The sequence below is a fragment of the Harpia harpyja genome, chromosome W (assembly GCF_026419915.1).
Source record: "Harpia harpyja isolate bHarHar1 chromosome W, bHarHar1 primary haplotype, whole genome shotgun sequence".
NCBI classification, from domain to species: Eukaryota; Metazoa; Chordata; class Aves; order Accipitriformes; family Accipitridae; genus Harpia; species Harpia harpyja.
The window spans coordinates 21,804,010-21,876,098 of record NC_068968.1 but is presented as its reverse complement, the minus strand read 5'-3'; the positions used below and the strand labels follow the sequence as shown (position 1 = coordinate 21,876,098).

At 43.1% G+C, this 72,089-nt stretch overlaps 1 protein-coding gene across 1 annotated transcript; it reads left to right on the top strand.

Annotated features, from left to right (window-relative positions):
- Window positions 1-27,536: 27,536 nt before the first annotated feature.
- LOC128136184 (neuronal regeneration-related protein-like) lies at window positions 27,537-59,067 on the top strand. Its single transcript, XM_052775368.1, has 4 exons — window positions 27,537-27,796; window positions 29,258-29,320; window positions 54,029-54,106; window positions 57,431-59,067. The coding sequence occupies exons 2-4, from the start codon at window positions 29,318-29,320 to the stop codon at window positions 57,560-57,562; spliced, it is 213 nt and encodes a 70-aa protein (XP_052631328.1). The 5' UTR covers window positions 27,537-27,796; window positions 29,258-29,317; the 3' UTR covers window positions 57,563-59,067.
- The last annotated feature ends 13,022 nt before the right edge of the window (window positions 59,068-72,089 follow it).

The window sequence follows — 72,089 nt, the reverse complement described above, 5'->3', positions numbered from 1 at the left end:
CCGAGGCCTGGGCCATGATGGCTGCACTGGGGGCATGCTCGAACAATTCCTTGGGCCTCCGCATGTGTAAGTCTAAATTGTTTTCGCAACGCACGGGCATTCTGATGAAAGTTTGCATGACTATTCCGTGCCTGTTTAAACTGATTCAAGGGAGGCACGTGTGTGATCCAACTGACTGCAGCATCTGCTCTGGCGTTTCCTTCCCCTAGGCCAACGTCCCACATATGACTTCTAATGTGGATGACACAATACTGATGTTGCCTTGTGTTAATGGCGCGCAGCAATTCTTGAAACAAACTTCCTAGCCGAGGGTTGGCAGTACGCTTCAGTAGGGCGTCCTCTATGCGGCGCACTACTCCGATGACATACAGCGAATCAGACACCACATTCAAAGGTTCATCAATCCATTTTAAGAAGGTCCAACAGACCGCCTGAGCTCTAAAGTCTGCAGGCTATCTTGCCCGTCTCCTTGCAGCATGTGCATCTGCCATTTCCCATCCTCCTGCCACACACAAGCTGCTTTCCGTGATTTTTTCCCTGCATTCAATATATCATTCATATAGTGATAGATCAGAAATTGAGCAAATCTTTCTCTGATTGGTTTCAAAGCCCAAGCAACAAAATGTTGACACATGGTAGAGAGTTTTTCATTCCCTGTGGTAAAACTGCCCATTGATACCGTCGTGCAGGCTCTGCCTTATTTATTAATGGTACTGTAAAAGCAAACTTCTCTTGATCTTCAGGATGTAACGGTATAGTAAAAAAAACCAATCTTTCAGATCAATAATCAAAATGTTCCAATGTACTGGAATCATTACTGGGGAGGGCAATCCAGGTTGTAAGGCTCCCATATCATGCACTACTGCATTGATCGCATGCAGATCGTGCAACAAACGCCATTAGCTGTCGGTCCCTGTTCGGGCGCCACTTGTAGCAGGGAACCATCTGGAGACGTGAGCCGAGTAACAACCGGACACCGATACGGTTAAAGTTGTTCTCCTTTTATGGCCCAAATAGCGTGCTTATATACCCTGTCAAGCTAAACATCAGCTGTCCACGCGCCAAAAGCTAAAATATAATTGGTTATACTATCTCTGTCCACGCGCATAAACATAGGACACAATTGGTTATACTAACTAAAACATGCGAAACTTGTCTCAGCCTAATTGTTTAAGATAAACTGCCGAATTGAGGTTCTTCGTGCCAAGTTCCCTTTATCTTGGAATGTGTACCTGTGTTCTTCTAATTGGCATCTTTCTTTTTTTTTTTTTCTTCTTGTTTATTCTGTTCAAGGCCTTCTAAAGGCGTCTGGAATACTTTTGCGACTGTTAGCTAAATATGTGTCCACAACAGGAGTCAAACCCACTTGGGCCCAGAATACCTAGAATTTAGTAGCAGAATTTTAACACTCACCAGTCGGTTCCTCCCATCCCTAAAGTTCCCAGGTGAACTCACCCGATGCTGGCAGTTGGACATTTGGAGACAAGAGGGCCCAATGGTGGTTGCCTAGAGTCCCACCTGGGGTGCCAAACTGTTATGGAAATTACACATGCCAGCCACCATAACAGGGTTCAACTCTAGGTTTCCGCTGAACTGATAAGCTGAAAAAAGATTCTTCTATGAAGTCCTTTTTATTAATAGTGCTACAGGTCGAGCTGGGTGCCCCTAAGAGGGACCCCGAACAAAGAAATCCCTGGGCAATTATACCCTTACAATCTAAGTTCCCCACCCCTCACACGACAATTCAGGCCAAGAGTAATATTAAGGTCTGGGGTCTTCCCGTTCTTCATTGGGTCCCTTCATTGTCTCTAGGTGGGCCATTTCTTCTCTTATCTCTAAGGTTGCTGTGTCAGCTGACGATTGTAGCTTCCTTGTCTTCCAGCTTGAACCAGCTCTGGGGCCGCCTTTTAATTTACTTAACTAGGTGAAAATTCAACATATCTAGGTGTAAGTTCACAGCTTGCAGCCTTAAAGCTTCAGCAAATTTAGCTACTGATGCTAAGCAAGTTATGCTAAGCAAGTTCTTGCTGTGGTTTAACCCCAGCCAGCAACCAAGCACTCACTCACCTCCCTCACAGTGGGATGGGGGAGAGAATCAGAAGGGTAAAAGTGAGAAAACTCGTGGGTTGAAATAAAGACAGATTAATAGGTAAAGCAAAAGCCATGCATGCAAGCAAAGCAAAGCAAGGAATTCATTCACTACTTCCCATCGGCAGGCAGGTGTTCAGACATCTCCAGGAAAGCAGGGCTCCATCACGTGTAATGGTTACATGGGAAGACAAATGCCATCACTCCGAACGTCCCCCCTTCCTTCTTCTTCCCCCAGCATTTATATGCTGAGCATGATATCATATGGTCTGGAATATCCCGTTGGTCAGCTGTCCCAGCTGTGTCCCCTCCCAACTTCTTGTGCACCCCCAGCCTCCTCGCTGGTGGGGTGGTGTGAGAAGCAGAAAAGGCCTTGACTCTGTGTAAGCACTGTTCAACAGTAACAAAAACATCCCTGTATTAACACTGTTTTCAGCACAAATCCAAAACACAGCCCCATACCAGCTACTGTGAAGAAAATTAACTCTATCCCAGCCAAAACCAGCACAGTTCTATATAAGTAGTATACCAAATCGCATAACACAAGGTCACAAGAAGAAGATGTGTGTGGAATGGCTGCCCTATTTCCATTTCCAGCCTGTGCTTTCTGCTTCTTGGCATGTAGTGAAAATATTTGCATATGCCCTGTGTAAAGTGTTTTTGCATTCTTCTGGATGAAAGGCATTATCTAAATGCTAGATATTCTTTATAAAACTTTGTCACAGCTGAATTGAAATAGAGATATTTTCTGTTGGGGAAAGATAAAGGAAGACCCCTGTGAAATCAAGCATTTCAACTCGTTAGTAAGCAACATAAGTGTGCAAATGTGACAACTGCATGGCTACTTTATAAACTGACAGTCTTCTGCCCAACAGCTGGAAGCTGCTAATGAGGTGGGAAAAAAATCATAAAATACATGGTATAAATATAATAGGCTTTCTTGTGTTCTAACAGAGGAGGAAAAGGAGTTGGGAGTCCTAGCTGAACTCAGCATGCCAATGTGATACAGCCATGAAAAAGACAAATGTGCTCAAGGACATGTCAGGAGAAGCATTTGCAGCAGAGATGGTGAAATACTGCTGCCATTATAGAAGACACTGGTGAGACCTCGTTTGGAATAGCAAGTACAAATCTGGTCACTCGTGTTCATGAAAACTTAATTGAAAATGGGACTGGTGGGGAGAAGGGCCTACCAGACAGCCTGGAAAATCAAGGGGATGGAAAGCATGTCATCTAAGAAGAGCTTACTTTCTTTTAATCTAGCAAAGTGAAGACTGAGAGCAGATATGAATGTTGTATTAAAATGCTTCAAATGTCTAATCAGCAAGGGTAAAAAGGTATTTAAACTGAAAGATAATCCTGGCACAAAAAACAAGTGAGGAAAAAAGTATAGCCTGGAATTAGAAGAGGTTCCTGTTAGAGCAGGGAGGTTTTAGAGCAGCTTTCCAATACAAATATAGGGGAGAAAAAAGCAAACAGCTTTTAAGGTGGAGCATGATACATTTATAAAGGGGTGTTATATGATAGTAGGGCACTGGAGTCCACAGCCTCAGAGGTCTCTTTCAGTCCTTCCTATGTGTTTGATCTGCATAATTAAAGTGTGTGTAATGGAACAAAGTAACGTTTATTTTGAAAAAAAGTTTGGTGTGAGGGAAGGAGAGGGTAAGTGAAGAGGATGGTAGAAAAGGGCTGTCAAACAAAAAATAGTCATTTGGAGAGTTCCTCTGCAGTTGAAAAATGAGTGCTTTTCCCTAGGTCTATTTATTATAATACTACTTATCTAAAAACAATAATTAAGAAGAAAACTACATTATTCAAGCTCTAATGTAATTTGTTCCAACCTACTTAAACTCACTGGGTTTGAACTCCATCAGCCCTAACAGGTGATCTGGTTTCTTTTATGAGCCAAAGTCCTTGGATTTTTTGTGCTCAGAGATATAACTGATGCTTCTCTTCCATGTCTGTCACTGGTTGTGTCCGTAAGCACTTAGGTTCAGTGGAGTATCCCAGACTGCAGCTATGCAGAATGATAGCTGTAGGCTGCTCAGAATAACCTTTTTGCTGCACAAAAGAGAGGTAAGATGATTACAGCACCTGGTAGTGAGTTGTACTGGCTGCTAATGTGCACTGCTGTGAGAGATGTGGCTTGAGGACAGAGATTGCTGAGGATCCCTTAACTTACCATATCAGGAAGAGTAGGGTAGAATGGTATTAGCAGCCAAATCATTCTATGTGAAACAGACGGCCTTCCCACACCAGGTGTACTGGTTTTGGCTGGGATAGAGTTAAATTTCTTCATAGTAGTTTGTATGGGGCTATGTTTTGGATATGTGCTGAAAATAGTGTTAATACACTGCTGCTTTAGTTACTGCTGAGCAGTGCTTACACAGCATCATAGAATCATAGAATCATTTAGGTTGGAAAAGACCCTTAAGATCAATCAGTTGGCAGCGAGACCAGCAGCGGCAATGGTAAGTCGGTGGCTAAGTACTAAATTGAGACGGACAGGGAGGTTCCCGAGGCCCAGGAGCCCCGAGGAAGAGCAGAGAGACTTGTCCAGAGCTGGCAGCTCTCGCGAGAGAGGCTGACGCAGCGTGGGCATTATCAGGGGCAACCGCAGGAGATTTAAACGGCCCTGAGGAGAGCCGGCGACCAGGAGCGCCGGCGACCAGGGCATGGCGTGGCAGTTGGCGCGGCAGTTCGTGCAGGTAGGGCGCAGCCCCCCCTCTTTCCAGCTCGAGAAGGCTACTCAAGCAGAAGGCATCGGCCTCAGAAGGAGACCCAGCTATGGTTGCCACTTGGGTGAAAGCCATTGCTAGGAAAAATGTGGTGATGCAGACAGAGGTCCCAAGAAAACATGCAGCTGTCCAGGTCTCTGGCTGCAGGGAATGCCTGAGTCTATCACTGATGACGGAGGGCAGCAGGGACATCTCCTGTGTGAGGTGTGACCAGGTGGAGGATCTGCTCAGCCTGGTGGTAGAGCTGAAGGAGGAAGTGGAAAGGTTGAGGAGTATCAGGGAGTGTGAGAGGGAGATAGATTGGTGGGCCCACACCCTACCATCCCTGAGGCAGAGGCAGCAGATGGAGGCTCCACAAGAAGCAGAGGATCCCCTGCCCTCTTGCCACCAGGCAGAAGGGGACCTAAGAGATGGAGGTGAATGGATACAGGTCCCTGCTCGGGGAGGCAGGAGAATCCCCTCCCAGTCTCCCTCACCTTCCCAGTTGCCCCTACACAACAGGTATGGGGCTCTGGAACTTGAGGACCAGGCAAATGAAGATCAGAATGTAGATGAAGGCCTATCTAGGGAGGTGCCTAGGCTCAGTCAGTCAGCCCCATGCATTCTGACAGCCTCTGTTAAGAGAAAAAGGAGGGCAATTGTCGTAGGTGATTCCCTTCTGACGGGGACAGAGGGCCCAATATGCAGACCTGACCCATCCCACAGGGAAGTCTGCTGCCTCCCTGGGGCCCGGGTAGAAGACATTACTAGGAAACTCCCTGGTCTGGTTCAGCCTTCTGATTATTACCTGCTATTGGTTGTGCAGGTTGGCAGTGATGATATTGCAGGGAGAAATCCAAAGGCAATCAAGAGGGACTTCAGGGCACTGGGGCAATTAGTGGAAGGATCGGGAGCACAGGTAGTGTTTTCCTCAATCCCTTCAGTGGCAGGGAAATATACTGAAAGGAACAGGAAAATACACCTGGTTAACACGTGGCTCAGAGGCTGGTGCCATTGGTGAAATTTTGGGTTTTTTGATCATGGGGAGGTTTATAAGGCACCGGGCCTGCTGGCGACAGATGGAGTCCAGCTATCTCAAAGGGGGAAAAGGATTCTCACTCATGAGTTGGCGGGGCTCATAAAGAGGGCTTTAAACTGGGTTTGAAGGGGGAAGGGGATAAAACTAGGCTCACCAGAGATGAGCCTGGGGGCTGCATGCCAATGTTGGGGGTGGAATTGATAGCCCAGCTGAAGTGCATCTATGCCAATGCACGCAGCATGGGCAACAAACAGGAGGAGCTGGAAGCCATTGTGCAGCAGGATAGATATGACGTAGTCGCCATCACAGAAACATGGTGGGACGACTCCCATGACTGGAGTGCTGCAATGGATGGCTATAAGCTCTTCAGAAGGGATAGGCAAGGAAGGAGAGGTGGTGGGGTGGCTCTCTATGTTAGGGAGTGTTTTGATTGTACAGAGCTACACGATTGTGAAGATAAGGTCAAATGCTTATGAGTAAGGATGAGAGGGAAGGCCAACAAGGCAGATATTGTGCTGGGAGTCTGTTATAGACCATCCAACCAGGTTGAAGAGACAGATGAATCATTCTACAAGTGGCTGGTAGTAGTCACACAATCGAGTGCCCTTGTTCTTGTGGTGGGACTTCAACTTTCCAGACATTTGCTGGAAATACAACATGGCAGAGAGTAAGCAGTCTAGGAGGTTCCTGGAGTGTGTGGAAGATAACTTCCTGACACAGCTGGTAGGTGAGCCTACCAGGGGAGGAGCCTTGCTAGACCTACTGTTTACAAACAGAGAAGGACTGGTGGGAGATGTGGTGGTCGGAGGCCGTCTTGGGCTTAGCGACCATGAAATGATAGAATTCTCGATTCTTGGTGAGGTGAGGAAGGGGGTCAGCAAAACCACTACTATGGACTTCTGGAGGGCAAACTTTGGCCTTTTAAGGACACTGGTTGAGAGAGAGTCCTTTGGGAGACGGTCCTGAAGGGCAAAGGGGTCCAGGAAGGCTGGACATTCTTCAAGAAGGAAATCTTAAAGGCTCAGGACCAGTCTATTCCCATGCACTGCAAGACGAATCGCCGAGGAAGACAACTGGCCTGGCTGAACAGGGATCTTTTGCTGGGACTCAAGAGAAAAAGAAGAGTTTACCATCTCTCGAAGAAAGGGCAGGCAACTCAGGAAGAGTGCAGGGATCTTGTTAGGTCATGCAGAGAGGAAATTAGAAAGGCAAAAGCTCAGCTAGAACTCAATCTGGCCACTATTGTAAGGGACAACAAAAAATGTCTTTACAAATATGTTAACAATAAAAAGAGCCAGGGAGAATATCTATCCTTTTTTGGATGCAGAGGGGAACATTGCCACCAGAGATGAGGAAAAGGCTGAGGTACTTAATGCCTTCTTTGCCTCAGCATTTAATAGGGAGACCAGTTATCCTCAGGGTACTCTGCCTCCTGAGCTGGAAGGCAAGGATGAAGAGCAGAATATACACCCCTTAATACAGGAGGAAATAGTTAATGACCTACTACGCCGTCTGGACACTCACAAATCTATGGGACCACATGGGACTATCCAAGAGTACTGAGGGAGCTGGCGGGGGAGCTTGCCAAGCCACTCTCCATCATTTATCAGCAATCCTGGTCAACAGGAGAGGTCCCAGAGGACTGGAGGCTTGCCAATGTGATGCCCATTTACAAGAAGGGTCCAAGGGAGGATCTGGGGAACTACAGGCCTGTCAGCTTGACCTCAGTACCAGGGAAGATTATGGAACAGTTCATCTTGAGTGCGCTCACATGGCATGTGCAGGACAACCAGGGGATCAGGCCCAGTCAGCATGGGTTCATGAAAGGCAGGTCCTGCTTGACCAACCTGATCTCCTTCTATGACCAGGTGACCTGCCTAGTGGATGAGGGAAAGGCTGTGGATGTTGTCTACGTCGACTTCAGCAAGGCCTTTGACACTGTCTCTCACGGCATACTCCTTGAGAAGCTGGCGGCTCATGGCTTAGACAAGTGTACTCTTTGCTGGGTGAAAAACTGGCTGGATGGACGAGCCCAGAGGGTTGTGGTGAATGGGGTTAAATCCAGTTGGTGGCGGGTCATGAGTGGTGTTCCCCAGGGCTCAGTATTGGGGCCAGTTCTCTTTAATATCTTTATCAATGATCTGGACAAGGGGATCGAGTGCACCCTCAGTAAGTTTGTAGATGACACCAAGTTGGGAGGGAGTGTTGATCTGCTTGAGGGTAGGAAGACTCTACAGAGGGATCTGGACAGCCTGGATCGATGGGCTGAGGCTAATCGCATGACGTTCAACAAGGCCAAGTGCCGGGTCCTGCATTTCGGTCACAACAACCCCATGCAGCGCTACAGGCTTGGGGAAGAGTGGCTGGAAAGCTGCCCGGCAGAGAAAGACCTGGGGGTGCTGATTGACAGCCGGCTGAATATGAGCCAGCAGTGTGCCCAGGTGGCCAAGAAGGCCAATGGCATCCTGGCCTGCATCAGAAATAGTGTGGCCAGCAGGAGCAGGGAAGTGATTGTTCCCCTGTACTCGGCACTGGTGAGGCCGCACCTTGAGTACTGTGTTCAGTTTTGGGCCCCTCACTACAGGAAAGACATTGAGGTGCTGGAGCATGTCCAGAGAAGGGCAACAAAGTTGGTGAGGGGCCTGGAGCATAAGTCTTACAAGGAGCGGCTGAGGGAACTGGGGTTGTTTAGTCTGGAGAAGAGGAGGCTGAGGGGAGACCTTCTTGCTCTCTACAACTACCTGAAAGGGGGTTGTAGTGAGGTGGGTGCTGGTCTCTTCTGTCAGGTGGCTGGAGATAGGACGAGAGGAAATGGCCTCAAGTTGTGCCAGGGGAGGTTTAGATAGGATATTAGAAAAAATTTCTTTACTGAAAGGTTTGTCAGGCATTGGAACAGGCTGCCCAGGGAAGTGGTTGATTCACCATCCCTGGAGGTATTCAAAAAGCTCGTAGACAAGGCACTTCAGGACATGGTTTAGTGGGCATGGTTGATGGTTGGACTCGATGATCTTGAAGGTCTTTTCCAACCTAAATGATTCTACAATTCTATGATCATCGAGTCCAACCATTAACCTAACACTGCCAAGTCCACCACTAAACCACGTTCCTAAGTGCCATGGCTATACGACTTTTAAATACCTCCAGGGATGATGACTCAACCACTTCCCTGGGCAGCCTGTTCCAATGCTTGATAACCCTTTTGGTGAAAAATTTTTCCTAATATTCAATCTAAACCACCCCTGGCACAATTTGAGGCCATTTCCTCTCATCTGTTGTAGTTTAACCAAGCAGGCAGCTAAACACCACACAGCCATTCGCTCTCTGTCCCCCAGTGGGATGGGGGAAAGAATCGGAAATAAGGTAAAACTCATGGGCTGGGATAAAGACAGTTTAATAGGACAGAAAAAGAAGGGAAAATAATAATAATGATAAGAGAATATACAAAACAAGTGATGCAAAATGCAATTATTCACCACCCACTGACCGATGCCCAGCCAGTCCCTGAGCCACCGCCCCCCAGCCGATTTCCCCCAGTTTCATTGTTCAGCATGACGACATATGATATAGAATATCCCTTTGGCCAGTTTGGATCAGCTGTCGTGGCTGTGTTCTTGTGCACCCCCAGCCTCCTTGCTGGAAGGGCAGTATGAGAAGCTGAAAAGTCCTTGACTTAGTCTAAACACTGCTTAGCAACAACTAAAACATCAATGTGTTATCAACATTATTTTCATCCTAAGTCCAAAACATGGCACTATACCAGCTAGTAGGAAGAAAATTAACTCTATCCCAGGCAAAACCAGACAATATCCTATACCATCTACATCATGCCCAGGCCTCACACTTTCCAATACATCCCAATTAATCAGCACCACCTTTCCTCTCTTTTGATATATACACACAGATATCATTCCCTTAGTGTATGAGCCATGCCTCTAGAATGTCTGTTGAGTTCATTTAGTCCATGACTTTGGGCTCCATCTGTCATACCAGTCTTTCAGGGCAATAGAGATGGTGTGTGGTGTTGGATTGTTGCATGCTGAAGGCAGTTCTGGTTCCATCACTGCTATGCTTGTCCGGTTCTATCATCGCTGCACTTTGCTCAGTTTCATCACAATTCATTCTTCATTAATCTGGGTAATTCTTACTGTAATACTGTTGATATGGCATATAGCAACTGTAGTAGTGATGAAATATGGTATTGTATAGAAATTAACATCATACAATTCAAAGCATTGGCTATTCTCACCCAGAATCAAATCCCCTTGAGGTACACATTGGACTTCCTCATCCTTCTGCATTACCCACCAAGTGCACCCAGGTCCTTGAGCAAAAACAGTCCCATGGATGGGTTTACCTTTGCCTGAGGCAGGACTAACCCAGACTGTCTTCCCTAGCATATTCTTCATGTGCATGACAGGGACTTTATCCCCCTCTACAGTATGTAAAAGTTCTGATTGGGCAGGGCCAGCTCGATTAGTAGATCCTCTAATATTGAGTAACCAGGTGGCTTTTGCTAAATGTGTATCTCAGTGTTTGAAGATTCCACCCCCCATTGCTCTCAATGTAGTCTTTAACAGTCCATTATATTGCTCAATTTTCCCAGAAGCTGGTGCATGATAGGGGATGAGATATACCCACTCAATGCCATGATCTTTGGCCCAGGTGTCTATGAGGTTGTTTCGGAAATGAGTCCTGTTGTCTGACTCAATTCTTTCTGGGGTGCTGTGTTGCCATACGACTTGCTTTTCAAGGCCCAGGATAGTGTTCTGGGCAGTGGCATGGGGCACGGGATATGTTTCCAGCCATCTGGTGGTTGCTTCCACCATTGTATGCACATGGCACTTGCCTTGGCGAGTTTGTGGGAGTGTGATAATAGTCAATCTGCCAGGCTTCCCCATATTTATATTTCAGCCATAGTCCTCCATACCACAGGGGCTTTCACCACTTGGCTTGCTTAATTGCAGCATGTGTTTCACATTCATGGATAACATGTGCAATAGTATCCATGGTCAGGTCTACCCCTCGGTCACGAGCCCATCTATATGTTGCATCTCTTCCCTGATGGCCTGAGGTGTCATGGGCCCACAGAGCCATAAATAATTCACCCTTACATTGCCAGACCTGATTCACCTGAGCCACTTCAATCTTGGAGCCTGAACCACCTGCTGTTTGTTTTGATGTTCTTCAGTGGCCTGACTCTTGGGTAAGTGGGCATCGATGTGACATAGTTTTACAACCAGATTCTCTAGCCAGGACGCATTATCTTGCCACAGTGTGACAGCCCAAATGGGTTTCCCTCTGCGCTGCCAGTTGCTCTGCTTCCACTGCTGTAACCACCCCCACAGGGCATTTGCCACCATCCATGAACCAGTATAGAGATAGAGCACTGGCCACTTTTCTCATTCAGCAATCTTTAGGGCCAGCTGGATGGCTTTTACTTCTGCAAACTGACTCGATTCATCTTCTCCTTCAGCGGTTTCTGTGAATTGTCGTGTAGGACTCCACACAGAAGCTGTCCACCTTCAATGTTTTCCCACAATATCACAGGATCCATCTGTAAAAAGGGCATATTGCTTTTCATTTTCTGGTAATTTATTATACAGTGGGGCCTCTTCAGCATGAGTCACCTCCTCTGACGATACTCCAAAATTTCAGCCCTCTGGCTAGTCCTCTGGCTAGAATGAGTGGCATAAACACCCTGTTGTGACTGGCCCAGAGGCCGTGTGCATCCTTGGCATAGACTACCTCAGGAGAGGGTACTTCAAGGACCCAAAAGGGTACCGGCGGGCTTTTGGTATAGCTGCCTTGAGTACGGAGAAGATTAAATAGCTGTCTAGCGTGCCTGGTCTCTCAGAGGATCCTTCTGTTGTGGGTTGCTGCGGGTTAAAGAACAGCAGCTGCCAGTTGCTACCACGACAGTGCACTGGTGACAATATTGCACCAATTGAGATGCCCTGGTTCCCATCAATGAGATGATCTGGCAGACTGGAGAGCCAAGGAGTGATTAGCAAGACTCGCTCACACTTTAACAGTCCCATATGGCCAGTGTTAAAACAGAGAATGGAGACTAACAGTAGACTATCATGGGCTGAATGAAGTCACATTGCTGTTGAGTGCTGCTGTGCCGGATATGCTAGAACTTCAGTATGAACTGGAGTCAAAGGCAGCCAAGTGGTATGCCACAATTGACATCCCTTTGGCAGCAGAGTGCAGGCCACAGTTTGCTTTCACTTGGAGAGGCGTCCAGTACGCCTGGAATTGACTGCCCCAGGGGCGGAAACACAGCCCCACCATTTGCCATGGATTGATCCAGACTGCACTGGAACAGGGTGAAACTCCTGAACACCTGCAATACATTGATGACATCATTGTGTGGGACAACACAGCAGAGGAAGAGTTTGAGAAGGGGAGAAGAATAAACCAGATTCTTTTGAAAGCTGATTTTGCTATAAAACAATGTAAGGTCAAAGGACCTGCACAGGAGATCCAGTTTTTAGGAATAAAATGGCAAGATGGGCATCGTCATATCCCAATGGTTGTGATCAATAAAATTACAGCTATGTCTCCATCAACCAACAAAAAAGAAACACAAGCTTTCTTAGGTGTCGTGGGGTTTTGGAGAATGCATATTCCATGTTACAGTCTGATTGTAAGCCCTCTCTATCAAGTGACCCCGAAGAAGAACAATTTTGAATGGGATCCTGAGCAGCAGCAAGCCTTTGAAAAAATTAAACAGGAGATAGTTCATGTAGTAGCCCTTGGGCCAGTCCGGGCAGGACAAAATGTGAAAAATGTGCTTTACACCTCAGCCAGGGACCATGGCCCCAGCTGGAGCCTCAGGCAGAAAGCACCTGAGGAGACTTATTGTCGACCTCTAAGGTTTTGTAGTCGGGGATACTGAGGATCTGAGGCTCGCTATACTCCAACTGAAAAAGAAATATTAGCACCATATGAAGTGTGGGAGAATTTGTGGGAGAACTTGTGGGAGAACGAGGGAAACTGCATAAGGCAGAACTGTTATTCTCTGTTTGCTAGAACAAGACACTACTGTTCTTTGTTATAAGTTTGTTGAAATAAGCACAAAAGTAGAACAAGGTCGGGCCTACGTGACTGATAACAGGAGGGCAACGTGACCGAAGACAGGGTGCAAGACAGCATGCAGGTGGAGGAACTATTCGCGTGATCAGAAGACTTTATCCAATTAGACTATTGTTTAAGCGCGTGAACGGCACATGTTAACCAATCAACAAATGGCTTATGTGTGAGTAGATATTAGAAACATATATAACCGAGTGTTGCGCAGTTAATAAAGGGAGAAACCGTTTGATCCACAGTATCTGTGTTGGTCCATTTTCTCCCCAGGGCGAGTCCCTGGCGATGCGTCGTTTTCCCTAGATTGTCGCAGCAGAGAAAGTGCGGCATGAAGGAGTTCAAGCCACTTCAGAAGTAGTTGGTACTGAAGCACAGCTCCTTTTGGCACCTTGATTGACTGGGCTGGATGTTCAAAGGCAGATTCCCCTCTACACATCATGCAATTGATGCCACGTGGAGTAAGTGGGTTTCACTGATAATGCAACAGGCTTGAATGGGAAATCCCGACCACCCAGGAATCTTGGAAGTGATCATGGACTAGCCAGAGGGCTGAAATTTTGGAGTATCGTCAGAGGAGGTGACTCATGCTGAAGAGGCCCCACTGTATAATAAATTACCAGAAAATGAAAAGCAATATGCCCTTTTTACAGATGGATCCTGTGATATTGTGGGAAAACATTGAAGGTGGACAGCTTCTGTGTGGAGTCCTACACGACAATTCACAGAAACCGCTGAAGGAGAAGATGAATCGAGTCAGTTTGCAGAAGTAAAAGCCATCCAGCTGGCCCTAAAGATTGCTGAATGAGAAAAGTGGCCAGTGCTCTATCTCTATACTGACTCATGGATGGTGGCAAATGCCCTGTGGGGGTGGTTACAGCAGTGGAAGCAGAGCAACTGGCAGCGCAGAGGGAAACCCATTTGGGCTGTCACACTGTGGCAAGATAATGCGTCCTGGCTAGAGAATCTGGTTGTAAAACTATGTCACGTCGATGCCCACTTACCCAAGAGTCAGGCCACTGAAGAACATCGAAACAACCAGCAGGTGGACCGGGCTGCTAGAATTTAACTGGCTCAGGTGGATCAGAGAATCGTAGAATCATAGATTGGTTTGGGTTGGAAGGGACCTTGAAAGGTCATCTAGTCCAACTCCCCTGCAATGAGCAGGGACATCTTCAGCTAGATCAGCTTGCTCAAATCTCTGTCCATCCTGACCTTGAATGTTTCCAGGGATGGGGTATCTACAACCTCTCTGGGCAACCTGTTCCAGTGTTTCACCACCCTCATCATAAAAAATTTCTTCCTTGTATCTAGTCTGAATCTACCCTCTTTTAGTTCAAAACCATTACCCCTTGTCCTATTGCTACAGGCCCTGCTAAAAAGTCTCTCTCCAGCTTTCTTATAAGCCCCCTTTAAGTATTGAAAGGCCACAATAAGGTCTCCCTGGAGCCTTCTCTTCTCCAGGCTGAACGACCCCAAGTCTCTCAGCCTTTCCTCATAGGTGAGGTGTTCCATCCCTCTGATCATTTTTGTGGCCCTCCTCTGGACCCACTCCAACAGGTCCATGTCTTTCTTGTCCTGGGGACCCCAGAACTGGATACAGTACTCCAGGTGGGGTCTCACCAGAGCGGAGTAGAGGGGAACAATCATGTCCCTCAACCTGCTGGCCACGCTTCTTTTTATGCAGCCAGGATCTGAACTGGGAACATAAGGGTGAGCTATTTATAGCTCAATGGGCCCATGACACATCAGGACATTTAGGAAGGGGTGCAACATGCAAATGGGCTCGTGATTGAGAAGTGGACCTGACCATTGATGCCATTGCACAGGTTATCCATGAATGTAAAGCGTGCGCCATAATCAAAAAAGCCAAGCGGCTAAAGCCTTTTTGGTATAGGATGATGGCTGAAATATCAATATGGGGAAGCATGGCAGATTGATTATATCACACTACTACGAACCCACCATGGCAAGCACCATGTGCTTACAATGGTGGAAGCAACTACTGGATGCTTGGAAACATACTCTGCCACTGCCTGGAATACTATCTTGGGCCTTGAAAAGCAAGTTTTCTGGCGACATGGCACCCCTGAAAGAATTGAATCAGACAATGGGGCTCATTTCTGAAACTACCTCATAAACACCAGGGCCAAGGAGCATGGCATTGACTGGATGTATCACATCCCCTATCATGCACCAGCCTCTGGGAAAACTGAACGATACAATGGTCTGTTAAAAACTACACTGAGAGCAATGGGTGATGGGACATTCAAGCATTGGGATACACATTTAGTAAAAGCCACCTGGCTAGTTAACACTAGAGGATCTGCCAGTCGTCTTGGCCCTCCCCAATCAAAACCCCTGCACACTGGAAGGAGATAAGGTCCCCGTAGTACATATAAGGAACTTGTTGGGAAAAACAGTCTGGGTTATTGCTTCATCAGGAAAGGGCAAACCTATTTGTGGATTACTTTTGCTCAGGGACCTGGGTGCACTTGATGGGTAATGCAGAAGGATGGGGGAGTCCAATGTGTACCTCAAGGTGATTTAATCCTGGGCGAAAATAATCCGTGATTTGAGTTGTATGATGCTGTATCTCACCACTGCTGTGGCCGCCATATGTCAAAGGTATTATAGCAGGAATCTCTTGCTGCTAGCCAGGCTAGAGGCAAGAGGAGGAATTTATTGCAATGTTAAACCTTATAGCCTAGTGCAAAGGGACCAGGGGTGGAGACTGTAATGGATATACCTTTAAATCGTTGTAACTCATGATTTGAGTTGCATGTTATAGGAAGTACTACAGCAGAAACCACCTGAACCAGTGAAGGATGAACCTCACAAGAAGCAGTGCAAGTGCAGGAGTGACCCGACTTGAGCTGGTTTTGGTGCCCAAAAACTCCTGCAACACACCACCTCTTGTGTCCTGAATGAACACCATAACAGATGAAGCCCAAAGTCATAGACCAAATGAACATTTTAAGGAAATTTATGGACATTTTACAAATATTTTAAGGGGAAAGGGGTGGTTAATGAGGATGCATTGGATAGCGTGGGACCTGAACATGATGTAAATGGTATGGAATAAGGGGTGGAGAATGTACTGTTTTTGGCTGGGGTAGAGTTTATTTTCTTCACAGTAGTTTGTATGGGGCTATGTTTTGGATTTGTGATGAAAACAGTGTGATAACATACTGATGTTTTAGTTACTGCTGAGCAGTGCTTACACAGCATCAAGGCCTTTTCTGCTCCTCACACCGCCCCACCAGTGAGTAGGCTGGGGGTGCACAAGAAGTTAGGAGGGGACACAGTTGGGACAGCTGACCCCAACTAGCCAAAGGGATATTCCATACCACATGACATCATGCTCAGCAATAAAACTGGGGGGGGGGAAAGTTGGCGGGGGATCCGCTGCTTGGGGACTAGCTGGGCATCGGTCGGTTGGTGGTGAGCAATTGTTTTCATTTGCATCACTTGTCTTTCTTGGGTTTTATTTTCCTCTCTCTTTGTTATTTTTTTTCTCTTTTCCTTACAATTTCTTTATTATTATCTCATTTTAATTATTGAACTGTTTTTATCTCAACCCACGAGTTTCTTTCTTACTTTTACCCTTCCAATTCTCCCCAAATCCCACCACGGGGAGGGGAGTGAGTGAATGGTTGTGTGGTGCTTACTTGCTGGCCAGGGTTAAACCACAACACTAGGCTAAATCTTAGGAGCCTTGTCTTCTAGATTAGGCGTTTTCTTAATGCTTAGCAAAAGGAAAATTTCTGTTTGTGGTGGGTTGACCCTGGCCAGCAGCCAAACACCTACCCTGCCTCTTGCTTGCTCACCTCTCCCATGAGACAGGGAGAAAACAGAAGGAAGGTAAGAAGATTCATGGATCGAGATAATGACAATTTAATAGGAAAAGCAAAAGCCACACATGCAAGCAAAGCAAAAGGGGGAATTAATTCACTACAATATATAGACAGCAAAGCACTATGAGAAGAAGTCTTGTCTGCATTCAGATTTGTCTCTAATAAATAACTTCGTACATTGTAGCCTTCTTGTCCCCAGAGCCAGTGACAATGCATTTGTCATCCACAGAGATATCTCAGCTAAGCACAGATGGGGATTTTTTTGACTACTACTACAAAAAAAATCTTTTCAATCCATAAAAAGACTTGAAGATTAGCCAGAAAAGTTTAGAGGGAAGGCTCATTTAAATATCTGCATTGTAGATTCAGAGTGGAAGTGAAAGGGTGACAGCTTTTGTTACAAGACTATTTCTACAAATTTGTCTCACCCCAAAATGCAGTTTGCCCTCCTGGCTGCCAGGGCACACTGCTGACTCCTGTTGAGCTTACTGTCAAGCAGCACCCCAGATCACTTTCTGCAGGGCTGCTCTCCAGCCACACCTCTCCCAATCTATACTTGTGCCCGGCATTACTCTATCCCAGGTGCAGAATCTGGCATTTGTTCTTGTTAAATTTCATGCCATTGATGATTTCCCAATGCTCCAATCTATCCAGATCCCTCTGTGAGGCCTCTTGTGCCTCAAGAGAGTCAACAGCACCTCCCAGTTTAGTGTCATCAGCAAACTTGCTAATGGTGCATTCAACTCCTGCATCCAGATCATTGATAAAAATATTGAGCAGAACTGGCCCTAGAATTGAGCCCTGAGGAACACCGCTGGTGACCGGCCGCCAGCCAGATGTAGCCCCATTCACTACAACCCTTTGAGCTCTGCCCTTCAGCCAGTTCTTTACCCAGTGCACTGTGTACCTACTCATCTCACAGTTGGACAACTTGTCCAGAAGGATACTGTGAGGGAGAGTATCAAAAGCCTTACTAAAATGACTGATGTCTAGGAAGTTGAAATCTCCCATAAGGGCAAGGGCTACCAATCTAGAGACTTTTCTCCAAATTGCCTATAGGCTAACTCATCAGTGCTATCATCCTGGCTTGGCGATTGATAGTAGACACCCACTACGACATCTCCTTTGTTTTCCATCCCCCTAATCCTCACCCAGAGGCTCTCAACCACATCATCCCTAACTGTAAGGGCTTGTCTTGGTTTAACCCCAGCCAGCAACTAAGCACCATGCAGCCGCTCACTCACTCCCCCCCACCCAGTGGGATGGGGGAGAAAATTGGGAAAAGAAGTAAAACTCGTGGGTTGAGATAAGAACGGTTTAATAGAACAGAAAAGAAGAAACTAATAATGATAATGATAACACTAATAAAGTGACAACAGTAATAATAAAAGGATTGGAATGTACAAATGACGCACAATGCAATTGCTCACCATCCACCGATCGATGCCCTGTTAGTCCCCGAGCGGCAATCCCCCCCACCCTCATTCCCCCCAGTTCCTATACTAGATGGGACGTCACATGGTATGGAATACCCCGTTGGCCACTTTGGGTCAGCTGCCCTGGCTGTGTCCTGTGCCAACTTCTTGTGCCCCTCCAGCTTTCTCACTGGCTGGGCATCAGAAGCTGAAAAATCCTTGACTTTAGACTAAACATTACTTCACAACAACTGAAAACATCAGTGTTATCAACATTCTTCTCATACTGAACTCAAAACATAGCATCATACCAGCTACTAGGAAGACAATTAATTCTATCCCAGCTGAAACCAGGACAGGGCTGTACGGTCTAACCTCCCTCTTACATATAGTTGTCGTGAAATGGAGTGGTTTGGACCACTTAAAGAATCACTTCCAATGGCATTAGCAAAATAAAAATGATTTAATAGGAATTTATATAAAAACGAGACTTCACAGAATTTGATGGCAAGGTTCACTCTATTACTTAGTACGTGGATGAAATGCACAAAGGAAAATTAAGTTAGAATCAGACTAAAATTAAGTATACAGAGACTGAAAATGCAATAAGTTAAAAAAGAGAAATATACAAAGAAAAATTGAGTTAGAATTGATTTCTCATAATTTGTACAGAGATTGGGAATGTAAAAAGGGTAAGGGAGATGTGATAAATGATTTAGTCCCAAACAGGATTTTAATTAAAGTTTACAATTTATTAAATGAATAAAGGCATGTTTTTATTAGAACTTTATCTCCTGGTTCTAACTGATGAATTGCAAATCCTAAAGGTGGTGTTTGGGCCATCACCCCTATTTCTCTTAACTCTTTTAGTCTTTTTCCAATAGTAATTATATATTTTTGGATATTATGATCCTCAACCACATTATTCTCCAGAGGCATTCCTTGAAAATAAGGCATGCCATATAACATTTCATATGGCGATAATCCAGTCTCACTGTGTGGTTTAGTTCTTATGTTTAAAAGTGCCAATGGTAAGCACTTCATCCAGGGCATCTGTGTCTCAATCATCAATTTTGCCAATTGCTGTTTGATCGTTTGATTCATTCTTTCTACTTTCCCCGAGCTTTGTGGATGCCATGGGGTGTGATACTCCCACTGAATGCCTAATGATTGACATAATAATTTTATTATTTTAGATGTAAAGTATGTATGTGCCCTGATCAGAGTCAATGTACTGGATTATCCCATATCTGGGTATCAAGTGTTCTAATAAAATTTTTACCACCACCTGTGCAGTAGCTCGTGCTACAGGGTAAGCTTCTACCCATTGTGTTAAATGATCTACTATTACCAATAAATATTTTATCTTACCTACCTTGGGCAATTCGGTGAAATCGACTTGTATTTTCTCAAAAGGCCTGTAAGCTGTTTTTCTCCCTCCTGTGGCTGCTTGTCGAAACACTTTCTTATTTATCCTTTGACAAATTAAGCAGCCTTGTGTAATTTGCTTTGCCATTTCAAAAATCCCAATACAGCCAAATTGTTTAAGGAAGTGATCACTTAATGCCTTTGTACCCCAATGTGTTTGTACATGTAAACGTTCTAATATTTGTCTGGCATATGCTTTTGGTAACATTTCTCGCCCGTCAGGCAATATCCATTTTCCTTGTTCTAACTTAGCCCCTATTTTTTCCAATTTTGTTCGTTCCTCAGGGGTAAACTTCTCTCTTTCCTCTCGTCTTTCTTCACTGACATCCCCCGTTGTTTGTACTACGTTAATTTTAGTGATCCGAGTCCTCATGGCTGCTTCCCGGGCCTCTCTATCTGCCAAATTATTCCCTCTGATTCGGTAATCTAATCCCCTTTGATGTCCTCTCATATGTACTACTGCTATCTCCTTTGGTTCTCTTAATGCCCTTAAAATTTTTACTATTAATTCTTGATGTATAAGATTTCTCCCTGGAGTATTAATTAAACCTCTTTCTTCCCAGATTTTCCCAAAAGTGTGGACTACCCCATATGCATATTTAGAATCTGTAAATATAGTCCCGCTTTTTCCTTTCAGTAACTCCAGGGCCCTGCATAGGGCATACAGTTCACAAGCCTGAGCTGACCATGATGAACTCAAAGGTCCTGATTCCACAAGTTTTAAGTCCTTATTAATTATTGCATATCCTGCTTTTCTCTTCTCTTCCACCACTCGGGAGGAGCCATCTATAAACAATACTTCTCCTTCTTCCAATTCAATATCCCTTAAATCTGGTCTCACTTTCGTCTGGGTCTCTATTACTTCTAAACAGTTATGTTGTAATTTTTCAGATGGTTCCCCAAACAAAAACTGTGCTGGGCTCTGAGCAGAGGTCACTCTCAGTTCTAAAGCAGGGGAGTCAATTAGTATTGCTTCATATTTTAGGATCTGGCTATCCGTTAACCATTTTTCCGCTTTCTGTTGTAAAACACTTCTAACATTGTGTGGGGTGTACACCTTTAAAGGAGCACTAAAGGTAATCTTCCTAACTTCCTCTATTAATAATGCTGTAGCAACCAAAGCTTGGAGACAAGCAGGCCATCCTCTACTTACTGGGTCAAGTAACTTAGAACAATACCCCACGGGTTTTTTTGATTCCTGCCCAGTCTTGAGTAAGGACTCCATATGCTGTTTGGTTTGACGTATTCACAAAAAGATAAAAAGGTTTTTCTAGATCTGGGAGGCTCAATACAGGTGCTTGTATTAATGTCCTTTTTATTTCCTCAAATTTTTGATCATCTTCTGTAAACCACTTAAGTTGGTTATTAGTTAATTTCTCATATAAGAATTTTACCTTCTCACTGTAGCTTTCAATCCACGGTCTACAATATCCTAATAATCCCAATATTTGCCGAATTTCCTTTTTAGTTTGTGGGGGTCTCAAGGATAAAATTCCAGATATCCTGTCAGGATCTAGTTTTTTTCTTCCTTTACTCAACCAATGTCCTATTTCACTTCCTGTTCTGCAAACTGTAATTTTGATCGGGACACCTTTAATCCCTTTTCTCCCAAGAAGTTTAACAATTTAATGGTGGCTTCTCGGGTCCCCTCCTCAGTTTCTCCTGCTATTAATAAATCATCCACATATTGCAATAACATTACCCCCTTGGGTAATGTGAAATCTTGTAAAATTTTCTCTAAGGATTGTCCAAAGAGATTGGGTGACTCTGTAAACCCTTGTGGTAACACAGTCCATCTTAATTGTTGTTTTCGTCCCGTTTCGGGGTCCTCCCACTCAAAAGTGAAATAATCTCTAGATCCCTCATCCAGAGGACAGGCCCAAAAAGCATCCTTCAAATCTATTACACTATACCAAATATATTTAGGGGATATATGACTTAGTAAAGTATAAGGATTTGCCACCACAGGGAATTTAGTGATTGTTCGCTGATTTACAGCTCTCAGGTCTTGTACCATTCTATATGACCCATCCGGTTTTTTTACGGGGAGGATGGGTGTATTATGAGGTGACATACATGGTTCTAAAGTTCCTTTTTCTAAAAGTCTTTCAACTACCGGTTTTAATCCTTTTCGACCCTCCATGGGTATAGGGTATTGCTTGATTCTAATCGGGCGATGCGGATCTACTATTTGAACGCTTATGGGGTCCATTTCTATCTTTCCAGTTTCCCCTTCTTTATACCATACCGAAGGGTTAATGGCTTCTTCATCCTCCTGTGTTAAAGTATATAATTTAATCTGCAATTTGTCTCCTTGACTCTGAATGTTTAGGTTTAATTTCAAAATCAAGTCCCTTCCTAATAAATTATATTCCGCTTCAGGGAGCAAAAGCAAATCATTAAGACAAATTTTCTTTTCTGTTTCTACTTCTACATCTTTCAAGATAGGTACTTTAAAAGGTTCTCCTTTTGCTCCCACTACTGACATATAACTCTTCCCTTTCTCTATTCCTTTTGGAAGTTTTTAAATGGTTGATTTTTCGGCCCCTGTATCCACTAAAAATAAAACTTCCTCTTTATGGGGACCTATTAATAATTTTATCAAGGGCTCTGTTGATGTTGAAGTCCCCAAAAGATAGAGCCCCTGACACCCCTATTCTTCTTTAAATATTTTCTCATCTTGTTCCCGCTTACGGCAGTTCTTCTGAACATGTCCCCTCTTATTACAGTAGTAACACACAGGAATTGTGAACCTTTCTCGAGGAGACTGTCCCCGGGGTGTCTGCTCTATTCTTCTTCCCCTTTTTTCCCCAGATGGAGTCTTATTTTTCTGACTTTCTCGTACTGCTGCTACAAAGATTTTTGCTTTCGTTTTCTGCTTTTCTTCATCTCTTCTAACATAAACTCTCTGGGCTTCTCTAAGTAACTCCTCTAATCCTCTTTCCTGCCAGTCTTCTAGCTTTTCTAATTTCCTTCTTATATCCCCCCAGGATTTAGCTACGAATTGTGTTCTAAGGAGTGCGGTCCCAGCCACTGTATTCGGATCAATTCCAGAATACATTTGTAGGCTTTTTCTTAACCTCTCCAACCATTCGGTTGGAGATTCATCTTTCCCTTGTTGTTCGTTAAATGCTTTATTAATGTTTTGTCCTCGGGGAGCCGCTTCCCTTATTCCCTGTATGATTAGCGTTCTCAAATCCCTCATATTCTGTCTTCCTTGGGGTTGTTGATGATCCCAGTGGGGATCCACATTTGGCCATTTCTGATCTCCCGGGGGTCCTGCCTGATTTTGTCTTTCCCAAATTCTCATTCTAGCTTGTCTAATCATCCCTTTTTCCTCAGCAGTAAATAAGATCCCTAAAATAGACTGTATTTCTTCCCAGGTGTAAGTATTGGGACCTAAGAATTGATCTAGTTTTTCAGCTACTCCGAGGGGATCATCTAATAGGGTCCCCATTTCTTTCTTAAAATTTCTTACATCTGTGGTATTTAACGGGACTGCCACAAACCCGATGCCTCCCTGATTACCTCCGAGGGGTACCTCTCGTAAGGGATATAAAAAGACTCCCTCAGATGCGGCAGTCCTACTTCTTGCACATGCAGCTGGGGGTTTTTCTAATTCCGGTGTTGCTGGTGGTGGAGGCAGGGACAACGGTGGCACTGGTGGAGGTACTACGGCCACCGGAGGGGGAGCCACCGTAGGAGGTGGATTATTAAGATATGGAGGCGGTAAGTTATCTAATGGCTCCCATTTATCCTCTTTTTCTTTCCCCTTTTTGTTTTTATCTTCTTCCTCCTCACACTTCTCATCTGTTTTCAAAGTAAATATTGAGGCTGGAAAAGGACGTGAAGTCCTGATCCATAATCCTGCATAATCGCTTTCTTCCTGACTAAAAGGTTCCTTTGAGTTAACATATATATTTAAGGCCTGGCAAACCCAGTCTTCAAAAGATCCAAAACCAGGCCAAAAGACATGTGGTCTTAAAGGCTCCTTTGGCCATTCAACCATGCAATATTGAACTAATTTTAATTTACTTTTTCCTTTTCTGGGGCCCCTTTCATTCCAATTTTTAATCATTATTCCTAATGGACTTTCTGGTGGTATGTCTGGTAATTTGCTCCCTTTCTTCTGGTCCTGGGTCTTCGACTTTTTTTGACCCATCTAGGAATTTTACTGTGGCAATTCCTACAGCCCTTGGTCACCGGTAAGAGTGTCTTGCAGGGGGTTTAGGACCTATCACCCACCCACGAATCCTATAGGAATCGCTTCGGTCCTTCACCGGCCAAGTCCCTCGTGGGAGATTGGAACCGCGGTTAGAAGACCTCCACAATCGCTTCGGAACTAAGTTCCATCTCAGTCACACTCTTACACACACAGGCAACCGAATCCCACCCAACCGAACGGTATACTCCTTTAAATACTTACGACTCCATCGTCTTCGTTCGGATCTTCACGCGCAGAATTACAGGCAAAATAAACTGCTGCGGCTGGCAAGGGAGCTCAAAAAAATCAAATTCTTTGCTTGCCTTTATTCAGGTTCAGGATGGCGTTAGTCCCGACCTGACTGGATCAGGAGCCACCAAATAATGGTGGGGTGCCCCTCCTTGATCAAGTCAGAATGCAGGAACCAAGACCATCCCGGACGAGCCCCCAATTGTGATAAATGATTTAGTCCCAAACAGGATTTTAATTAAAGTTTACAATTTATTAAATGAATAAAGGCAAGCAAACAGCACTGGGCACGCCGGGAGCCTCTGCTCTACCAAGACGTGCACTGTGAAAAACAACACAGCTTCTTTTATAGTCTAGCATTAGTTACATATAATAGGCGTGTTCTCCCTAAAAAACTTTCCACCTCCTGGCTGCGCAGGTGCAGTAGTTCTTTTTGTATCTTTTCGAACTCTCCCCAGCAACCGAGGGGCCCTCCAGGCTATGCATCTCCGACTAAGCTCCCCACTGCCCAGACACAACAGCAGACATCTTGTGTAACAGCCAACACCCTGCACAATACCAGCTGTGGCTACCAAAACCCAAACAAGTTCAACAGCAAGACATAACAGACACTTCTCTTTTAACAAATGCATATAACAAATTGCTTATACACAGTTATCTCAATACACCCCATGCTCACACATACCAAGGATCACCCCATTCACAACATTGTTCAACACCATGACAAGTGCCTCAGTTCTCCCTTAAGATCTCTTGCTTAACACTGTGTAGTTAATCAGCTCAAAACCAGTTTTGAGCTAGCAGAAAAAGAACTATATACATGCTATCTGTTTCCCCTTGGTCTGCGGTTATACAAAGACCAACAAAGTGGTTAAAGATTATAAATTCAGCGAGGGTCACATTTTACTATGCGACTCTAGCATTGTTTTATATTAACACGAATCAGGTGAACACATTTCACAGGAGACCCTCCTGTTGAGTCACAAGGTTCAGAGAAGACCCCCTTGCTTTCTAAACTCCTGTCAGTCTAGGTGCAGCTGGATCGACTCCTAGTCCCAGACTTGGTCAATGGTTTATATCTAAAGGGATTATGAGTATAATAACAGCCTGAGATTCATTCACAGTTGAATAAAGTTCATGACAGTAATTTAAGTATAGATTTGAAAAGCAATAACTTGTAATATACTTGCTATAAAATATTCAGGTTAGTATACACACACATGCATAAAGGCACTAAGAGATATACATAAGCAATTAAAGAGGTATACCTGTTAAAAATTCCCCTTGAGTTCAGTGAAAATATTCACGTCGAATGCTTCAGCATGTTTCTCAATGGGCAAAGGGTCAAGTCTCAAGGAGCGGAGAGTATCAGCCCAAGTCTTGTTGGCTTTCAGTGACAGACCTCCGATGTTCGCAAACAGAAAAGTTTGTGAGCTCTGAGAGGCATCCCACTCAGAGGGAGATGCTGGCCTCAGCCTGCTGCGGTCAAGGAGAACTCAAAGGGTCTCACTTAGTACCGCTGCTTATAGGTTTGGGAGATGATTGGCTTTAGTCATTAGCAAATTACTGGGATTCCAGCTGCGCTGGTACCATTTCACATGAGTTACAATTCAGAGAAGGAAGACTCCAGGGCTGTTGGAGAATGACTTAAGATTCAGATACAGGATGCTCCAAGGTTGTCAGGGGAGGACTGGGATATGTCTCAAGGTTGTCAGGAGAGAACAAATTATCTCTACTTTCGTTTTGGTTTTGTTTTCACCGGGCAACAGGAGTCCTTGAGACAGTCTGCATGACTCCCTGTCTTAGCCATGTAAGAGTCCCTGGTACCGTCAAGGGACGCTTAACTGCCTGACTCATTACACTTATGCTAAGGCCTAGCGAGACTTCCCGAGTTCGAGTTTGTAAATCAGTCTAGAGAGGGAGAAAGAAATGCACCACCACAATAGTGCAAATTCTCCACCTTGCCTGCCCTACCTATCCCTCCTGAACAGCCTATAGCCCTCCATCCCAGCACTCCAGTCATGGGACATTCTACCAAGTCTCACTAATACCAAAGACATCATAGCTCTGGGAACTGACCAACGCTTCCAGTTCATCCTGTTTGTTTCTCATACTGCATGCGTTAGTGTACAAGCATTTCTGATGTACTCCTAAACCTTCTGTGCTCCCTGGAGTAGCGTAAATGCTTTGCCACCCTCAGGCGGTGCCATGCCAACCCTTGGCTTACCTTCAGCTCTTCTGATGGTATCCCCTCCCCCCATCAATCCTAGTTTAAAGCCCTCTCAATCAGTCCTGCCAGTTTACGAGCAAAGAAGTATTTCCCCCATTGGGACAGGTGGATCTCATCAGGCCCCCAGCTGTCTCTCCCAGTCCCCAGCTTTTAGGCCATTTTGCCCGGGACTCAGTGTACCTGTGTGATTGTGCTGTGCATCCCTCTGAGCTCTTTGGGTCTGCAGGCACTGCTGCATGGGCACTTTCTGCTCACCTCTGTGTGCACTGCACCTGCACTTTTGGGTGGCCACAGGCCTCTCTGGTCTCTCTCCCTGGTTTTGTTGAACTTCTCTGCACCTGGATGTGTGCCTTTCCCTAGCTGGTATCACAACCAGGCTTTTTCCCTCGGTGCGCACCTTCCCTTCCAGGCTGACTGTGCCCAGTGGTCTCAGGTCCCCTGTGGCACCCACCTCCCCAGGGAGCAGCTTGCCAGGGGACCCAGCACCCTGCCCACCCCTCTACTCCAATTCCCTGGGCAGCCTCCTCAGCATCTGCCCATGCTGCTGAGGGTCTAGGAGGCTGGTCCCCACTGCACCTCCCACATGTCTGTGCCATGGTGTGGCATCCTGTCTTTTCCACCCACCATTTTCTCTCCTCTCAGGTGAGATGAGGCTAAGAGCCGTGAGGCAAAGCAGCAGGCAGCTGCCTCTATCTCCCTCCCTTTCTCCTCAGACACCCTTTGCTCCCGCTGCTGCAGGGTTGTTATTATAGTATATGGTTGCTACCTCCCCCTCGCGCCGCTCGCTGCTCCGCAGCTGTGCAGCGTCTTGGCCCCGTTCCGCGCCTGGCCACCGCCCAAGTCCCTGCTGTGAGGGGAGCACCAGGCCCCACCCGCGTGGGGGGACACTAACGGCCGGTACACTAACAGACGGGCGCGCCAATGACTTCCCGTCCGCTCCTCAGCGCCTAACGCCGCCTGGCCCCGGCCCTGCCCTGCCCGCAGCTGCGGCGGCTGGTGGAGCACGGCCCACGGCGGGGCGGGCGCTGCCCTGGCTCCCAGACAGCTGGGGAACGTGGCGCTGCGGATTATTGCAGACTAAGCAGTCTGGCTCAGTAGTAGCGGGCGGGGGGAAGCAGGCGGGCGGGTAAGTAGGGGGAGCATGTATGTGTAAGGAGGGGATGGGAGGAGAGGGGGGTGAGCTGACAGCCAGCTACCATCAGAATTAGCTCATTGTTCAATATAACCAGCACTGACAGCCAAAACCCATCCTGAGAGAGAGGGATAGAGACTTTCCCCCAATCATCCCCACCCCTTTCTTTTTTTCTTGAAGGCTGCACTTTGGAAGAGGTGCAGTCATTCTTCCCACACCCCCTACCCTCTCTCCACTCCTCCAACTATAAATTCCATTCTGCAGCATGCTGCCCTTTTTTAATCCACATTTGTGTTTCAGATTATGTAGAAAAAACAGAAAGTGAGCAGGGAGCTGGGGCTTTTGTCTGTAAGTATACGCAATTCCAATCCACAGTTGTGTTTGGAGGTTTTTTTGTTTGTGTTTGGGGTTTTTTTTGTTTTGTTTTGAATTCTCTCTTTGTTTCTTTTTCCTTCCTTTTGCCCTTAGCTGGACTTTGCTGCAGCTTGACTCCCCCCCCCCCCTTCAGTGCACGTTTTCAAATAGGCTTTCTTAAAGAAGATGAGAAACGTGCAGTATATATATTTAACTGTTTGTCTTTATCCTTTAAGGCTGGATTTCTAGGCTGGGGATTTTTCTGCACGCATTCAAGGGAAGATGTGAAGTGGTTTTCTAAATCTGTTGGGATTTTTTTTGTCTGCTCCTGCACTTCAAAAACACCAAAATGCATTTTTGAACATAATGCACTTTGCTTTTTTAGCATGCATGAAAGGCTCTCAGTTTGGTTTTCTGTCTCTCTCCTTCTCCCTTGTAAAATGAATCTCTCTCTTCTCTGCCCTGTCACTGGATTCTTCTCAGGCTGCTGGGGCTTATTTTTAGAAAGCAGTCATTCTTGCAACAGCCTTCTGCATTTTTGTATATGCAGCAGTTAAATTTTGGGTGGTTCTTTTGGAAAAAAATAAACCCCACCACAACAAACCAACAAAACAAATGCATTTTGGTGTACATTTAGTGATGTACTTTCTTCCAAATGTTTCTGTGTACACCTATAGATATGTTTGCAATTTTATATCCAATCTGTATGTATGTGTTTGTACGTAAATATATGACTCATACCTAATTACATTTCATACATACACACTATAGGTAAGAAATATATAATCAATAGAAGAGAACTTAAATTTTTGTCACTATATGAAAACTGATACAGGAGTTATGCTACAAATACAGTCAATTAAGAGTAGTAATTTAAAAGGTGTCATTTAAATGAGATAGCACCTACTCTTCCCCCCCCCCCCCCCGCCCCCCCATTTAAAGTAGGAGTGTGTATGTGTGGAGTAAAGGGAGAGAAAACTGTAGGTTATGTAATGTAGTGTCATTTCCAAAAATGCATACTCTGGGCCATTGCATTGTGAAAGCCTGACACTATTATACTCGTTTCTTAATTGCAAAACCCCCAACACTTTGTAGTATGCCTGGGCACAATGGACCACCTTTACAGTAAGCATAGGATGATGGATTTTTGTCCACTTGGGTGATTTTTAAGTGTGTTAACCATCAGGTATAGTGCTCTTTAGAGAGGTATGAACTGCTAAGAATAGCATAGGGGTTTGCAAATCCAGGTATCAGGGATTCCTTTGTCCTATATTTAAGCCTACAGACCACTGAAATGCAGAGAAGCTTAATAGAAGATCTAGTTAGCATAAATGACTTTAATCTTAATCACTGAAGCTTATACTTGGTTCATTCACTGTTATACTGGCAAAAAGCCTTTAAAATGTTGTGACACTCAGAGTAACATTTTTTCTTTTTTTTTTTAATTATTTTCAGATTGTTCTCCTTGTGCTACTTGAGAGAAACTGCAATCCAAAGACTTAACAGAATCTAAAAATGGTAAGAGTTAGTTGCTTTAGCAAAGAATCAGTAATTTTTTTATATAAATACAAACCTTCTTTCCCCATTCCCAACACCCATTTATAAATATGACCCACATAAGACTTACTTTTTGAGATTACCGGGATTTGCCATACAATGATTGATGTACTCTGGAAACCTCCGTATGTTGGAGATTCATGAGTTTTTTGAATAAAAAACTGAAATCCTTCTTTGTGCAGTAAGGCTTATTTAATTAGCTTATTTAAAAAGTGAAAAGTGTTTAGCAGAGTATGAAAAATACACATAACATATGTAGGAATACATATAGACAAAGCAATATCCAATAATTTCACCACCACTTCCCCCCCCCAAAAAGAAGAAATAAGTCATTACATTTAGTAAATGAAACATTTAATGTTATTCTGTCAGGGAATTAAATAAGATGCCAACTAATTTTTCTTATTATTTAATAAATTTTCCAGAAGGATAGCCTTTCTTTGTGGTAGGAATCTGTTCCAGAAAAAAAGGATAGGCCTCAGCCTAACTTAACTTATAAACACTTAGTTGGAATGTATTTATTGAACAGAATTGCAGCAGTTATTCATTTCCTTCACTGCTAATTATGTTTATATTTTTACTGGTTTGCTGGCCCATTTTTTATACTGTGAGCTACTACTGCTGCTGAATACCTAATTTTAACGATGAAACACATTATACATCTAAACATTCTCTATATATGGTATTCTCCAAGAATGGTTATATGTCTCAGTCAGCAGAACAAAGAAAATAATTTTTTACGAAAAGGGTATGTAAGGTAAGCAGAACTAGGTAGATTAGATGCTCTGTAGTCATATAACGTTCTTGATTGAAGATGCAACTATTACTGAAGTATGTCTGAATACATATATTGACATAAATGTGATATATTTTGGGTGCTACATCATACTACTTTCATAGTCAAAAATCTGCTAATTTCTACAGGGGCAATAGTTTGTCTGAAGTAGCATTGCATAGGGTGTGCATTAGCACAAAATATTTTCCAAAGTGTGAGGCTCTCAAGGACATAATCTTATAAAGGTAGGGTTAAATTAATTGCATAAATTATTATAATTGTCTCAGTCTTTGGAGTTGTTTTGACTTGGGGGAGGGGGATGAAGCAAAGAATGTTTAAAATAAAAAATATGTAATCTATTATATAGCTTTTTTCTGTTTGGCTCCTTGTTTTATAGCATTCCTATCTGCAAAAATAAACTTGCAAATTCTGGAGTTTTAGTCTATTTTGGAATCTACTTTTACCAAAATGCTTTGCTCATTCATATATAAATGAATAGTTGAGGGTAGGGAATTAAAAAGGAAAAGATTCCCTTAAATTTTCTGTTCCAATTTTCTGATTCTGATTTTCTATTCACTGTGAATAGAAATCATGTTAAAATATATTCTCTTCACACAACTGTGGAATATTGGATAAGGAAACTTTTCCTACCAACACCAAAGTGACAATGAGCCCACATTTTGAGATGGTATGCAGGCTGCTATGTGCAATATATGACAATCTATGGAATTAAATATTATTTCAGGTTTTGTTAGGCATAAAATAGACATTGATTTTTACCAGCAGATGGTTCTTAGATTGAAAATCTGATCAACAATCAAAAAAAAAAAAGTGGAATCGGGGATTTTCACAACAAATAGAAAACTTTTCAAAAACAGCCAAATGAAATTTTAATTTATGTTACACTGCAGAACTTACAATAGGAAAACTAAATAAATGGGTAATTACATTTGATTTTCTGCATTTGGATAGTTTTAAGTTGTATTATATATTCTGGCCTGGAGGCTGGCTTTACAAAACTGATTTCACTGACTGCTACAGGAACCTTGCTTTTGTAAAGCCAGCCTCCAAGCCAGAACATAAAATACAACTTAAAACTATCCAAATGTGATTGTTGATCAGAATTTCAATCTAAGACTAGATTTTGCCCCAGTTTACAAGGTTGCTTAAAATATGAGACTTGGCAGACTCTCTTCCCCTACCACCATTTTTGGGCGCAATAATACGAAATATAATGAAGTCAGACCACTGACATACTTTCTTTGCAGTAGTGGACGCACTTGTCTTTGGCATAGTTCTTGTATTTATTCCAAGTGTCTCCTTAGCCATTCTAATTTGCAGGAAAAATTCTTGTTTGCATATTTAAGTAATCAACACTTTCTACACTGAAATATGTAATTGTCAAAGTTTTTACTTTTTTAAAATATAACAACATATGCAAAGGCTGTATTCTGCTTTCACTGGTCATTGAGAATTTAGCTGTTATGTTTCACCAGGCTGAACTAAACTTTATAAAGGGAAAAAATCAAACTAATCAAACTATTTCCTTTGCTAAACTGAAGGTACATTAATTATTTAGTTACAGTAAAATTAAAAGTGGCTAGAATAAGCTTGTTGAGTGAGAACAAATTAATACTTGGATTAACTTCACTGTTTTAACTTCTCAGTTTCTTAATGTTTTTATTCCATAAAGTATTTCTTAAACTCCTTACAAGTAAAAACGAGCACTGTAGAAGGTTAGTTTTTAATGCTGCTTCTCTTTTTCCTAGACTTAGAATTATGATTTGCTCATACCTGGTTAATAAATCTTTCTTGGAGCTGTATAATATTAACATACTCAATAATTTAAAGACAAATAAAAAGGCAAAAGAGTGTACTTTGTATTGTTCTGACAATTTTAACTCATGGATGTTTTGAGCCATCTTACATAAGAAGATCTGACATTTAAGGATCTGTCCTTAATTGTGTAAAATTTATTTGCTTACAAAGTGACCCCTGAAGAAAGAAGGAACCTTTTATATTTCTTTGCAATCTATAAAGTCCTGAGATGGTTTTTTTTAAAACTTTTTTTTTTTTTTAAATTTAAAATGCTAGAATTTCAGTATACCACCTTCCTGGAAATTGCTCTATGTCATAATGTACAAAGTTTTTTGTGATCTCCAGTCAGTTTTCTGTCCAGTTTTCTGTGACCTCCAAGAAGACTTTTAGCAAAACCAGGAAAGATGTTTTTTAAGGTAAACACTTTGTGAACTGTATAAAAGGCCTGTTTGATTTCTTTCTTTAAAAACAAAGTGATCTGGTTGTTTTCTTTTAAAGCACTCCAGCGTGCCCTTTCCCCCCATTCCTGTTGCAGTTCATTTCTGGGCTTCAAGTTTAACACTGAGAGTTTGCAGTGCAGGTGCTAAGGAATTTAAATGGCAGGTTGTCGTGGTTTAACCCCAGCCAGCAACTAAACACCACACAGCCGCTCACTCACTCCCCCCCCACCCAGTGGGATGGGGGAGAAAATCGGGAAAAGAAGCAAAACCCGTGGGTTGAGATAAGAACAGTTTAATAGAACAGAAAAGAAGAAACTAATAATGATAATGATAACACTAATAAAATGACAACAGTAATAATGAAAGGATTGGAATGTACAAATGATGCGCAGTGCAATTGCTCACCACCCGCCGACCGACACCCAGCCAGTCCCCAAGCGGCGATTCCCCGCCCCCACTTCCCCGTTCCTATACTAGATGGGACGTCACATGGTATGGAATACCCCGTTGGCCAGTTTGGGTCAGGTGCCCTGGCTGTGTCCTGTGCCAACTTCTGGTGTCCCTCCAGCTTTCTTGCTGGCTGGGCATGAGAAGCTGAAAAATCCTTGACTTTAGACTAAACACTACTTAGCAACAACTGAAAACATCAGTGTTATCAACATTCTTTGCATACTGAACTCAAAACATAGCACTGTACCAGCTACTAGGAAGACAGTTAACTCTATCCCAGCTGAAACTAGGACACAGGTTTATCACTAACTAATAAAAGCATGTATCAGTAAACAGATACATCCCTTATAATTTAATTTTGACCTACCTGAAAATAAAGAAAAAAATATTCCAGAGCAGCTCATTATTTTACTTCTGACTTACCATGATTAGATGGCTTTCTTCTAAAGCACTAGCACTGTGGAATCTCAGAGGCTAGGTATTGTACAGTATAGCTACATCATCCCAAAGCGAAAGACCCTAAAGGAAGGTCATTTGGGTTGAACATTTCCTGTAGTGTATCCTTGTCTGAACTGGATCACTTATGAGGTTATTTTATCATTTGCATTCTCTGCATTTTATAATCTTACTTGGAAAAAAAGAGAAAAATGGGATGGTGGCCTCTTGGAGAGAAAGACAATTGGGGGAAAGCTTTTTTTTTTTTCATTAAGTCGGAGAAAGAAATGACAACCTGCATTTGGATAAAGGTAAAAAATCATCATCTTTTTTTTTTTTTTTTTTTCCAGTTCATAAGGAAATGTATAACATCATTTAAGTTAATTGAAGATATATATATGAGAAAGCTTATATTTAAGATTTCATCCCAACTTACCTATTTAAGAACCCTTTTCCACTGGGTTATCTGCAGATACTTTTACACATTCTGTAATTTTCTGTGTCTATAATATGATTTCATTTTAGTTGGAACAACTGTTCATAGCTTTAGGATAATCTATGGAAACTGGAGCCTGGGATTAGTCTGACAGAGGCAAACATTGTTATGTAACTTTTATATGCTCTGAGGAATAAGAAGAATGTGATACTAGGATGAGGTGTTAAGTTCAACCTGATACTAGATAAACACTGGACAAATGTAACTCCTGGTTCTGGCATGAGAAAACTTATACTACTTTGTTGATTATTACTGAGTCTGGAACTGGAATTGAATTCTCCTTTATGGTAGTTCAGAACTGCATAGGAACTTTAGGAATATATCAGATCCTTTTCTCTTTATATGTAGCCATGGGCAGAATTTGGTCAAGAAAAGTGTTTTGGGTTTGTGTGGTGGGGTTTGGGTAGTGGGGGAGGGGGCCGTAGGGGTGGCTCCTGTGAGAAGCTGCTAGAAGCTTCCCCGGCTCCAAGTCGGACCCACCTCTGGCCAAGGCTGACCCAATCAGCGACGGCAGTAGCACCTCTGCAATAACATATTTAAGAAGGGGAACCTACAGTGGGGGAGGAGATTGGAATGTGAGAGGAACACCTATGCAGATACCAAGGTCAGGGAAGAAGGAGGGGGAGGAGGTGCGCCAGAGGAGGTGATGCCCCTGCAGCCCATGGTGAGATGGCAGGCTGTCCCCCTGCAGCCCGTGGAGAGGACCTCACGCTGGAGCAGTCAGATGTCCCTGAAGATGGGAAAGTCCATGCTGGAGCAGCCTGTGCCTGAAGATCTGTGGCCCGTGGAAAGGACCCATGCCAGAGAAGTTCGTGGAGAAGTGTCTCCCATGGGAGGGACCCCATGCTAGAGCAGGGGACGAGTGAGGAGTCCTCCCCATGAGGTGGAAGGAGCGGCAGAGACAAGGTGTGATGAACTGACCACAACCCCCATTCCCTGTCCTCGTGCCGCTGGGGGGAGGAGGTAGAGAAAACCGTGAGTGGAGTTGAGCCTGGGAAGGAGGGAGGGGTGGGGGGAAGGTGTTTTAAGATTTGGTTTTACTTCCTAATATCCTTGTTTTGATTTGATTTGTAGTAAATTAAATTGATTTTGTTTCTTCCCCAAGTTGAGCCTGTCTTTTGCCCGTGACCATAAGTGGGGAGTGATTCCTCCCTGTCCTTGTCTTGACCCATGAGTGTTTCTTTATATTTTATCATCATCATCCCACTAGGGCCGGGGGGGAGGAGTGAGCGAGCGAGCAGCTTTGTGGTGCTTTGTTGCCGGCTGGGCTTAAACCATGACAAGAAGTTACTGAGAGGTATGATAGTTAAGCAGTTTTGGTCATCTGAATGTGTATATTGTGCTTTTTTAGTGTGCTTATGTATTGTACATGAAGAATACATTTGATGCAATTTGTCCTACAATACTTGATTGCTGAAATCTTACTGAGAATTAAGGCCTTCCCAACTTACAAAATAAATAAGCAGAAATAAAAGCTCACTTTTTTCAATACTTCTGCTGATTTAGCTGTTCAATTGTGTAGAAAAAGCACCTTTACTTGATTATGGTTAGAACAATTTGAAGTAGAGTTTAAAACAATGTCATTGTCCAAAGCAGATACTGTGGGTATTTCTGTGGTAGAATTCATATGCACATTTAAAAGCAAAGTAGCTATATATATGGGAGTCTACACAGTCACAAACATGCACACTCCAGATGCTAACATTTTATAATTGTGCACCAGCATAGTGTATCTGAACAGGACAATGTTGACACATGGAATTGGAGGTTTAAATAATACTTTGTTTTTTTCCAGGACAAATCTTTATTGAACTTTTTTCACAAAGGCTGAAATCTTGAAAAATCAGAAATAAGAATTCATGTACAACTTGTAATAGTATGCAGTCATGACACTGCTTTTCAAGTGTTGGGAGCAAAAGCTTTCACCAATAAACAATTTTTTTTCATCATAATACTGCTGCCCCACACCTGAGCTCTGAGCATTGTGTGTATGCCTAAAGAGAGAGAGACTACACCTAACAGTCCTAGAACAACTTCATAAAAATAATTCAGTTAGCATCATTGACTGAGACAGGATATTTCAATAAAATATTTTTAAATGTTTGTATTTTCCTTTTGTTTCAAAGATTTTTTCACTCTGATGCTGCTTTAAACCATATTGGTTGAGGGTGCAATCTGTAAAGGTGCAAAAATGTTCTTTTCAAATGTTTAATGTGGAATGATACTATGAATCATTTTTTGAATATTACATGAAATTCAATTTAGGCTTCTGATCTGGCAAATTCACTGTAGCACTACTGAATGAATCCCTATGTAGATGTTCCTCTGTAGGTTGCTGATGTTTCCTTCTGTAAATACTGCATTAAAAAAACACCTTCAAAATATGTAACTTTTTTTCATTCAACAAGAAGAAATGTTTCTGGATTAATTTTGTTAACTGTAACCTTCTTGTCTGTCTACTTGCATAGAACACCTTTGTGGGATATATGTTTAAAAAAAGTTCAAAGAAATTTGTATGTTCTCACTGAAAGTAGTATGAGCCTTGACTTAATATACACAGTATCAGAAAGAATTCTTAAATTCTTAAAACGTTGATGTTTAGAAAGCACACGTTGCCATCATACAGCTACTCAAAAAGATTAAGTTAGAGAGGAACAAATCTTTCTTTATTTTGACAAGAATATCTCTGTGACAAATCTTCCAACATTAAAGGGTACAAGTAAATAACTCTATTACTGCTGGCAGAAAAAAATCCTCTGGAAATATTGGTAAATTTTCTTACCCTTAATTTCTCAGATAAGTTAATAAATAAAGCAACAAGAACAGAAACAAAATAATACTTGCTAGGCAAAGTTCTTTTCCTTTATGTCACCTGATTAGATAAATTCCAGAATCCATAAGTATTTTATTATTTACAACATACATAATATATTATGATACTGTTTAGATTGTGCTTTTATATTTCGAGTAACAGTAAAGCAGTATGCATTAAATGATGGTAGATGATGGTAATATGGTGACTGTGCAGGTAAATGTGCCATAATGCTTTCAAGCACCTGTTACAATATCATCAGCTGTGGCCATTACATCTCTCTTAATGTGGTAACTACTGGCTGTAGTTCCATCTCTCATTTCCAAGAGTACCACTGGGGCCTTTAATACTTGCCTGAAATATGCTGATTGGGCAAGAGGTTGGTATCCCATGAGGGGTAAGACTAACTGCTGGGCTCTGCAGGAAAGTAGTCATTAGAGGCAGTGTGCTTGCTGCTACTTGGAGAACATCATCAGTGTGGATTTCTAGTCATCTTTGGTATGTGTGAGAAATTTAAACAAAATTTAAAAAAAAACACAAAAGTTTTAATCAAAAACAGTGTATTAATTCTTCTGTAAGTTACAATATTCAGGCTATTAATTTAGGAAATTTATAGGAAATAAAACAGGAAAAAAATGAAACATACTTTGGGATTTGGCTTGTTGTATATGTTTTGTATACCCCAAGATTGGAAGTAGGGAACTGGGAGAGCATACAGGAGAAGTGTTAGTCTGGGTTTTCTCTGTTCTTACTCTTTCTTTGGGATTCAACTACTGGCCATTGTTCTTGCTGTTCTTTCCCTTAGGAACAAAACTTAATGGAGTGAGGATACTGAGCTAAATAGACTTTTGGTCAGCCTATGGTTACTCTGACAGTGCTTTTTCTTCCTCCTGTGTTGCACCCAGTAATTTGCTAGTCTCAAGTATGAAACTACCTAAGAACTTGAGCATGCAGCCTTTGGTCCTGAATTTTGCTGCCATATTCTGTGTTCACCTAACTTAGTAACAAGAGACTTGGTCTTGCATCTGCTTCCACAGTTACCATTAAGTGTAAATACAAATAGTTACTAATTAAACATTTCATTACACTTCTTCCCTGGAGTTTCTTCCTTTCTGTTCCATTAAACTGTTCTTATCTCAACCCACAAGTTTTACCTTTTTTTCCCCCGATTCTCTCCCCCATCCCACTGGGTGGGGGGAGTGAGTGAGCGGCTGCGTGGTGCTTAGTTGCTGGCTGGGGTTAAACCACGACATATTGTTTTAATATTCAGGCCTGTTATAATTGTTTTTCTGTGTGTGTATGTTAATATCTTAAGTAAAATAAGAAAAGCTGCTATTGTAGTACACAGGCAAACAAAATTAAGACAAAAAGGTGTTGGGTTGCACTGGTTTTTGAGTTTGGCTTGTTTGTATTTTGATTTTTGTAATGTTTTATAGTTTCAGAGTCCATACACTGAAATTCATTGGTGGAATAAAGTAGTTCATAGTTGTTTGCATTAGACAGTTGGCTGCATTAGACAAATTATTGCCAGCAGGTCAAGGGAGGTGATCCTTCCCCTTTATTCAGCACTGGTGAGGCCACACCTGAAGTCCTGTGTCCAGTTCTGGGCTCCTCAGTGCAAGAGAGAAATGGACATACTGGAGGGAGTCCAGCAAAGGGCCACAAAGATGATTAAGGACTGGAGCACCTCACATATGAGGAAAGGCTGAGAGGGCTGGGACTGTTTAGCCTAGAGAAGAGAAAGCTCAGGGGGCATCTCATCAATGTATATAAATACCTGAAAGGAGGGTACAAAGACGACAGAGCCAGGCTCTATTCAGTGGTGTCTGCTGACAGAACAAGAGGCAACGGGCACAAACTGAAACACAGGAGGTTCCATCTCAGCATCAGGAAACCCTTTTTTACTGTGAAGGTGACTGAGCACTGGAACAGGTTGCCCAGGGAGGTTGTGGAGTCTCCCTCCTTGGAGATATTAAAAAAATGTCTAGACATGGTCCTGGGCAAGTGGCTCTAGGTGGCCCTGCTTGAGCAGAGGGGTTTGTCAAGATGACTTCAAGAAGTCCCTTCCAACCTCATCTATTCTGTGATTCTGCGATTCTGTGATTCTGTTTTATTGATTAATGGAACTTTTCATATAATATACATTTCTATCTTCTTATTATTTTGGAAAAATATTTGCAATTATTTTCCTTCCAAGGAGTGTGATATTCTAGTAATGGGTATCTTGGTTAAATTCATTAATTCAGTCAGAAGTTGGATGAGCATTTATGACAGTGTTCACAATGTACCACTTGATTTCTTTTTCTTCATATGCATGTTAAATATTAACAATGCTTTGCAATGGTTTTTGCATGCTTGATGTAGAAAATGAGCAGCTTGAGACTACTTGTAGCACATAAGCTATATTCATCCTGACTAGTACAGAAAAATGCAAATTGATCTCTGCCAGAAAAATTGCATTACACTCGGGTGTCGTGGTTTAACCCCAGCCAGCAACTAAGCACCACGCAGCTGCTCACTCACTCCCCCCCACACAGTGGGATGGGGGAGAGAATCAGGAAAAAAAAGTAAAACTCGTGGGTTGAGATAAGAACAGCTTAATGGAACAGAAAGGAAGAAACTCCAGGGAAGAAGTGTTATCTATAACTAGCCTCATTCAGTCATGTATGCCAGAAGAAAACTGAAGTTTCTGTTGGGGAGTTCTTACCAGCTGAAGAATTGGCAGGAATGTGCTGACTATACTCAAGCTAGATTAGGTTGTGTATTTTGTCCTGGTTTCAGCTGGGATAGAGTTAACTGTCTTCCTAGTAGCTGGTACAGTGCTATGTTTTGAGTTCAGAGCGAAGAATGTTGATAACACTGATGTTTTCAGTTGTTGCTCAGTAGTGTTTAGACTAATGTCAAGGATTTTTCAGCTTCTCATGCCCAGCCAGCGAGAAAGCTGGAGGGGCACAAGAAGTTGGCACAGGACACAGCCAGGGCACCTGACCCAAACTGGCCAACGGGGTATTCCATACCATGTGACGTCCCATCCAGTATAGGAACGGGGAAGTGGGGGGGCAGGGATTCGCCGCTCGGGGACTGGCTGGGTGTCGGTCGGCGGGTGGTGAGCAATTGCACTGCGCATCATTTGTACATTCCAATCCTTTCATTATTGCTGTTGTCATTTTATTAGTGTTATCATTATCATTATTAGTTTCTTCTTTTCTGTTCTATTAAACCGTTCTTATCTCAACCCATGGGTTTTGCTTCTTTTCCCGATTTTCTCCCCCATCCCACTGGGTGGGGGGGGAGTGAGTGAGCGGCTGCGTGGTGTTTAGTTGCTGGCTGGGGTTAAACCACGACAGTCCTTTTTGGCGCCCAACGTGGGGCCCGAAGGGTTGAGATAACGACAAACCTGACCAGAGCTTGTTAAAACAAATTTGTTATAAGCATTCATTATATCGGTCTAATAGTCGCTGGTCATTATGTTGATTTATGTGTTCTTAGAGTTGTTGCTCTGGTTTTTAAAGTTCTGTTATGTATCACCTCGCTTGCTGTATGTAGTCCCTCTTCTGCTGCTTATCATCCGTGGGAGGTGGATTAAGGTTTTCGCTTTGATGTATTGTATAACACTGGTTTATGGTATGATAAAGTCCTCAGCTGTGGGATTAATCCGGTACTTGCACTCAGCATTGTCACCTTTATACTGTGGAAGCCATCTGTGGGAAACTATTAATAATTATACCATTTACCTTTCCTCCTTGGAAAACCAGTCTATGGGTGGGATACCTTTCTTCCCCTCTCCTTTCTCCTTCAGTCCAGTTACAATGGTGTTTGAGAATTTTGAAAAATTTGAATACTCTTGGGATGTTGGGACCAGCACGGTCCTAGCCCTACTGCTAGGAATTAGCATGCTTCTGAATGTGGTTCAGCTGTCGTTTAAGGTTAAACAACTATTTAAGAAAAATCACCCAGAGATCTGCCCCAAGGCTGGATAATTATGAGTGGCAGGGTGTGTGGGGTAGTATGGGCAAGTACCTAGAAAAGTGGGCACCTCCAATGTTTTGGAAATTCACCCCTGAACAAGTGCAGAATCCAGAAGAACTAGTAAAATATTTGGAAAAGGTATGCTGTCACCCCGGCAGCTCCAGAGAGATACAAATTACTGCAACGTGCTGGGGCCTGGCCCATGCCTATCGAGCCCTGTTCGACACCACTCAGTACCCTCAAGGGGAAGAGAAGGTCTCTGGACCTAACAACAAAACGATGAGCACTGCGGTCACTCAAACCTTGGCAACGGGCGCTGCGGCCCCTCCAGCCCCGGCGACGAGCACTGTGGCTACCCAAACCTCAGCAACAGGCACTGCAGCCCCTCCAGCCTCGGCAATGAGCACGGCAGCTACCCAAACCTCGGCAACGGGCACTGAGGTCCCTCCAGCCCCAGCAACGAGCACAGCAGCTACCCAAACCTTGGCAACAGACACTGCGGTTATCCAAGACCCGGCGAGCGGTACTGCAACTGAACCAGCTGACCAACCTGCACCAGTATCAGTTGCCCCCGTACAGAAAAAGAAATATACAAAAAAATCAGTTCGCTTAGCGAAGGATGAAGGCGAACCAGGGTCATCACGGGAACAGGAGGAAGAGGCAGAACCAGAGGTAATAACCCGGTCCCTATCCTTGAGTGAGCTGCGGGATATGCGAAAAGATTTTGGCCGCCGTATAGGTGAGCATATTATCACCTGGCTCCTCCGATGCTGGGACAATGGGGCTAATAGCTTGGAATTAGAAGGTAGGGAAGCCAAGCAGCTGGGATCGCTTGCCAGGGAAGGTGGCATTGACAAGGCAATTGGAAGAGGGACACAAGCCATCAGCCTCTGGAGGCGACTCCTGTCAAGTGTGAAGGAAAGGTACCCCTTCAAGGAAGATGTTATATGTCAATCAAGCAAGTGGACAACCATGGAAAGAGGTATCCAATATCTGAGGGAATTAGCCATGATAGGGACAATTCATCATGATCTGGACAACCCACAATTACCCAAAGATCCAGATGAAGTCCAATGCACACGACCCATGTGGCGGAAGTTTGTACGGAGCGCACCATCGTCCTATGCCAACTCACTGGCAATAATGACCTGGAAAGACGAAGAGGCACCGACAGTGGATGAAGTGGCTCGCCAACTCCGTCAATACGAAGAAAATCTCTCCTCCTCCCTAGAAGCCTGCATTTCGGCTGTGGAGAAGCTGTCCGAGGATTTCCAGCAATTCAAAGAGGAGATGTCCTGTTGCCCACCTGTAAGGACCAATGTCTCAGCTATTAGGAGTGAGCGCTCCTCTGCCCAAGAGAGAGAATATAGAAGGTACACACCGCGAGGTGCCCTGTGGTTTTACTTATGTGATCATGGAGAGGACATGAGGAAATGGGATGGAAAACCTACCTCGGTCCTAAATGCACGGGTACGTGAGCTGCGAGGAAAAAACACCACAAAAGGGGATTCTACCAGGAAAAATGCCGCTCCGGTTTCCAAACAGAGTAGAAGGGCTGATCTTATTTCTGATCCTCTTGAAGGGACTTCTGAGCCAATTTTACGAGAAGTGAATACTGGATACTCTGACCAGAATTAGAGGGGCCCTGCCTCCAGCCAGGTGGAGGAAAGGGATAACCGGGTCTATTGGACTGTGTGGATTCGATGGCCTGGCACGTTAGACCCACAGGAGTATAAGGCTCTAGTAGACACCGGCGCACAGTGTACTCTAATGCCATCAAGTTATGAAGGGGCAGAACCCATTTGTATTTCTGGTGTGACAGGGGGATCCCAAGACTTAACTGTATTGGAAGCTGAAGTAAGCCTAATGGGGAATGAGTGGCAGAAACACCCCATTGTGACTGGTCCAGAGGCTCCGTGCATCCTTGGCATAGACTACCTCAGGAGAGGGTATTTTAAGGACCCAAAGGGGTATCGATGGGCTTTTGGTATAGCTGCCTTGGAGACGGAGGGCACGGAACAGCTGTCTACCCTGCCTGGTCTCTCTCAAGACCCTTCGATTGTGGGGTTGCTGAGGGTCGAAGAACAACAAGTACCAATTGCTACCACGACGGTGCACCAGCGCCAATATCGCACCAACCGAGACTCTCTGATTCCCATCCACAAGTTGATTTGCCAACTGGAGAGCCAAGGAGTGATCAGCAAAACTCGCTCACCTTTTAATAGTCCCATATGGCCCGTGCGAAAGTCTAATGGGGAGTGGAGACTAACAGTTGACTATCGCGGCCTGAATGAAGTTACGCCACCGCTGAGTGCTGCCGTTCCAGATATGCTAGAACTTCAATACGAACTAGAGTCAAAGGCAGCCAAGTGGTATGCCACAGTTGACATTGCTAATGCGTTTTTCTCGATCCCTCTGGCAGCAGAGTGTCGTTCACAATTTGCCTTTACTTGGAGGGGTGTCCAGTACACTTGGAATCGATTGCCCCAGGGGTGGAAACACAGCCCCACCATTTGCCATGGACTAATCCAGGCTGCACTGGAAAAAGGTGAAGCTCCGGAACACCTGCAATACATTGATGACATCGTCGTATGGGGCAACACGGCAGAAGAAGTCTTTGAGAAAGGGAAGAAAATAATCCAAATCCTTCTGAAAGCCGGTTTTGCCATAAAAGAAAGTAAGGTCAAGGGACCTGCACAGGAGATCCAGTTTTTAGGAATAAAATGGCAAGATGGGCGTCGTCAGATCCCAATGGATGTGATTAACAAAATAGCAGCTATGTCTCCACCAACTAATAAAAAGGAAACACAGGCCTTCTTAGGTGTCGTGGGCTTTTGGAGAATGCATATTCCAAATTACAGTCTGATTGTAAGCCCTCTCTATCCAGTGACCCGGAAGAAGAATGATTTTAAATGGGGCCCTGAGCAACAACAAGCCTTTGAACAAATTAAACGGGAGATTGTTCACGCAGTAGCCCTTGGACCAGTCCGGGCAGGACAAGATGTTAAAAATGTGCTCTGTACTGCAGCTGGGGAGAATGGCCCTACCTGGAGCCTCTGGCAGAAAGCACCTGGGGAGACCCGAGGCCGACCCCTGGGGTTTTGGAGTCGAGGATATCGGGGATCCGAAGCTCGCTATACTCCAACTGAAAAAGAGATATTGGCAGCATATGAAGGAGTTCAAGCTGCCTCAGAAGTGGTTGGTGCTGAAACACAGCTCCTCTTAGCACCCCGACTGCCGGTGCTGGGCTGGATGTTCAAAGGGAGGGTCTCCTCTACACATCACGCGACTGATGCCACGTGGAGTAAGTGGATTGCACTGATCACACAACGGGCTCGCATAGGAAACCCCAGTCGCCCAGGAATTTTGGAAGTGATCACGGACTGGCCAGAAGGCAAAGATTTTGGAATGTCGCCAGAGGAGGAGGTGGCACGTGCTGAAGAGGCCCCGCTGTATAATAAACTGCCAGAAAATGAGAGGCAATATGCCCTGTTCACTGATGGGTCCTGTTGCATCGTGGGAAAGCATCGGAGGTGGAAGGCTGCTGTATGGAGTCCTACACGACAAGTTGCAGAAACTGCTGAAGGAGAAGGTGAATCGAGTCAGTTTGCAGAGGTGAAAGCCATCCAGCTAGCATTAGATATTGCTGAAAGAGAAAAGTGGCCAGTGCTCTATCTCTATACTGACTCATGGATGGTGGCAAATGCCCTGTGGGGGTGGCTACAGCAATGGAAGCAGAGCAACTGGCAGCACAGAGGTAAACCCATCTGGGCTGCCGCACTGTGGCAAGATATTGCATCCCGGCTAGAGAATCTGGTTGTAAAAGTACGTCATGTAGATGCTCACATACCCAAGAGTCAGGCCACTGAAGAACATCAAAACAACCAACAGGTGGATCAGGCTGCCAAGATTGAAGTGGCTCAGGTGGACCTGGACTGGCAACATAAGGGTGAGCTATTTATGGCTCTCTGGGCCCATGATGCTTCAGGCCATCAGGGAAGAGATGCAACATATAGATGGGCTCGTGACCGAGGGGTGGACTTGACCATGGACACTATTGCACAGGTTATCCATGAATGTGAAACATGTGCTGCAATTAAGCAAGCCAAGCAGTTAAAGCCCCTGTGGTATGGAGGGCGATGGCTGAAATATAAATATGGAGAAGCCTGTCAGATTGACTATATCACACTCCCACAAACTCGCCAAGGCAAGCGCCATGTGCTCACGATGGTGGAAGCAACCACTGGATGGCTGGAAACATATTCTGTACCCCATGCCACCGCCCGGAACACTATCCTGGGCCTAGAAAAGCAAGTCTTGTGGCGACATGGCACCCCAGAAAGAATCGAGTTGGACAACGGGACTCACTTCCGAAACAACCTCATAGACACCTGGGCCAAAGAGCATGGCATTGAGTGGGTGTATCATATCCCCTATCATGCACCAGCCTCTGGGAAAATTGAGCGATACAATGGACTGTTAAAGACTACATTGAGAGCAATGGGGGGTGGAACTTTCAAACATTGGGATACACATTTAGCAAAAGCCACCTGGTTAGTCAACACCAGAGGATCTGCCAATCGGGGTGGCCCTGCCCAGTCAGAATTTTTACATACTGTAGAAGGGGATAAAGTCCCTGTAGTGCACATAAAAAATATGTTAGGGAAGACAGTCTGGGTTACTCCTGCCTCAGGCAAAGGTAAACCCATTCATGGGATTGCTTTTGCTCAAGGACCTGGGTGCACTTGGTGGGTGATGCGAAAAGATGGGGAAGTCCGATGTGTGCCTCAAGGGGATTTAATTTTAGGTGAGAACAGCCAGAATTAAACTGTATATTAGTTGCTATATAACCCTGCTACTGTATGTTATCCTTACTATAATTATGTGCTATATCCATAGTACTATAGTAAGAATCACTTAGATCAAGCAAGAAAAGAACTGTGATAAAACTGAGCAAAGCGCAGTAGTGATGGAACCAGAACTGACTCCAGCATGCAACAATCCAACGGTGCACACCATCCTCCTGCTGCGCCAAATGTCACCTGCTTGTCACACTGCACTGAAGCCCAATTCTGCTCTACCGACTGAGAGGACTTTGCACCATCCCTCCTGCCCAGAAAGACTGGTATGACAGATGGAGCCCAGAGTCGGAAACTAAATGAACTCAATGAACATTTTATGAACATGACCCATGAACTAAAGGAATGATATCTCTGTGTGTGTATACATATATATATATCATTGCTCATATGTCTTAAAGGAATGGAAAGGTGATGATTGATCAGGATGTAACTAAAGGTATGGGAACTGTGCATGACGTCAATGGTATAGAATAAGGGGTGGATACTGTCCTGGTTTCAGCTGGGATAGAGTTAACTGTCTTCCTAGTAGCTGGTACAGTGCTATGTTTTGAGTTCAGAGCGAAGAATGTTGATAACACTGATGTTTTCAGTTGTTGCTCAGTAGTGTTTAGACTAATGTCAAGGATTTTTCAGCTTCTCATGCCCAGCCAGTGAGAAAGCTGGAGGGGCACAAGAAGTTGGCACAGGACACAGCCAGGGCACCTGACCCAAACTGGCCAACGGGGTATTCCATACCATGTGACGTCCCATCCAGTATAGGAACGGGGAAGTGGGGGGGCAGGGATTCGCCGCTCAGGGACTGGCTGGGTGTCGGTCGGCGGGTTGTGAGCAATTGCACTGCGCATCATTTGTACATTCCAATCCTTTCATTATTGCTGTTGTCATTTTATTAGTGTTATCATTATCATTATTAGTTTCTTCTTTTCTGTTCTATTAAACCGTTCTTATCTCAACCCACGGGTTTTGCTTCTTTTCCCGATTTTCTCCCCCATCCCACTGGGTGGGGGGGAGTGAGTGAGCGGCTGCGTGGTGTTTAGTTGCTGGCTGGGGTTAAACCATGACAATTTGCTGTCCTCAATACCATACTTGCTCACTTTTGGATGCCAGTGGTCACTTAAGACACCTCTTGGTGGAAAAACATGCCTACTCTGAGCACTTAGTCTCTACCAGTATCCTTTCCTGCAGCAAGGGGCTCTGCAACATTAAGCGCATGTCTTAAAACCATATTTTTAGTCAATTTTGTACAGTTACTCAGATAACGTTCTTATACATGTCATAGGAAGCTGTAAATACATATATAAAATATGTAAACTATAAATTATATTATGGATGAAAACAGAAGTGATTACTTTGAAGAGGCTGATGTACATGAGCCAAGGTAGGAGACTGCATGGAAGCAGACACTTCAATTTCACCTGAAGAATACAAGCTTTAAGAAGGGAGAAAAAAAGCTATGGAAGAAGATGGATTTATATGAAACAATTTGTATTTTAAACCTAGGAAAATTACTTCTAAAGTTACTTCCTTATGTCATGTAGAGAAGAAGCAGATGACATCCATTTCTGTGAAATTGACAGAAATTGAGGATGTGATGAACAAAGACTGCAAAAAAACCCTAATGAATAAACTTGCTAATTCATCTAGAGTGTGGAGAGGGGAATGCAGGAAAAAGCTTACTTGTCTCATTTAGGTTTTTTCATGTTTATGTGGTTGTGAATTTGGGTCATCAGATGGGGAGGAATAAAAAGCAGCAGTAATATCTTGCCCATGAAAAGGCAGAACCAACAAATCATGCTGATGCACAGAAGTCAAAGGGAGTACTTTGTCCAGTTCTGGGCTCCCCAGTACAAGAAAGACATGGACATACTGGAGAGAGTCCAATAAAGGACCATGAAAATGATGGACTGGAGCATCTCTCCTATGAGGAAAGGCTGAGAGAGCTGGGACTGTTTAGCCTAGAGAAAAGAAAGCTCGGGGGCATCTCATCAATGTATATAAATACCTGAAAGGAGGGTACAAAGATGACGGAGCCAGGCTCTATTCAGTGGTGTCTGCTGACAGAACAAGAGGCAACGGGCACAAACTGAAACACAGGAGGTTCAGTCTGAACATAAACAGGTTGCCCAGAGAGGTTGTAGAGCCTCCCTCCTTGGAGATATTCAAAACTGGACGTAGTCCTGGGCAACTGGCTCTAGGTGGCACTGCTTGAGCAGGGGGGTTGGACCAGATGATCTCTAGAGGTCTCTTCCAACCTCAGCCATTCTTTGTGATTCTTTGATTCTGTGGAAGTTCAGGTGTGCAATTGTCCTGCCAATATACTGCCATGCATTAATTCTTACTGTAATGGCAGGTATAGTCTAGCCAAAAAGGTATGCTACTTGGAACAATCCCAGAAAGGAAGAGAACAATTGTATTATTGTTCATCAATTGTCTCAAACTATTTATCTACATCTATCTGCTGTGTGGAAGAAACCAAGTGCTAAATTATTTTTTCCACTAATTTTTTAATGTTCCTGGCACTAATCTGGAAAGTAGGATTGCTAGAAGTACCCTGACAGTATATTTAAAATATGAAGACAGGTTATTTTGAGATAACTTGCTGTACCTCAAGCAGAGGCTCAGACTTGTGATGCAGAGCCACACAAAAAAAGCAATCAAGTTGGCAAAGTCGGGATACCTCACACCTGCTAAACCAATTGTTCACATTGTTTTTAAATGGTTAATTAAGTTTGCATTTTAACTTGGGAAACTTGTGGTTTCTGGTAGTTTAATAGGGAAAGCCTCCTCATGGAGCCTGTTTCTAAATCAGCCTTTCAAGATAGCAACATCCCACTTGATTGTGACTACAGCTTCTTAAATATAATAAAGAATCAAAACTTCAGTGACTTAGTCTTTGAAATAAGGAGTAATGATGAGCACTCCTGATGTTATACTGGTGTTTCTCTCTCCAGAAGATTCAGAAGGCAAAAGTTGATTGAGAGCAGACTGCCATACAACTAAACTCTGAGAAGCAGCAACTATTCAGCTGACAGTTGCTATATGGAACATAGTGGATGTTAATCATATGCTTTCATAATGTTCCTCTCACAATGTTAAAAATAAACTACTGTAGAAGGGAGCACTAATTTACCTCTTGCACTGAAGTTAATGATAAAACATCCATTGATCCTAGCACAAGTTTTTCTTCCAATTTTGTTTAAAATAGTTTTTTAACAGAATGATTTATCTGATATTCAAATAGCAGTGAAACAAGATTTTTAGTGAAGGCTCTGTTTATGCATCTGGATGGTGATGGTGGGCTCTTGGTTTTAAATAGAACTTTTTACTGTAGTAGGACGCATTTGGGGGATTGAAAAGTGGATGGTACTATATGCTGGGAAAAGTAATTGCAGCTCAAACCAGCTGGTAACTAAGAAACTTAAGATACTGCAAAGAAATAGCTGTTTCCACTTAGCAGGCAACTATGTTATAATTTTTGCACAAGAAAATGCATCAGGACTCAACTTAACTGAGAAAGAAAATCTTCTAGATACTTTCAGTGATGCTGAGACCAGCCAAAAAGGAAAAAATCTACAACCTTTTCTCTAGGAGCTTTAATACCATTGATTTGTGTCATTGCAACATGAGGAACAGTGATGAAAAAATCTCTTAACTACTTGAAAGGAATGTAGATATGGAAATGAGGAGCAGTGTTCCTTTCTGGTTATATGGTTTGTCCCCACAGGAGCATGGTATGAGGACAACTTCTCTCCATTCTGGATTATGTGCTGTTACAGAAGCGCAAGGCCCTCAGTCCTCAGAACTGCATCAGTGAAGTTTTAGTGCACTGCAGAGGGGAAGAGCATGCCATGAAAGAAGTGTGCTGCCACTTTCTTTCCTTCTCTTCAGCACATAAATGTATCATTTTACTCCTCTGTTCCTCAGCATGTGGTCATTTGTGTCTGCTGTTAAGCTACTAATCCATCTAGTAAAGCTTGTCTTTTTTTAATTTTTTTTTCTAAGTAGGCTAGTGAAGAATTACTGGAGTTGGTGACCTTTTCTTTGGAACTAGGAATTTCTTGAGAACTTTTCATCAGTTTTTTTGTTTCTTTTTTTTCCAAAGAACTGGTTTACATGATAAACAACTTATCTGAAATGTGTCAAAAGGTGTTTTCTGTTGTAATTGGAGCAGTTGCTTTCCTTTGTCAAGCTCATAGGTCAGAATTACAGACTATAGTGGAATTGAACTCCTGCATATCAGAATGAGACTTGATGAACAGAAATTCAGCCATGGTAAAAAGAAAAGTAAAGAAGATAGGAAAAGTAACTGTGGGGGCTTTCCTTGTTTGTTTCTTAAATATAAAAACCTTGGAAATGCTTAACAGGAATGTGCTCATTGTACTAAAAAACTACATTTGTGATATTTTAAGTCTCCTCTTTGTTCTGATGGATGTATCTGTTTGAAAGATGCTCTTGATGTGTACGAATGAAGAACAGGGAGCAAGAAATTAATTTTAGCATTTTGTTGTGACTGATACAGTAGATTTAGTCCAGCTCTTTTACAATTATTTTACGAATCAGTTTTTAAGATGGGCAAAACTTTGTGCTCCCTTTCTATTGCTCATAAAGAAGGTTTATAAGAGGACCAGTAGCTCAAAATGGAAGAATAGAATCATAGAATGTCTCAAGTTGGAAGGGACCCATAAGGATCATTGAGTCCAACTCCCTGGTCCTCGCAAGACTACCTAAAACTAAACCATATGACTAAGAGCATTGTCCAGATGCTCCTTGAACTCTGACAGGCTTGGTGCCATGACCACTTCCCTGGGGAGCCTGTTCCAGTGACCAACCACCCTCTCAGTGAAGAACCTTTTCCTAATGTCCAATCTGAACTTCCCCTGACACAACTTCATTCCATTTCCTCATGTCCTATCGCTGGTCACCAGGGAGACGAGATCAGCACCTCCCCCTCCACTGCCCCCCTTGAGGAAGTTGTAGACTGCGATAGGTATTGGGGTTTTGAAATGCTGGTTAAACAGAGTCCTTGCAATAGCAAAAAGAGGATTCTCGGTTTGTTGAACAGAGAAAAGACAACCCTACTCTCAGAAATCCTTCTGATTTTGAACAAAGTAGCAGTAAGTAGTTTTGCAATCTTGATGCTGTAATAGCTGGTAAATCAATTAGGCATTTATTTTCCTCTACCTTTGCTTTTTCTGATTTTTATTCTTAATTTTGATTTTTTTTTTTTAGACTTTTAAGAAAACAGAGGCTAAAAAAGTTAAAACCATCTTCCCTATTTGAAGTTGGCCTCAATTTCTCAGGCAGAACTACTTTGTTGTTGCAGAACAGTCTCACACAGCACTTACCAGATCAGTGGGTTTCTTTTCCCCGACATTAAAATGGGAGTGAATGTTTTTGTGTATCACATGTTCTGCCAGAAAATAATGCTTTCAAGGCATATAATGTTGTTAGTCAGATGTTTAGGAGTGATCCACTCCAATAGCTTATGGATGAAGTTTACTAACTTGTTTTTTTACTAATGATTATCAAACACTGAGGCTGTTTGAGTCAGCATACTGCTCTTATACATTATCTAGACTTGCAGGTACTTTAGTTTTCAGTCCATCTATCCAATTCTTTTTTGAATCCTGATTATTTTTGTTATTTATTGTTATTTTCCAATATTGTTATTTTTGTTAATTGTTATTATCCAAGCCTGTACTCTCATAGTAATCATACAGGAAGTTCTAAGAAATGAAAGCATTTATCTAGAAGTGTTTGCTTCATACTAACAGCTGGAATATTTTAAACCTTACATCCTACTCTGTAATGGAACATTGCTTTGCAATTTTTTGCTCCATATAGCTCATCTTGAAACATTAATATCAGTTGTTTTGAGCTGCTGTAATTGACTAAAAGTTCTCACTGTGTCTTTATAACACCCTAGTAACCAGCATATCTGAACATTTAAGTAGTTTCTGCATTTTAAAGAGGATGTAGCATGGCAAGACATGTCTTTTTTTTATTTTTCCTTGTGGACTGTAGTAAGTCCTGAGTGGACTTTTCTACACTGGCATCTTTTTTCCATTCCAGAATCTTCCTTCATTTAGCCAAAATCCAAGCTATGATTACCCAGCCTTTCAGTGTTGTACAAAAGGCAGGTAATTACAGTCCTTTGGCTGCCCGGTTAAGGACTTTGATACAGTTATAGCACAGCAGTTACTACACATGGAGTAGGTCCACATGATTATTATCTCCCAATGGTGGCCACAGTAGATGTTTTTGAAGAAGGTATTAAAAAAGTAGGACATGAACTGAATATTTTGTCCATAGAGGAAATTAATGTGAAAGATAATTTGGTTTTTTTTCTTTTGTTTGTTTTGTTTAACCCTGGAGCATAGTTGTTAGTATATCTTACAGTTTACGCCTTTTCCTTACCCTACCCCAAAAACCCATTCTCAAACTGTAGTTCCTCTAAGTTCTTATGAATTCAAGTCTAGATGCTCCTTTTTGTCATTTAACTGCAGGTGCTTACTTTATTCCTACTGAATTATTAATAGGGGTAACAAGGTCTATAGGATAACTTGAATCCATCTCAGACTTCACAGAAAATATAGAAGCTCATATTCATTATAATGAGTAATACTGTATTCTGTTGCTAATTCATTCCTTCTATAGGAAAATATGCATTTTTGTATACTTGCAGGTTTGAGCATGTCCTGTGGTAGAGCTGAAACATTATTGCTGATTCATATAATGCATTTTCATACAAAGGGTATGACTAAACAACAAAATCAAGGCATAATTGCAGGATGGGTAATCAGTGATTATAAATAACAGAAGAGCTTAGGGGTTACTTGGTATCTTTCATTTGAGTGTCTCAAAGATTCAATGTGAACATTAACTGATGAATTCACAGAGTACCCTGTGCTGCGTAGTAGTTATCCCTATGTCAGCCATACCCAGAGAGCTTAACTGACTTGCCTGAGATCATATAGTAAGCTAAAATATAAAATAAAATTTGATGCTTTAATCAGTAGACAGCGCTGCATTTTGGACTGTGGAAAATCATAGGAGAGTTTATCAGAATAGGCACTACCTTAGGCTCTGTGTTTTAAATTTCTCTCCTCTCTTTCCTACTTTACAGTAGAGTTCAGAATTTTCTTTGGAAAGATGATTTGAATAATCCTCTAATAATTTCTCCAAGATGCATCTAGTCCAGTTGTGAATAGTAATTGTCAACATGCAACTCCACAAAAATGAAAACATTTCTCTGGTTTCAATGTAGATACAATGGCAAGCAGGTGAATAAAAGCCAGTTCACCAGGAATTTAAGTGACAAGGTAAATTTTGAGTCCCAAAGTACAAACAAGTTTGAAGGGTGTAACTTATAAAGTAGTTCAGCTTGAAACAGTTTGGCATTCAGCCACTGCACAGAAAGAGTTTAATTCACAAACCAAAGCCCCAGTAGGCAGACCCAGCAGGAAAATAAATTTTAAATCTTTGGTGTCATATGCAACTTCTACCTGAGCACTTCAGTGTTTAATGAGAGCAAGATGGAGAAATGCTCCAGTCCCCATCCTGAAGCTGAGAAACTGAAGCACAGGAGGCCTGCAGCTCAAATTCATCATAATTGGCATTTATTCACTCTAGGTTCTCACTGTAGTCAGTGGCCTGCTTCAGATCTTGCCCATTTTTCTGATGGGTGAGTGTCTCTTGATTGCAGAGCAGACCTAGGGAAAGTGGACTCTTTCCTTAGTGTCTCAGGTAGAATGTATCAGCCCAGATTATCTGTCCTGTGGTTGCATAGTACATTTTGTCACAGAGCAGTTGTAGGCCAGTACCATAACCATTAAATCCTGCTGTCAGCTATTTTATCATGTCCTTTATAATGTTTTGGAATTCCTTTAATGTCTAAAAAAATAAGGTACTAACACAGGATTATAATTATGTCCAATGACCTCAAAAAGTAGTAAGTTCCAGTTCGTACTTCACTGTGAAAGGATTATTAAAGGTGTGTTCCCCTTGTCTCCTGCAGTCTTCAGCAAAGTTAATAATCTTCATTAGTCTTGCCAGTGAATTATGGCTGCTAGTGGTGCTATGCACAGCTGTAATTCAGGAGTGTATTGTGGAAGTTGTTCATCCTGGTTTTTCTTCCTCCAGACACTCAATAAGACAGTAGTCTGTAATGTCCTTTACCAGGGATGTTGTATAATAGGAGTTGGAGTCAAAAGAGAGTGGGCATGTATGTGGTCTCACAAAATCCTAAATAAGCTTAATAGTAACAGACATCCTTTTATATGTGTAAATCCTGCCATATTACAGATTTTCTTAAAGAGATTCTAAAAGCCATATTACAAAAAGATACATCCTATACTTTTTTAAAAATAGCCCGTTGAATGCAGATTGCCATATACAATATAGTTAAAATACTCTAGGGACAGATCTTCTTGTCATGGGTACTCAAAAAATGTATACTGAGCATAAAACGCAGCTCTAGGTCTCTGGGCCAAACTCAACGGACGTTAGACTTTCGGTTCTAGTAATGTGATCTGTCACATGAACACCATTTGATTGCATTTAATGGATATCTTTTTGTTAGTAAGAAATTATATGTATTTATGTCACTACAGGTTTATCAACCAAGGTTAACAATTTGGGTTAGCCAGAAACTCTTTCCAACCAGCCCAGGGAATGGGGAATTTCCAAAGGTAAAGTTATTTATGTAATTTCTTTCATCTAACAGCTTATTAAGACTAAAGTTTTCTCTAAAAAAACCCACTGTGAAAGTTCATTAGATTTTATTTTATAACTGCTTCAAGAGAGTAGCCAGCTCTCATGATTTCATCATGAGTTTCATGATATTATATTGTTTCTTAAGGCCTTGACAGTTAAGTGAGGATTTCAGCTTTCATTTTAAAATTATGTTTTTAGCCTTCAGTCTTGCATAAAACATGGACTCTTTCTGGCTTACATACCAAAAAGAAAACATACTAATTTTCAAAAGCTCATGTTTCTTAAGCCTGTCTCGTGATTTTAAACAGCTTGACATCTGAGTTTTGAATGCCTGATTTTAGTAATTCTCACGTAGCAATATAGAGGAAAAAGTAAATGATAATGCAGGAGGAGGGAAGGGGTGATTTGTTCTTTATTTTCTTTTTCTTTTGTTAAGTTTTTTGTTTCTGCTTGAGTAGCAAGCATACAAAGATGGCAGTCTTCATTTGAGTTTGACAAGGAGTAAGTACCCTGTTAACATAAATGCAGAAGATGTGGCATATTATATAAGACTGATAAGGTTTTGTTCTGTTACCATAACTGGTTTCATAAACCCCAAATTGGACATGAAATTTGAATAGGAAAATAAAACCGTTACTCAGAACCACAGAACATGTGTGTTTTATTCTCATATTCTTGTTGATTAATGACTCAAAATCTGGCAAAAAAATTGGCAGGTAAGCAAAGGAAAGAGTACATGGAAAATTGTTTTGATTAAATTCCATTTACTATCTAGACTGCAGAGCCCTGTTAACAAAATTTTGCTATTCAATCTGGATAACACTATAATTTCCACACTTTTTCTTTATAAACAAAGTCCTAAAATTCATAGCTAGGCTACATTTGTGTGTATCAGATCTGCAGACTCGTGTGAGCATGCTTAGTTTTAAATTAACGTATATGACAGTACTGTCATTCTTAACATTTAAAATATTTCAGAAGTTCAGCTAAATAGGCTGATAGCAATGCTAGATTAAGATGAATGTGCTATATACAGTCACACATATTAATGGATTTCATAATCAGCTGTGTGTTAACTAGTTGATTTTCATTCACGCTTTTTAAGTTAGCAGTTTTTCCTGAGTTGTCATTCATCATTATACACAGTTGCTCCTGAAACATTTATTCCTATAAAGCTATGAACTATGTGCAGCATAGTTAGTAACAATGCTGCATTATACTGGATTTATGAATAGCCATGTTTTTAGTGTTGTACATAGCTTTGAAAAAGTATATCAAAAGAGATAATGGTTTCTGAACTAGTCAGAAAAATATTATACATTTTTCTTTAAAGTGATTGGATTCCTGCTTTTTAAATTCCATGCATTTGTTCTAGGTTTTATGTAAGTTTTCAAAAGATATTTGGCATATGCTTAGGATGACCGGTTTTTAGAACTAGCTCCAAATTTTCTTTCATAATTGAGTTTCAAAAGCAACTTGAATATTAGTTGCATACAATCCAGCTTCCAGCTTTAACAGAAACTGAGTGTCTGTTTTTTCACCAAGCTTATAAAATTAATCAGGGTAAACTGCTGAAGAAGACTTCAGAAAGTACCCAGTCCTTCAGTTTGACGGTTTTATGTACTCATTGTTAATCTAAACAGGTTGAACTACTGAAAGAATAAAAGAATAGATTTTTAAAAACTCTTAATTTCATATAAAAGATGCAATCAACAAGTATAAAATGATATATTTATTAAAGACAACTTATTTCCAGACCTAGAAGGGTCATATGGGACTTTTTATCTTATGATTGTATGGCAGAATTTCAGGACTCAGATTGTTTTCACAGCTGAAAATGAACTGCCCAACACTGCTTATGGAAATTTGCCCAGATCTTTGGTCTGTGTGGTGTGCCTGTTTGCATGTGTAAGTTTCTAGTTTTTTTCTCATATTCTGTAATGATACACAAGTAGCAAATTTAGTCAACAAAAAAGCAAAAAATATTATCACAAGGATGGAATTTTCTAGAGTTCTGAGGAAACATGCTTTGTGCAGTCACTAAAATTTTTTTCAACAACTTACAATATATTACTAGTTAAACACAATTTTTTTAAGGTCCCATTGTGACATATCATCAGCAAAGTATTTTAATCACACAGCCTTTAGTCCTCCTACTAATGCTTAAACCGAAATGTATATTTAAGTGCTTTGCTAAATAAGCATAGACTTGAGCCAGTGGGGCAGAATGTTTAAGTATGGTTAACAAAAAACTGAGATAGCTAACTAACATAGCACCATTTCTTTACTTGTCCAGAGACCATAATAATACACTGCAGTACCTTTAGAGTGCCAATAGGAAAAGAATAAATGCTCTTTTCAATGAAGTATTATAGGCAAGTCACTTATTAGTGTATGCTAGCTGCTTAAGATGTAAGGTGTTTAAAAGATGAGAGGTCTAAGCTCTGAAAGGTTCTCTTAATGAGGCAATCTCACAACTAAGACACACTTTCCATGTTGGAGGCCAAGTGGAGTCATAAAATGGACCTTGGCATATAAAAAAAGCAATTAAGCAATGTAATTCATTGGTAGATAATACCATTAACATTAATTTTTTGGCTATTCACATTAGTACTGAGTTATATTTTTAAAGGGCTCAATGCCATCTGTAGATTTGTGGCCATGAGTTTTGCATTCATGATATTGAGACACTGTGACTGTGTTTTGTGCTTCATGTGTGCAAAATGGATAATTGCTAGTTATCATCCGTATTTGTATGCCAAAATAACTGCACATGCAACATGTGCAGGTGCAGTTTTAGGCCTGAGCTGTTCTAGCTCTTGTGAAGGGCACAGAAATTGCTTGATTTGGTGGTAGCAAGAAATATAATTTTGAGGAATAGTATAGCATGTACAACTGATGGTGAGCTGTGGAAAGGGTTGTCACTCCATAGCTTCTTCCCCTGTAGCTTTGATAGGATTGTTGGGGTCTTCCCCAGCTGCAACAAATGGCCGAATTCCCCAGCTCAGCTGAGGAGGGGGCTTGTTGTCTTAAGTCTTTTGTATTTCGGCTGCCAGGGCACACTTGTTCAGCTCAAAGACATTTCCTCAGATGTTCCAAGGCTTGCCTATTTTTTAAACAATCTTTTCTTCCCTGTGCTGCTAATATTTACAGTTGATAAAGCTATGTTTAGTATGTGTTTACTTCTAAACTACACTTACTTAGAGGACTATAAAAACCTTAGGATGTGAAAAAGGAAGGAAGATCCCATCAGACAGATTTTGTAGAAGCACAGCTGATATTGTTTTTCCTCTCTGCAGGGATATCTTCCTATCTCAAAGGAAGTAAATCGCAAGAAGAAAAGTGAGGCTGAAGTGGCATTCCTGACTCCAGTAAATGGCTATGGACATGATTTCATCAAAATCAATTACCCCTACTCTTTTCAGTCATAACTCTTCCATTTGTATTACATATTGTTCTATGGGTTTGATGAGGTCATGGTGTCATATATCAGGAATTGTTTCTGTGTAAATCAAGTGTAAGAAGAAACTATGGGACTCTGAGCCTTGCTTTAGAGAATAATAGTGAAAAAAAAGTGTATCATAAAATTAGTTTTTAACATTCTGACTCAAGTGAAAGCTCTCAGAATTTCACACTGTGAATCCATGTTTACAAACGTTACAAGTGGGCCTTCAGGCCTGGTTCTGCCACAGCAAAGTCTTCCACTACTCAAACTCCACAGCTCACGTGCAACTGGTAAACTGCTCGCCCTCTCTGTTTCCACCATCCCTAACTGCTTCTTGCAGAGGCTGAGTCCCCCCCTTTTTTTTTTTCATTTAGATGCAACAATCGTAGTAGTTTATTTTCATCAATTGTCTGTATATCTCTATATTTTATCCATGTACTCTTTTGATGTATAGAAGTAGCATGAAACTCATGGTTTCCTTGTGGTAAGTGATTGTGATGCTGCCACAGGATTTGAGACACTGATGAATGGTGCTATTTTGGACTTTAAATATGCTCCTTGGCAAGGTAGCTCTGATGGTATTGGGTTTTTATTTCCATGTTCTGAGAAGGTGTTGGTACTTTGTTTTTCTGAATGTTGTTCTTTAGACTGGACTGATTTGTTTACTTGTGTATTCAGTGTGGCTTGCTTATTCAGTGCTGTAGGTGAGTAACTACTTAAAGTGTACAAGCAAGGAACTGATTCCCTATCAGGGTACACTCACAAACATGCAGTTATAGTGGGAGCAATCACAAAACTGTAATTTACTTAAAATTTCCTTTCTGATTCCTAGCCACCTAACTTGGAGAAAGACAAGCAATAATTTTTCATCACTTTCAAAATTTCTTTTAGGTTTTTTTGTCTTTTTTTAAAGCCTTTTTGAAAGAAAGGACAAGTCTTAATGTCTTCTTCAAATCCATAAAATAGAGGATAATAGGGGGAAAGGGTACATTTCCAAAGTACTGTCAGCATGTGGATTTTACTTTTTTGTTCTTGCTCCCAGAGAACTAACAATACAAAATGCAAAGCTAAACAGTATCATCTACTCATGGAATGTTGTTGTGCTAGACACAGTCTGAAAGCCCACCTTAATTTTTTAGATAACTCTTGTCTTTTATCTCTTCCTTTTACAGGGCAAGCTTTGTTCTGGTTTCACTTCTGACTGTTAAATACCAATGCATGCGCTGCACTTCCTAGATTTCTTTCCTTTCCCCACTTTCTATATCCCTCTTCTTGTATGTTTTATTTTCCAATAGTTTAGATACATCTACTGTGCTGTATATAGAACAAGAAACAATATTCAGTATTTGTAGCATTTATGTATAGTTGCAGTTGTATACCGCTGAAAATGCAGGCTTTTGTAACAATGTGGTCTTTAATAATGCACTACAAGTACCCAATGTATTTTAGCTATTTTAGTAGGATTTGTTCAATAAATATGCAAGCTCTAAAGGTAGCCATGATGTCTCTGTTTTCTTACTGTAAAGGGAGGGCTCCTTTACTATATCTTTGCACCTGTTCTTTACATGACTTCTGAGTTTATTTCATAAATATATGGTAATGTAAAAGGTAATTCCTTTTGAATTGTTGTCTGCTAAACAATAGCTATTAAGATAACCTAAATACCAGATCTGGATCTGGGAAATGATAGCTGCCAGAGCTATCTTTTTTAAGATTTGCAAGTAGCTGGGTCAGATGTGATAGTTGATGCCATTTTTAGTAATCCTAGGAGGAGACTGTGGGGTTGTATGCATGGCAAGTACAATACATTTCATTTTCCATCCCTGATAAACAAAACTGAATTAAAAGGCCTTTTTTCTATTATGTGTAAGTTAGTTTTAGAGAATGTTGATATATGCAAAAACAGTTTTATCAGTAATATCTGCATTTGTTTGGTTTAGAATGTTTATTGGTTTCATTTAACATAGAACACAAATTTAGCAGCATTTTTTTAAAACACAAGCAGAGATCTACCAATTAACAGCAGATGCAGGTCTGCTCCTGAAGTTTTCCAGTCATGAGACCAAATGAATGCAATTACATATGCCATGAGTGTTTATCCCACTAAGTGAATTTACATGGGGATTGAGTTTAGCTTGATGACTTTGTGTCTGTACTGGTTTTGGCTGGGATAGAGTTAAATTTCTTCACAGTAGCTGGTATGGGGCTGTGTTTTGGATTTGTGCTGAAAACAGTGTTGATAATACAGGGATGTTTTTGTTACTGTTGAACAGTGCTTACACAGAGTCAAGGCCTTTTCTATTTCTCACACCACCCCACCAGCGAGGAGGCTGGGGGTGCACAAGAAGTTGGGAGAGGACACAGCTGGGACAGCTGACCCCAACTGACCAAAGGGATATTCCATACCATATGACATCATACTCAGGAAATAAAACTGGGGGAATGGAGGTTGGTAGGGGCTGCTGTTGCTTGGGGACTGGCTGGGCATCGATTTGAGGTATTGCGGTGGGTTTTTTTGCATCACTTATTTTTTTCTTGGTTTTGTTTTTTCCCCCCCTTGATTGTTTTCTTTTTTTTTTTTTCTCTTTTTAAAATTATTAAGCTGTCTTTATATCAACCCACAAGTTTTCTCACTTTTACCCTTTTACAACATTATTGTGCTGGTTTTGGCTGGGATAGAGTTAAATTTCTTCATAGTAGCTGGTATGGGGCTATGTTTTGGATTTGTGCTGAAAATAGTGTTGATAATACAGGGATGTTTTAGTTATTGCTGAACAGTGCTTACACAGAGTCAAGGCCTTTTCTGCTTCTCACACCACCCCACCAGTGAGTAGGCTGGGGGTGCACAAGAAGTTGGGAGGGGACACAGCTGGGACAGCTGACCAACTGACCAAAGGGATATTCCAGACCATATGATATCATGCTCAGCATATAAATGCTGGGGGAAGAAGAAGGAAGGGGGGACGTTCGGAGTGATGGCATTTGTCTTCCCATGTAACCGTTACACGTGATGGACCCCTGCTTTCCTGGAGATGGCTCTAAACACCTGCCTGCCGATGGGAAGTAGTGAATGAATTCCTTGTTTTGCTTTGCTTGCGTGCGTGGCTTTTGCTTTACCTATTAATCTGTCTTTATCACAACCCATGAGTTTTCTCACTTTTACCCTTCTGATTCTCTTCCCCATCCCACCAGGGGGAAGTGAGTGAGCAGCTGTGTGGTGCTTAGTTGCTGGCCGGGGTTAAACCACAACAATTAGAGACTGAAATTTGCCAAGGATGATTGATTATGATTGATAGAGGCTTCCTAACCATTCAAAGGTCACCTATACTACCGCATCACCAATAGTGGCTGTACCATGTATGAACCATCAGCTTCGTAAGATTTGGGGGGAAAAAAAAAAAAGGCTTACAGAGTGACCATACCTTAAAAAAACCCCTACAGTATGATTATTTAAAGGAATGCACATAGGATTTCATATATGTTTTCTTCCTTTTAATGATCTATGAAATAATTATTAGACATGGTTGCAAAGAAACTGTCCAGTTTGGACTGTCTGGGATATTATCTACATGAATCATGTTTGCTCCTGTCTGTTGTACAAAACTGACTCTGGGCTCAAAATCATCCTGAAGTCCTAGCTGCCCTTTTTTGCAGGGGGCATGTAGTCTGTGCTCTGACATGGGGCCTGGGCCAATGGCACCTTCTTTGCAGCCATCGCAAATGAAGTCCCAAGGGACAGGCCCTTACTGTTGAATAAAATCAGATGGGTTGAGGGCTTGGAGGTTTAGTGAAGAAGGAAGATCTCCATATGCAAAACTCTCACAGCTTTCCCAAAAGCCTGCCCCAGTCATCTCCCCCCTCCCCCAACCCAAAATGCCACTGATCTCTCCCAGCTGTATGCTCAATGCAGCTACAGCACAACTGAACTTTGTGGCATCAAGAATGACGGCAAAAGAAGTTATATTATTCTCATCCTTGGGATAGTAACATTTATTTTTCCATATGCCAAAAAGAGACCTTAAGCTGGATCTGAGAATCAACAGTATAAAAGTTGATCTAGGGAGGTGGTGATAGGGCAAGGGAGGGGAACAGAGCAGATTAGTGCTCCTCTGATTGTCAAGGAGGCTTCCTGTGGGTGGAAAAATGATGAAAACAACTGAAAAAGCGGTGAATGTGTCTCAGTTAGTTGATGCGGTACAGCATGACAAACTCCCCTGTTAACCCCCTTGTTAAATAATTATTTGTGCAATAGAAAGACTAGTGAGAGTATTTTTAAGGCATTATTATCAAGTAGATTAGTTCAGGAAACCTTGGTTCTATCTCACAAACTTTCTAATAACATCTCATGTAGGATCTGGCAAATCAGTCTTTGTCCCTCATCAAAGCAAATTTAAAAGATCAAAGATTAAATGACTGGAAGTTGCTCCCTGACCACCAGAAGTGACCTCCCTGATACCAGAAGTTGATGCCTGTACACCAGAAGTTGATGCCTGTACACCAGAAGTTGCTGTCTGACGCCAGAAGTATTCTTCTGCCAACCAGAATTTTCTGTCTCCATACCAGAACTCCCACAGTGACACTGGAAGTGCCCTTCTACACACTTCCTACACCCCTAAACCTAAAGACCTCGGAGACTAACCCTAAGACCCCAACCCTAGGAGTCACTAACCCTAGAGGGCACTAGGCAGATAAAATCACTAATTAGGAACTATTTATTGTTAGCATCCCAACTTCTCATGCACCCCCAGCCTATTCATTTGTAGGGCAGTCTGAGAAGCAGAGAAGGCCTTGATGCTGTGTAAGCACTGTTCAGCAGTAACTAAAATATCAGTGTGTTATCAACACTGTTTTAATCACAAATCCAAAACATAGCAACATACAAGCTAGTCTGAAGAAAATTAACTCTATCCCGGCCTAAACCAGTACACAGCCAGTCAGCCCCCAGAATATATTGGTGCATGGGTGTTACAGATGTACGACTAACCAAATCCAACAGGTGTTAAAACTCAGATTTATTCTTCAGCAAAAGTTAGTTAGAAGTCCGGTAACATTTTATAAAACCACAGGCTCAATGATGTAAAGAGAACTAATACTACCCAGCCGACTTAAGAATCGCCAAGATTTAAAGTGATGGCTCAAAATGTGCATATCATTCTGTCCTGGTTTCAGCTGGGATAGAGTTAACTGTCTTCCTAGTAGCTGGTACAGTGCTATGTTTTGAGTTCAGTATGTGAAGAATGTTGATAACACTGATGTTTTCAGTTGTTGCTCAGTAGTGTTTAGACTAATGTCAAGGATTTTTCAGCTTCTCATGCCCAGCCAGTGAGAAAGCTGGAGGGGCACAAGAAGTTGGCACAGGACACAGCCAGGGCACCTGACCCAAACTGGCCAACGGTGTATTCCATACCATGTGACGTCCCATCCAGTTTAGGAACGGGGAAGTGGGGGGGGGCAGGGATTCACCGCTCGGGGACTGGCTGGGTGTCGGTCGGCGGGTGGTGAGCAATTGCACTGTGCATCATTTGTACATTCCAATCCTTTCATTATTGCTGTTGTCATTTTATTAGTGTTATCATTATCATTATTAGTTTCTTCTTTTCTGTTCTATTAAACCGTTCTTATCTCAACCCACGGGTTTTGCTTCTTTTCCCGATTTTCTCCCCCATCCCACTGAGTGGGGGGGAGTGAGTGAGCGGCTGCGTGGTGTTTAGTTGCTGGCTGGGGTTAAACCACGACAGTCCTTTTTGGCGCCCAACGTGGGGCACGAAGGGTTGAGATAACGACAAACCTGACCAGAGCTTGTTAAAACAAATTTGTTATAAGCATTCATTATATCGGTCTAATAGTCGCTGGTCATTATGTTGATTTATGTGTTCTTAGAGTTGTTGCTCTGGTTTTTAAAGTTCTGTTATGTATCACCTCGCTTGCTGTATGTAGTCCCTCTTCTGCTGCTTATCATCCGTGGGAGGTGGATTAAGGTTTTCGCTTTGATGTATTGTATAACACTGGTTTATGGTATGATAAAGTCGTCAGCTGTGGGATTAATCCGGTACTTGCACCCAGCATTGTCACCTTTATACTGTGGAAGCCATCTGTGGGAAACTATTAATAATTATACCATTTACCTTTCCTCCTTGGAAAACCAGTCTATGGGTGGGATACCTTTCTTCCCCTCTCCTTTCTCCTTCAGTCCAGTTACAATGGTGTTTGAGAATTTTGAAAAATTTGAATACTCTTGGGATGTTGGGACCAGCACGGTCCTAGCCCTACTGCTAGGAATTAGCATGCTTCTGAATGTGGTCCAGCTCTCGTTTAAGGTTAAACAACTATTTAAGAAAATCACCCAGAGATCTGCCCCAAGGCTGGATAATTATGAGTGGCAGGGTGTGTGGGGTAGTATGGGCAAGTACCTAGAAAAGTGGGCACCTCCAATGTTTTGGAAATTCACCCCTGAACAAGTGCAGAATCCAGAAGAACTAGTAAAATATTTGGAAAAGGTATGCTGTCACCCCGGCAGCTCCAGAGAGATACAAATTACTGCAACGTGCTGGGGCCTGGCCCATGCCTATCGAGCCCTGTTCGACACCACTCAGTACCCTCAAGGGGAAGAGAAGGTCTCTGGACCTAACAACAAAACGATGAGCACTGCGGTCACTCAAACCTCGGCAACGGGCACTGCGGCCCCTCCAGCCCCGGCGACGAGCACTGTGGCTACCCAAACCTCAGCGACAGGCACTGTAGCCCCTCCAGCCTCGGCAATGAGCACGGCAGCTACCCAAACCTTGGCAACAGACACTGCGGTTATCCAAGACCCGGCGAGCGGTACTGCAACTGAACCAGGGGACCAAACTGCACCAGTATCAGTTGCCCCCGTACAGAAAAAGAAATATACAAAAAAATCAGTTCGCTTAGCGAAGGATGAAGGCGAACCAGGGTCATCACGGGAACAGGAGGAAGAGGCAGAACCAGAGGTAATAACCCGGTCCCTATCCTTGAGTGAGCTGCGGGATATGCGAAAAGATTTTGGCCGCCGTATAGGTGAGCATATTATCACCTGGCTCCTCCGATGCTGGGACAATGGGGCTAATAGCTTGGAATTAGAAGGTAGGGAAGCCAAGCAGCTGGGATCGCTTGCCAGGGAAGGTGGCATTGACAAGGAAATTGGAAGAGGGACACAAGCCATTAGCCTCTGGAGGCGACTCCTGTCAAGTGTGAAGGAAAGGTACCCCTTTAAGGAAGATGTTATATGTCAATCAAGCAAGTGGACAACCATGGAAAAAGGTATCCAATATCTGAGGGAATTAGCTGTGCTAGAGACAATTCATCATGATCCGGACAACCCACAATTACCCAAAGATCCAGACAAAGTCCAATGCACACGACCCATGTGGCGGAAGTTTGTACGGAGCGCACCATCGTCCTATGCCAACTCACTGGCAATAATGACCTGGAAAGACGAAGAGGCACCGACAGTGGATGAAGTGGCTCGCCAACTCCGTCAATACGAAGAAAATCTCTCCTCCTCCCTACAAGCCTGCATTTCGGCTGTGGAGAAGCTGTCCGAGGATTTCCAGCAATTCAAAGAGGAGATGTCCTGTTGCCCACCTGTAAGGACCAATGTCTCAGCTATTAGGAGTGAGCGCTCCTCTGCCCAAGAGAGAGAATATAGAAGGTACACACCGCGAGGTGCCCTGTGGTTTTACTTATGTGATCATGGAGAGGACATGAGGAAATGGGATGGAAAACCTACCTCGGTCCTAAATGCACGGGTACGTGAGCTGCGAGGAAAAAACACCACAAAAGGGGATTCTACCAGGAAAAATGCCACTCCGGTTTCCAAACAGAGTAGAAGGGCTGATGTTATTTCTGATCCTCTTGAAGGGACTTCTGAGCCAATTTTACGAGAAGTGAATACTGGATACTCTGACCAGAATTAGAGGGGCCCTGCCTCCAGCCAGGTGGAGGAAAGGGATAACCGGGTCTATTGGACTGTGTGGATTCGATGGCCTGGCACGTTAGACCCACAGGAGTATAAGGCTCTAGTAGACACCGGCGCACAGTGTACTTTAATGCCATCAAGTTATGAAGGGGCAGAACCCATTTCTATTTCTGGTGTGACAGGGGGATCCCAAGACTTAACTGTATTGGAAGCTGAAGTAAGTCTAACTGGGAATGAATGGCAGAAACACCCCATTGTGACTGGTCCAGAGGCTCCGTGCATCCTTGGCATAGACTATCTCAGGAGAGGGTATTTTAAGGACCCAAAGGGGTATCGATGGGCTTTTGGTATAGCTGCCTTGGAGACGGAGGGCACGGAACAGCTGTCTACCCTGCCTGGTCTCTCTCAAGACCCTTCGATTGTGGGGTTGCTGAGGGTTGAAGAACAACAAGTACCAATTGCTACCACGACGGTGCACCGGCGGCAATATCGCACCAACCGAGACTCTCTGATTCCCATCCACAAGTTGATTCGCCAGCTGGAGAGCCAAGGAGTGATCAGCAAAACTCGCTCACCTTTTAATAGTCCCATATGGCCCGTGCGAAAGTCTAATGGGGAGTGGAGACTAACAGTTGACTATCGCGGCCTGAATGAAGTTACGCCACCGCTGAGTGCTGCCGTTCCAGATATGCTAGAACTTCAATACGAACTAGAGTCAAAGGCAGCCAAGTGGTATGCTACAATTGACATTGCTAATGCGTTTTTCTCAATCCCTCTGGCAGCAGAGTGTCGTCCACAATTTGCCTTTACTTGGAGGGGTGTCCAGTACACTTGGAATCGATTGCCCCAGGGGTGGAAACACAGCCCCACTATTTGCCATGGACTAATCCAGACTGCACTGGAAAAAGGTGAAGCTCCGGAACATCTGCAATACATTGATGACATCATCGTATGGGGCAACACGGCAGAAGAAGTCTTTGAGAAAGGGAAGAAAATAATCCAAATCCTTCTGAAAGCCGGTTTTGCCATAAAAGAAAGTAAGGTCAAGGGACCTGCACGGGAGATCCAGTTTTTAGGAATAAAATGGCAAGATGGGCGTCGTCAGATCCCAATGGATGTGATTAACAAAATAGCAGCTATGTCTCCACCAACTAATAAAAAGGAAACACAGGCCTTCTTAGGTGTCGTGGGCTTTTGGAGAATGCATATTCCAAATTACAGTCAAATTGTAAGCCCTCTCTATCAAGTGACCCGAAAGAAGAATGATTTTCAATGGGGCCCTGAGCAACAACAAGCCTTTGAACAAATTAAGCGGGAGATTGTTCACGCAGTAGCCCTTGGACCAGTCCGGACAGGACAAGATGTTAAAAATGTGCTCTATACTGCAGCTGGGGAGAATGGCCCTACCTGGAGCCTCTGGCAGAAAGCACCTGGGGAGACCCGAGGCCGACCCCTGGGGTTTTGGAGTCGAGGATATCGGGGATCCGAAGCTCGCTATACTCCAACTGAAAAAGAGATATTGGCAGCATATGAAGGAGTTCAAGCTGCCTCAGAAGTTGTTGGTACTGAAACACAGCTCCTCTTAGCACCCCGACTGCCAGTGCTGGGCTGGATGTTCAAAGGGAGGGTCTCCTCTACACATCACGCGACTGATGCCACGTGGAGTAAGTGGATTGCACTGATCACACAACGGGCTCGCATAGGAAACCCCAGTCGCCCAGGAATTTTGGAAGTGATCACGGACTGGCCAGAAGGCAAAGATTTTGGACTGTCGCCAGAGGAGGAGGTGACACGGGCTGAAGAGGCCCCGCTGTATAATAAACTGCCAGAAAATGAGAGGCAATATGCCCTGTTCACTGATGGATCCTGTCGCACCGTGGGAAAGCATCGGAGGTGGAAAGCTGCCGTATGGAGTCCTACACGACAAGTTGCAGAAACTGCTGAAGGAGAAGGTGAATCGAGTCAGTTTGCAGAGGTGAAAGCCATCCAGCTAGCATTAGATATTGCTGAAAGAGAAAAGTGGCCAGTGCTCTATCTCTATACTGACTCATGGATGGTGGCAAATGCCCTGTGGGGGTGGCTACAGCAATGGAAGCAGAGCAACTGGCAGTGCAGAGGTAAACCCATCTGGGCTGCCGCACTGTGGCAAGATATTGCATCCCGGCTAGAGAATCTGGTTGTAAAAGTACGTCATGTAGATGCTCACATACCCAAGAGTCGGGCCACTGAAGAACATCAAAACAACCAACAGGTGGATCAGGCTGCCAAGATTGAAGTGGCTCAGGTGGACCTGGACTGGCAACATAAGGGTGAGCTATTTATGGCTCAGTGGGCCCATGATGCTTCAGGCCATCAGGGAAGAGATGCAACATATAGATGGGCTCGTGACCGAGGGGTGGACTTGACCATGGACACTATTGCACAGGTTATCCATGAATGTGAAACGTGCTGCAATTAAGCAAGCCAAGCGGTTAAAGCCCCTGTGGTATGGAGGGCGATGGCTGAAATATAAATATGGAGAAGCCTGGCAGATTGACTATATCACACTCCCACAAACTCGCCAAGGCAAGCACTATGTGCTCACGATGGTGGAAGCAACCACTGGGTGGCTGGAAACATATTCTGTGCCCCATGCCACCGCCCGGAACACTATCCTTGGCCTAGAAAAGCAAGTCTTGTGGCGACATGGCACCCCAGAACGAATTGAGTCAGACAACGGGACTCATTTCCGAAACAACCTCATAGACACCTGGGCCAAAGAGCATGGCATTGAGTGGGTGTATCATATCCCCTATCATGCACCAGCCTCTGGGAAAATTGAGCGATACAATGGACTGTTAAAGACTACATTGAGAGCAATGGGGGGTGGAACTTTCAAACATTGGGATACACATTTAGCAAAAGCCACCTGGTTAGTCAACACCAGAGGATCTGCCAATCGGGGTGGCCCTGCCCAGTCAGAATTTTTACATACTGTAGAAGGGGATAAAGTCCCTGTAGTGCACATAAAAAATATGTTAGGGAAGACAGTCTGGGTTACTCCTGCCTCAGGCAAAGGTAAACCCATTCGTGGGATTGCTTTTGCTCAAGGGCCTGGGTGCACTTGGTGGGTGATGCGAAAAGATGGGGAAGTCCGATGTGTGCCTCAAGGGGATTTAATTTTAGGTGAGAACAGCCAGAATTAAACTGTATATTAGTTGCTATATAACCCTGTTACTGTATATTATCCTTACTATAATTATGTGCTATATCCATAGTACTATAGTAAGAATCACTTAGATCAAGCAAGAAAAGAACTGTGATAAAACTGAGCAAAGCGCAGTAGTGATGGAACCAGAACTGACTCCAGCATGCAACAATCCAATGATACACACCATCCTCCTGCTGCGCCAAATGTCACCTGCTTGTCACACTGCACTGAAGCCCAATTCTGCTCTACCGACTGAGAGGACTTTGCACCATCCCTCCTGCCCAGAAAAGACTGGTATGACAGATGGAGCCCAGAGTCGGAAACTAAATGAACTCAATGAACATTTTATGAACATGACCCATGAACTAAAGGAATGATATCTCTGTGTGTGTATACATATATATATATCATTGCTCATATGTCTTAAAGGAATAGAAAGGTGATGATTGATCAGGATGTAACTAAAGGTATGGGAACTGTGCATGACGTCAATGGTATAGAATAAGGGGTGGATACTGTCCTGGTTTCAGCTGGGATAGAGTTAACTGTCTTCCTAGTAGCTGGTACAGTGCTATGTTTTGAGTTCAGAGCGAAGAATGTTGATAACACTGATGTTTTCAGTTGTTGCTCAGTAGTGTTTAGACTAATGTCAAGGATTTTTCAGCTTCTCATGCCCAGCCAGTGAGAAAGCTGGAGGGGCACAAGAAGTTGGCACAGGACACAGCCAGGGCACCTGACCCAAACTGGCCAACGGTGTATTCCATACCATGTGACGTCCCATCCAGTTTAGGAACGGGGAAGTGGGGGGGGGCAGGGATTCACCGCTCGGGGACTGGCTGGGTGTCGGTCGGCGGGTGGTGAGCAATTGCACTGTGCATCATTTGTACATTCCAATCCTTTCATTATTGCTGTTGTCATTTTATTAGTGTTATCATTATCATTATTAGTTTCTTCTTTTCTGTTCTATTAAACCGTTCTTATCTCAACCCACGGGTTTTGCTTCTTTTCCCGATTTTCTCCCCCATCCCACTGAGTGGGGGGGAGTGAGTGAGCGGCTGCGTGGTGTTTAGTTGCTGGCTGGGGTTAAACCACGACACATTCACCTAAAAGCTGAGGGCTCTCTCCCTCGAGGAGTTACCTCGGGTGGTGCCCCGGCCCGAGGGGGAGTCCCCGACTGCAGACCCGCTGCTCCGAGGAGGACTGCCAACGTGTCCTCCGGCAGGACCCCATTTATACCCCTGTCGAATCTGACCTGTGGTCATTTAATTCTATTGGCTAGGAGGGTCACCTTGGTGTACCTGGCGCATCTCGATTGGCCAGTTCAAATTTCAACCTGCAGCCTCCAGGGTTTCCTTCCCCTTCTCCCTTCCTGGAGAAGTTTTGTTTCCTGCTGGCAGGATGGGGGGGGGCGGGATGTACTGCCACAATCCACCCCGTGACCACAGTCATGATTCGACTGGTTTCTTTGGAGTGGTGGTACAGTCACCTCTTGCCTCCAAAGTTAAAAGGGGGTGCAGTTTGGCGAGTTTGGCGCTCATTGTGGGTCATCGTTCCCTTCTGGTCTAGAACTAAAGTGGAATATCGAACACAGGAATATCCAGTGTATGGACAGTTTAAAGGAGTATACTTAACCATTAGTACAGGCTTCACTACCAAGCATTTGATAGAACTTATTGCAATACAGATTACAGTAATCATAACTACAAGCATTATTAAAGATTAGAGAAGGCTGGTCGCCCACCCCGTGAAAGAAAATCTGAACATATCAAAACTTTTCCCAACCAGTTGGTCCCTGGTGCAGAAGCAATTGCCTCCAAGTCTCTTGCCATATTCTCTCGTTGATTTAGTCTTGAAGCCACATTGACACATTTGGAGTGAACACAGCAGTTGTCCATTGACATGTTCAAAACTTTACATATACCCTTCTCTTTCTTTGGCATCTAATCCAATACAACCCAATTTTTGATAGTCATTTTACTGATATGTTATAACCGATTGTTTGAGAGTCCCCGAATTGTTAGATGTAGCGTTGGCTAAAGTTGATAGCTGTAAACTCAGTTCTAGGGTGCTCTATTGATGTTCCTCGAGTACCATACACAGTTGCCCCCACGGAATTTCAGGGCATAGTGTAGTACCATTCCAACTCCACCCCGTGATCCCATGGGTTAGTTGGAGGATATAGTCACATCTGGTGTTTTATACTGAACTAGTATTTACTGCACTTGGTGACCAACTATAAACAACATGAGTATAACCTCCTCCCCCATCCAATCTGAACCTCCAACTATAATTGTTACATTGCTCTCATGTGAGGTCAAGGACTCGCGATATATTAATATCCATCATTTTGCCATGACATTATCATCCAGATCTTCACCATCCACGCCTGTCACCGTCATCACTGTCAGCAAAAGGACTGGAATGACTCGTTCCTTCATGGTCCTGTAAAAAAGCACAAACTAGGCCTCGGTCTTAAAACCCGGTCACAGGGTTAAAAGTCCAGGATTATCCACCGGGCACTGATGTGGTGAGTCTTTCCGCTCCCATGAGATGGTCTCAGAAGACCAATGTAATCAACCTGCCACGTGCTCCAAAGAGCCTTGCCTTGTCTGATATGCTGGGCCGGAGCTTGGTTTGGGTGATTAGCTTTAAGCCTTATTCGGCATTGTGGGAAAGCTGTAAGAATTGCTTCACAGGCTTTCATAGACACTGGCCAACCCTGAGATCGGCATTCATAATAGAGATCTGCTTTCCCTGAGGGGCCTCGTTTGATATGCAACCATTCTGCTAGTCTATCCCAATCTTCCTTCTCACTGGTGACCATCCTGATTTGGGCCAGGTGGTCCACCTGCTGATTCCATTTCGCAGCTGGGGTTCCATCCCAAGCATGTCCCTTCACCCATCCCACCTTTAAAGGTCAGGATCTCCCTATTGCCAGGAGACATTGCCAGTCCTCTGTCTTCCACACTTTCGCATGACCTACTTCCCACTTACTAGATTCCCACTGACATATCCACTCTGTAGCACCCTTAAAGGTTGCGTAAGAGTCAGTATAGACGATGGTAGCACCATTCTCTATGGCCAGTAATAAAGCCCGTAGTTCTCCTACTTGTGCACTACCTTCACCCTCTTCTTCGACTGTCTTCCCAGTACCAATCTCCAACGCCACTGCTTTATATTGCCACTCTGATCCCACTCGACAGGCAGATGCATCTGTGAACCACACTCCCTGCACATCTGAGCCTGCCATGAATTCGGGTGCCTCCTCAATCGGAGAAGGTTTATATGGTTGACCCAGCAAGGCTGGGTCAGGGTTTACAGGTTGCTGTAGTTTGAAAGCTTTAGTCAGACCCTCCTTTAGTGGGAGCAATTGGCTTATCCCTT

Coding starts and splice junctions, on each gene's coding strand:
- LOC128136184 (XM_052775368.1), top strand. Junction 54,107..57,430: donor GGAATGGGGAATTTCCAAAG/GTAAAGTTATTT, acceptor TCCTCTCTGCAG/GGATATCTTCCTATCTCAAA.